General features: G+C 40.1%; 1 long non-coding RNA gene across 1 annotated transcript; it reads left to right on the forward strand.

The window, feature by feature from the left end:
* The first annotated feature begins 14718 nt into the window (after positions 1–14718).
* Positions 14719–29972, forward strand: LOC118895250. Its single transcript, XR_005019916.1, has 5 exons — positions 14719–14844; positions 20010–20187; positions 21600–21658; positions 25519–25674; positions 29822–29972. It is a non-coding gene; the product is annotated as an uncharacterized LOC118895250 (long non-coding RNA).
* Positions 29973–72089: the final 42117 nt, after the last annotated feature.

Raw genomic sequence — 72089 nt, forward strand, 5'->3', positions numbered from 1 at the left:
AGGTCCCATTTGTTTATTTGTGTTCTTATTTCCATTTCTCTGGGAGCTGGGTCAAAAAGAATCTTGCTGTGATGTATGTCATAGAGTGTTCTGCCTATGTTTTCCTCTAAGAGTTTGATAATGTCTGGTCTTACACTTAGGTCTTTAATCCATTTTGAGTTTATTTTTGTGCATGGTGTCAGGGAGTGTTCTAATTTCATACTTTTACATGTATCTGTCCAATTTTCCCAGCACCACTTATTGAAGAGGCTGTCTTTTCTCCACTGTATATGCTTGCCTCCTTTATCAAAGATAAGGTGACCATATGTGCGTGGGTTTATCTCTGGGCTTTCTATCCTGTTCCATTGATCAATATTTCTGTTTTTGTGCCAGCACCAAACTGTCTTGATTACTGTAGCTTTGTAATATAGTCTGAAGTCAGGGAGCCTCATTCCCCCAGCTCCATTTTTCGTTCTCAAGATTGCTTTGGCTATTCGGGGTCTTTTGTGTTTCCATACAAATTGTGAAATTTTTTGTTCTAGTTCTGTGAAAAATGCCAGTGGTAGTTTGATAGGGATTGCATTGAATCTGTAGATTGCTTTGGGTAGTAGAGTCATTTTCACAATGTTGATTCTTCCAATCCAGGAACATGGTATATCTTTCCATCTATTTGTATCATCTTTAATTTCTTTCATCAGTGTCTTATAATTTTCTGCATACAGGTCTTTTGTCTCCTTAGGTAGGTTTATTCCTAGATATTTTATTCTTTTTGTTGCAATGGTAAACGGGAGTGTTTTCTTAATTTCACTTTCAGATTTTTCGTCATTAGTGTATAGAAATGCAAGAGATTTCTGTACATTAATTTTGTATCCTGCTACTTTACCAAATTCATTGATTAGCTCTAGTAGTTTTCTGGTAGCATCTTTAGGATTCTCTATGTATAGTATCATGTCATCTGCAAACAGTGACAGCTTTACTTCTTCTTTTCCGATTTGGATTCCTTTTATTTCTTTGTCTTCTCTGATTGCTGTGGCTAACACTTCCAAAACTATGTTGAATAATAGTGGTGAGAGTGGGCAACCTTGTCTTGTTCCTGATCTTAGTGGAAATGGTTTCAGTTTTTCACCATTGAGGACGATGTTGGCTGTGGGTTTGTCATATATGGCCTTTATTATGTTGAGGAAAATTCCCTCTATGCCTACTTTCTGCAGGGCTTTTATCATAAATGGGTGTTGAATTTTGTCGAAAGCTTTCTCTGCATCTATTGAGATGATCATATGGTTTTTCTCCTTCAATTTGTTAATATGGTGTATCACATTGATTGATTTACGTATATTGAAGAATCCTTGCATTCCTGGGATAAACCCCACTTGATCATGGTGTATGATCCTTTTAATGTGCTGTTGGATTCTGTTTGCGAGTATTTTGTTGAGGATTTTTGCATCTATGTTCATCAGTGATATTGGCCTGTAGTTTTCTTTCTTTGTGACATCTTTGTCTGGTTTTGGTATCAGGGTGATGGTGGCCTCGTAGAATGAGTTGGGGAGTGTTCCTCCCTCTGCAATATTTTGGAAGAGTTTGAGAAGGATAGGTGTTAGCTCTTCTCTAAATGTTTGATAGAATTCACCTGTGAAGCCATCTGGTCCTGGGCTTTTGTTTGTTGGAAGGTTTTTAATCACAGTTTCAATTTCAGTGCTTGTGATTGGTCTGTTCATATTTTCTATTTCTTCCTGGTTCAGTCTCGGCAGTTTGTGCATTTCTAAGAATCTGTCCATTTCTTCCAGGTTGTCCATTTTATTGGCGTAGAGTTGCTTGTAGTAATCTCTCATGATCTTTTGTATTTCTGCAGTGTCAGTGGTTACTTCTCCTTTTTCATTTCTAATTCTATTGATTTGAGTCTTCTCCCTTTTTCTCTTGATGAGTCTGGCTAATGGTTTATCAATTTTGTTTATCTTCTCAAAGAACCAGCTTTTAGTTTTATTGATTTTTGCTATTGTTTCCTTCATTTCTTTTTCATTTATTTCTGACCTGATCTTTATGATTTCTTTCCTTCTGCTAGCTTTGGGGTTTTTTTGTTCTTCTTTCTCTAATTGCTTTAGGTGCAAGGTTAGGTTGTTTATTCGAGATGTTTCCTGTTTCTTGAGGTAGGCTTGTATTGCTATAAACTTCCCTCTTAGCACTGCTTTTGCTGCGTCCCATAGGTTTTGGGTCGTCGTATCTCCATTGTCATTTGTTTCTAGGTATTTTTTGATTTCCCCTTTGATTTCTTCAGTGATCACTTCGTTATTAAGTAGTGTATTGTGTAGCCTCCATGTGTTTGTATTTTTTACACATCTTTTCCTGTAATTGATATCTAGTCTCATAGCGTTGTGGTCGGAAAAGATACTTGATACGATTTCAATTTTCTTAAATTTACCAAGGCTTGATTTGTGACCCAAGATATGATCTATCCTGGAGAATGTTCCATGAGCACTTGAGAAAAATGTGTATTCTGTTGTTTTTGGGTGGAATGTCCTATAAATATCAATTAAGTCCATCTTGTTTAATGTATCATTTAAAGCTTGTGTTTCCTTATTTATTTTCATTTTGGATGATCTGTCCATTGGTGAAAGTGGGGTGTTAAAGTCCCCTACTATGATTGTGTTGCTGTCAATTTCCCCTTTTATGGCTGTTAGTATTTGCCTTATGTATTGAGGTGCTCCTATGTTGGGTGCATAAATATTTACAATTGTTATACCTTCCTCTTGGATCGATCCCTTGATCATTATATAGTGTCCTTCTTTGTCTCTTATAATATTCTTTATTTTAAAGTCTATTTTGTCTGATATGAGAATTGCTACTCCAGCTTTCTTTTGATTTCCATTTGCATGGAATATCTTTTTCCATCCCCTGACTTTCAGTCTGTATGTGTCTCTAGGTCTGAAGTGGGTCTCTTGTAGACAGCATATATATGGGTCTTGTTTTTGTATCCTTTCAGCCAGTCTGTGTCTTTTGGTGGGAGCATTTAATCCATTTACATTCAAGGTAATTATCGATATGTATGTTCCTATTCCCATTTTCTTAAATGTTTTGGGTTTGTTATTGTAGGTGTTTTCCTTCTCTTGTGTTTCTTGCCTAGAGAAGTTCCTTTAGCATTTGTTGTAAAGCTGGTTTGGTGGTGCTGAACTCTCTCAGCTTTTGCTTGTCTGTAAAGGTTTTAAGTTCTCCGTCACATCTGAATGAGATCCTTGCTGGGTAGAGTAATCTTGGTTGTAGGTTTTTCTCCTTCATCACTTTAAGTATATCCTGCCACTCCCTTCTGGCTTGCAGAGTTTCTGCTGAAAGATCAGATGTTAACCTTATGGGGATTCCCTTGTGTGTTATTTGTTGTTTTTCCCTTGCTGCTTTTAATATGTTTTCTTTATATTTAATTTTTGACAGTTTGATTAATATGTGTCTTGGCGTGTTTCTCCTTGGGTTTATCCTGTATGGGACTCTCTGTGCTTCCTGGACTTGATTAACTATTTCCTTTCCCATATTAGGGAAGTTTTCAACTATAATCTCTTCAAATATTTTCTCAGTCCCTTTCTTTTTCTCTTCTTCTTCTGGGACCCCTATAATTCGAATGTTGGTGCGTTTAATGTTGTCCCAGAGGTCTCTGAGACTGTCCTCAGTTCTTTTCATTCTTTTTTCTTTATCCTGCTCTGCAGTAGTTATTTCCACCATTTTATCTTCCAGGTCACTTATCCTTTCTTCTGCCTCAGTTATTCTGCTATTGATCCCATCTAGAGTATTTTTAATTTCATTTATTGTGTTTTTCATCGTTGCTTGGTTCCTCTTTAGTTCTTCTACATCCTTGTTAAATGTTTCTTGCATTTTGTCTATTCTATTTCCAAGATTTTGGATCATCCTTACTATCATTATTCTGAATTCTTTTTCAGGTAGACTACCTATTTCCTCTTCATTTGTTAGGTCTGGTGTGTTTTGACCCTGCTCCTTCATCTGCTGTGTGTTTTTCTGTCATCTCATTTTGCTTATCTTACTGTGTTTGGGGTCTCCTTTTCACAGGCTGCAGGTTCGTAGTTCCCGTTGTTTTTGGTATCTGTCCCCAGTGGCTAAGGTTGGTTCAGTGGGTTGTGTAGGCTTCCTGGTGGAGGGGACTATTGCCTGTGTTCTGGTGGATGAGGTTGAATCTTGTCTTTCTGGTGGGCACGTCCACGTCTGGTGGTGTGTTTTGGGGTGTCTGCTTATGATTTTAGGCAGCCTCCCTGCTAATGGATGGGGCTGTGTTCCTGTCTTGCTAGTTGTTTGGCATAGGGTGTCCAGCCCTGTAGCTTGCTGGTCGTTGAGTGAAGCTGGGTCTTGATGTTGAGATGGAGATCTCTGAGAGATTTTTGCCGTTTGGTATTACGTGGAGCTGGTAGGTCTCTTGTGGACCAGTGTCCTGAAGTTGGCTCTCCCACCTCAGAGGCACAGCCCTGATGCCTGGCTGGAGCACCAAGAGCCTTTCATCCACACAGCTCAGAATATAAGGGAGAAAAAAATAGAAAGAAAAAAAGAGGATAAAATAAAATAAAATAAAGCTATTATAATAAAAAATAAGAAAAAAATTATTAAGAATAAATGTATTCAGAAAAAATTTTTTTTTAATTTTTAAAAATAGATTTATTAATTTTTTATAGTAAAAAATAAGAAAAAAATTTTTAAGAAAAAAATTTATTAAGAAAAAAATTTTTAATTTTTAAAAATAAAAAATATGAAAAAACTTATTAAAAACTTTTTTAATTTCTAAAAATAGAAAATATGGAAAAAATTATTAAGAAAACATATTAGGAAAAAAAAATTTTTTTAAGTAAAAAAAAAAAAAAAAAAAAAAATGGACGGACCTAACCCTAGGACTGATGGTGAAAGCAAAGCTATACAGACAAAATCTCACCCAGAAGCATACACATATGTGTTCTGGTGGATGAGGTTGAATCTTGTCTTGTGAAGCACACTCACAAAAAAAGGAAAAGGGGAAAATTAATATATCCTGCTCCTAAAGTCCACCTTTTGAATTTGGGATGATTCGTTGTCTATTCAGGTATTCAACAGATGCAGGCACATCAAGTTGTTTGTGGAGCTTTAATCCGCTGCTTCTGAGGCTGCTGGGGGAGATTTCCCTTTCTCTTCTTTGTTCGTACAGCTCCCAGCGTTCAGCTTTGGATTTGGACCCGCCTCTGCATGTACGTCGCCTGAGGGCATCCGTTCCCCGCCCAGACAGAACGGGGTTAAAGGAGCAGCTGCTTCGGGGGCTCTGGCTCACTCAGGTCGGGGGAGGGAGGGGTACGGAGGAGGCGGGGCGAGCCTGCGGCGTCAGAGGCCGGCGTGATGTTGCACCAGCCTGAGGCGCGCCGTGTGTTCTCCCGGAGAAGTTGTCCCCGGATCACGGGAGCCTGGCAGTGGCGAGCTGCACCAGCTCCCGGGAGGGGCAGTGTGGAGAGTGACCTGTGCTCGCACACAGGCTTCTTGGTGGCGGCAGCAGCAGCCTTAGCGTTTCCTACCAGTCTCTGGGGTCCGCGCTGATGGCCGCGGCTTGCGCCCGTCTCTGGGGTCCGCGCTGTTAGCCACGGCTCGCGCCTGCCTCTGGAGTTCGTCTAGGCGGCGCTCTGAATCCCCTCTCCTTGCGCGCCGTGAAACAAAGAGGCAAGAAAAAGTCTCTTGCCTCTTCGGCGGCTGCAGACCTCCTCTCCGGCTCCCTCCCGGCTCACCGTGGCACGCCAACCCCTTCAGGCTGTGTTCACGCCGCCAACCCCAGTCCTCTCCCTGCGATCCGACTGAAGCCCGCGCCTCAGCTCCCAGCCCCGCCTGCCCCAGCGGGTGAGCAGACAAGCCTCTCGGGCTGGTGAGCGCTGCTCGGCGCTGAGCCTCTGTGCAGGAATCTCTCCGTTTTTCCCTCTGCGCCCCTGTTGCTGTGGGATCCGCGCTGATAACCGCGGCTCGCACCCGTCTCTGGATTTCGTTTAGGCAGCGCTCTGAATCCCCTCTCCTTGCGCGCCGCGAAACAAAGAGGCAAGAAAAAGTCTCTTGCCTCTTCGGCAGCTGCAGACTTTTTCCCGGACTCCCTCCCGGCTAGCACCAAAGCCCGAGCCTCAGCTCCCAGCCCCCGCCTGCCCCGGCGGGTGAGCAGACAAGCCTCTCAGGCTGGTGAGTGCTGGTTGGCGCCGAGCCTCTGTGCGGGAGTCTCTCCGCTTTGCCCTCCACACCCCTGTGGCTGCGCTCTCCTCCATGGCTCCGAAGCTTCCCCCCTCTGCCACCCGCAGTCTCTGCCCGCAAAGGGGCTTCCTAGTGCCTGGAAACCTTTCCTCCTTCACGGCTCCCTCCCACTGGCGCAGGTCCCGTCCCTATTCTTTTGTCTCTGTTATTTCTTTTTTCTTTTACCCTACCCAAGTACGTGGGGATTTTCTTGCCTTTTGGGAGGTCTGACGTCTTCTGCCAGCGTTCAGTGGGTGTTCTGTAGGAGCAGTTCCACGTGTAGATGTATTTCTACTGTATCTGTGGGAAGGAAGGTGATCTCCGTGTCTTACTCTTCCGCCATCTTGCCCCTACTCCTCATCATGAACTTTTAAATATACATTACGTTACATGCTTTTAAGAACAAGATTAACGAATTTATATCAGGCCAATGCTAATAAAAGAAAGGCAGAGTAACAATATTAATACCACTCAAAATAGATTCAAGACCAACAGTGTTAAATGAGACACAGAGGGATCCTTTATTCTGATGTAACAGGTAAGAACTTCTACAATATTTGGAGTACGGGCATTTTTATTAATCCAAATTACTTTAACACTCGCTTTAGTCCCATTTACCTGATTGAAAAGAAGACCAGTGCGCTCCCTTGGGGAGTTGGGTGCCCTCATTACCCTTCCTTCCTGAGAATGTTGGGAGACTGAACAACTTACAGAAGATATCCATCCCACTTTGACTCCAAAGCAAGGAGAGCCTGCTGTCTATACCTCTTCTCTGCAGTTATGTCTCCTTGCTGTACAATAAGCACAGGACCTACCTGTCCTACCAGCACTTCTGGATCACACTGGAGTAAAGTTGCTTTCATGTAAGTTGCTGCTATATCTCACTGGCCAAGGTACCAGCACAAGCCACGAAGCCATGTGGTCTTTTCAGAGAAAGCATCTCTATTTACTCGATGCTACACTTTATCCTTTCAGAAACACACCTGTCTCTTCTGAGGTTCTATTGTCCAAAATCCATCCATCTGCCTGATGTGAAACTCAAGCAGCAATACTCTTTATAGCTTAGCATTCATCATGGCAGTAACATATTTTGCTGCATAAACAACCACCCCAAATCATATTGGCTTAAAACAGCAGTCGTTATTGCCCCTGAATCAATGAGCTGGATGGTTCTGTTGAAGCAGGCCAGGATAGGCTGATCTTGGCAGGGCTCACTCCTGTAACCGGGGTCATCTGAAGGTCAGCTAAGGTCTGGCTGCTCTGGGATGGTCTCTGCTGGAATGGCTTGGCTGTCCTCTTTATGGACCCTCATCCTCCAGCAGGCTGTTTGAGCTTTTCATGTCATGGTGACAGGGTTCCAGGAGCAAGAGGGGAAATGTGCAAGGGTTTTTGAGACTTAGGCTTGGAATTGACATAAAATCACCATGAGATATTCTATGGGTAAAAGCAAGTCATGAGGTCAGCCCAGGTTCAAAGATTAAGGAAATAGACCCCTCCTCTTGGTAGGAAATTCTACACAGTCTTGTTGCAAAAGTGCATGGATGCAGATTGGGGTGGTCAGTTTCCATCTTTGAAGCATCAAGACTTAAGCATCCCTTTCTGGCACCAGGGTTACCACATTTAGTTGCACCAGCTGCATATTATGCAATTCCAGGGTGCAGGAGTCACACTGTAAATTTATTCCACGAGGAACAAATCCCATCATGCTTTCTTAAGAAGTCCTTCAGATACCCGATGAGAGCCATCCCTTCACCACATACACACCACACACACACACACACACACACACGCACACACACACACTGTTCCCAAGGGCAGATTAGTTTAGTATAAAATTGGGTCCTGAAACATGAAAAGTCTGCTATTCTAAAATTCAGCTATCAATCCTAACACACTACAAGTTTAAATATACTGATTCTATTTAACTTCAGCTATTTTACCTGGTGGTATTAAATTTGCTTAGACAACAGAAAACTTACCCTGTTGATCCTTTAAAATAAATATTTATGTTTCATTTTCAGAAAGAAATGTTTTAAAATGTCTATTGGTTTATATTATCTACAGAGAAATGTATTCTGCAAGTAGTTTAAGATGAACATTTCCAACAAATAATTCCCAGGCTTAAATATACATTTCTGGTGAGGCCGTGAGATCATTCATGTAAATGAAGAGACTTGCCTTTGTTGCCTTACTTTCTTATTTCAGTGAGAAAGGGGACTTTCGTTCGGGCAGAGTTTTCATTTTGAAAAGATTATTCCATTAAGGTTGTTGCATTGCTGGGAGAGTAAATGAGTATCTATTTCTGTACATTAAGATCCAAATTCCATGTAAGCTGCCTCCTTGAAACTAACGATGCTATTAATAGGTTCTTCCAGTGTTCTGTTCAGCATGGAAAGTGGGAATGAGGCTGTGTCTAATTTACTGGGGAATGGAACACCCTTATACAACTATTATTTCTGGAGGTAACCTTTACCTTTCTGAATGATCTATTTGTGTAATACGATGGATGTTACAGGTTTGAGTTACGAGGGGTTAGAAATCACTCATTTCTGTAATATCTCTGGCAGGCTGATTGCAAATGCATTTTTTTCTTTTGGCTCTTTATTGAACTGAGCTTGAGGGTTTGTTAATAATCTCAATTTTTTAAACTACATTTACGTTGACCAAATCTCACTGAATATATTTATAACAAAAACCTGTTAATGTGGCCATATTCATTAGGAACCTATTATTATTTAGACAAAGCCTGGGTTGAAGTTCATCCTTTAGTGATCTCTGAAAGATGGGATTAATAAATCATAAAATGGTTGGAACCCAACTTCTAGGAGAATGAATACCTCCTAAAGAACTTAATCTGCTCTAAGTCCTTAGAAATATCTATTGGCCTCCAAACAACATAATCAAAGGTCATCTCCCCTGAAGTTGGTGTTTGAGTGTGCTAATTATGAAGCATTTTTGCTTTTTTTAATGAGGAAAGCCTTGGAAGAAATAAGCCTACCATTCGATAAAAATAATTTGGATCACTGCTAAACAATAGTTTATGCATGAGGGTCAATTCAGGAAAAAATAAAATGTTTGCAAGCTATGTTTAATTATTTTCTTTTTATTCCAAACAGGATGAGGTCAATGATTGCTTTTCAGTCACTAAATTATTAATATTAGGGGATTGTGAGAAGTAGCAGTAGGATATGGGTTTCTATCTCCTTTACATTTTGAGACCTTTTAGAGTTTAATGAGATATGTGCATTTGTAGTACTTCATTCTATGCTTAAGTTACATCCTGAGTTAGATGTTTACTTAACAGATGGGACAGAGAAGCTCTCATTTGTCAAGTCTCTGGGCTCAACCCTCAGTATCGGAGAAAATATTTGCAAACAATTCACCTGACAAAGGATTAATCTCCAAAATTTACAAGCAGCTCATGCAGCTCAATATCAAAAAAACAAACAACCCAATTCAAAAATGGGCAGAAGACCTAAATAGACATTTCTCCAAAGAAGATACACAGATTGCCAACAAACACATGAAAGGATGCTCAACATCACTAATCATTAGAGAAATGCAAATCAAAACTACAAAGAGGTATCACCTCACACCAGTCAGAATGGCCATCATCAAAAAATCTACAAACAATAAATGCTGGAGAGGATGTGGAGAAAAGGGAACCCTCCTACACTGTTGGTGGGAATGTAAACTGATACAGCCACTATGGAGAACAGTATGGAGGTTCCTTAAAAAACTAAAAATAGAACTACCATATGATCCAGCAATCCACTACTGGGCATATACCCTGAGAAAACCATAATTCAAAAAGACACATGCACCCCAGTGTTCATTGCAGCACTATTTACAATAGCCAGGACAGGGAAGCAACCTAAGTGTCCATCAACAGATTAATGGATAAAGAAGATGTGGCACATATATACAATGGAATATTACTCAGCCATAAAAAGAAACCGAGTTATTTGTAGTGAGGTGGATGGACCTAGGGTCTGTCATACAGAGTGAAGTAAGTCAGAAAGGGAAAAACAAATACCGTATGCTAACACATATATATGGAATCTAAAAAAAAAAAAAGTTGTTCTGAACAACCTAGGGACAGGACAGGAATAAAGATGAAGACGTAGAGAATGGACTTGAGGACACAGGGAGGGGGAAGGGTAAGCTGGGACGAAGTGAGAGACTGGCATGGACATATATACACTACCAAATGTAAAGTAGCTAGTGAGAAGCAACCACATAGCACAGGGAGATCAGCTTGATGCTTTGTGACCACCTAGAGGGATGGGATCGGGAGGGTGGGAGGGAGATGCAAGAGGGAGGAGATATGGGGATATATGTATATGTATAGCTGATTCATTTTGTTATACAGCAGAAACTAACACACCATTGTAAAGCAATTATACTCCAATAAAGATGTCAAAAGAATAAACGGTCTGTTATTTATCTGATTTTAAAGATCTGAATGGTAAGAATCCAGCAGGGCCCCATGGCAATCCATGCCTGTCCTTTACAACTGTCAGGTGCTGGAATTCTTTTTCTACTTCAACCCATCCTGCTGTTCTGGATGCTCAGGTTATATTAGCCAAGTTTCAGTGGAAACAGAGAACTGCTGTCCACTATTTTCTCCCAAATCCCCGTCTTATGCTGAAAAATTGTTAGGGAGATAATTTTGGACTTTACTTCTCTAAGCCAAAGTATGTCATGTCCTTAACTTTCTCCACTTCCATCCCATTTGTTTGTGGCTCTCTGATTTCTAATAAGTTCTACGTGCATCTTTTGGCTTCTTGAATTTTTCCTAGTCTCAGGTCATTGTGTGAGAACTCTTCTGGAGGTCTGATATCTAACCCCTGCCATACTTTGAAGCACATTCCCTAGAGAAGCACTAAAATGTGTATAAGACAACAGCTTCTGTCCTGGGACCAAGATTTGCTTGGCTGTCTCCTGTTCCCAGTTCCCTCCTCTAAATCTCTAGAACACAGATGCCAAATAGGCTGCCTAATGTTGGAATTGGTACTGTTCATATCCAGCCCAATGCAGTTCTAAACATGATCCCTGGGCCAGCAGCATCAGTTCACCCGCGAACTGGTGAAAAAATGCATTTTCAGATCCCATTGACACCCACTGAATCAGAAACTCTTGCAATGGGGCCCCAGAATCTGTTTTAACAAGCTCTCCAGTTGAGGCTTAGGCCCAACAAAGTTTGAGATTTAACTGGGCCCCACATAATCCTTTAAACATTTTAGCATAAGGCTCTGACTTTTAAAACTTAGATGATTTACATAATAATACAACTTTCCAGCTTCCCTTAAAAAGTTATATTGTTTGGAAATACTGGGCTTCACCTCCCTCCTAGAATCCACCCTGCCAATGCTTCCACTGGTCCTGCGCTGTGATAGTCTCCACGTGGAGGTCCAGTATCAGCTGCTGTTCTTCATCATGCATGCATTATTGTTATTCCTGGAGTGGAGGTAAGGTGGATGTAAAATACTTCTTGCACATATGTTGCTATCAAAAGTAGTCAAACCAAAGTTAGACCCAGAGTGCCATGTGAGTCAGTAGAAATAAAAAAAGACTTCTCAGTGGCAGTGGTCAGTTTTGCTTTAATCATCATGTTGCTTTCCTAGCCCTATAAACACTTGAATATTGGATTCCTTCTCTAGACGTTAGATTTTTAAAAAAATTTATTTTATTGAAGTAGAGTTGATTTACAATGTTATGTTAATTTCTGCTGTGTAGCAAAGTGGTTCCATTATACGTATATATACATACTTTTTCATTTTCTTTTCCACTATGGTTTATCACAGGATATAGAATATAGTTCCCTGTGCTATACAGTAGGACCTTGTTGTTTATCCATCCTATATATAATAGCTTGCATCTTCTAACCCCAAACTCCCAATCCCTCCCTCCCCCACTAACCCCCCCCCCATGGCAACCACAGGTCTGCTCTCTAGGGGCTAGATTTTTAAAAATATTTATTTATTTATTTTGGCCATGCCTCGCCGCTTGTGGGATCTTAGTTCCCTGACCAGGGATTGAACCTGGGCCCACAGCAGTAAAAGCACCGTCTTAACCACTGGATGGCCAAGGAATTCCAGGTGCTAGATTTTTAAGACTTGTTTGCCTTTTCCACCTTTGACCCTCCATTATTGCCTTCCTGACCTCTGAATCCTGCTCAGACCCTCATATCTATCCAAATCCTTGGTCCTGGCCTCATTCAACTCACCCTGTCCCTTTGCTAACCAACAGCAGTGTGGCATCAATGCCACAAAACACTCTCCAGTTTATTAACAACCAGTCTGCTCTTAGTTTAAAATGTTGATTTGTTCAGAATGTGCTGTTCCATGTAGTATAAAAGAAATGCCTGGGTTTTGGAGACAGGAGAGCTGAATTGATTTCAGGCTCTGAACTTACTGGGTTGTTATATGAATTAAGTGAGAAATACATGGAAAGTCCCTGGCACATAGTAAACATCAAGTAAATGGTATTTATGAATAAGAGTTTAGTCCTTGTTTATTTGGTAATAATAATAATTTGGTAATAACTGTATTTAGCACTTACATTAGACCTTACAGTAGGCAGTGCTAACTAAACATTGTAGCACAAAGATGAAGTGAGGGAGCCAGGCACGTAAATGCTTGTAATAAAGGGGTTTGTGCAAAGTACTCTGGGATTATAGTGAGGAGGAGCTTTTGAAAGATTTGGGGCAGGTTTCATGTAGGAAGTGGTAGACTAGCTCCATAGTCAAGGCTGAATACTAAGCAGAGAAGAGAATGAAAGGCTGAGAACGGCCACCCTGTGTATAAATACTCAGTGATAAGAAAGGACATGGTGTGTTCTATGAATGTTCTAAAAATAATGATTACTTCCATGTTCCTGGAGTATAGAGTAGGCAGAGAGAAAGAGAATATGAGATCAGAAAGGTAGATTAGAGGGAACGGTGAAGGCACTTTTCCAAACTAGAAGAGCTTAGATTTTATCTTGGAGTTGGATGTGTGTTTCAGAAAGGCCACTAGCACCTGAGTCACCTGGAAAAGCTTCAATTAAATTAGGCTCCACGGATTACATGAGGAAGACAGAGACAAGAAAAGAATTTAGGGACAATTCCATCCAAAATGGCAACGTTTTTCAAAGGGCTCATGTGTCAGATTTGTTGGAAACTTAAAGAATTTATTGCTCCTGCATTCCAGTGACTTAAAGTTTTGCTGCATCAGACTTTCAGCCAAGTCCATACGAAGTTTGTGATTGAAACTAAAAATTATCAAAGTGGTGAGAGTCGTTGCCTTGGCAACACTGACAAAGGTCCAGTGAAGGACTGTGGGTAATAGGCTAGGCTGTAGGTAAATTACTATTTGGTCTACTTTGGGCCAGTAAGTTAACACCACAGAAAAGCCTAGCTTGGCATTTCCTGACTTGGAAGTGCTTTAATTCTCTCCTTTTGGCAAAATATCCCCATGGGCTTTGCTCTCGGTTGGCCATTTGAGAGGCTGATGTGTGATTCGATGGACTTTGACAGGCCTGCCTGGCCAGAAAAACCAGGCCCAACATTCCCACTCGGAGAGTTTTTTCTGTTGGTTAACACATCATTTCCAGAAAGCTCTGTCAAAATGTAGATGCATTACTGAAGAAATACGACATGTGAGACAAAGAGCAGAGAAAAATGCAGGTAGTGTAAAAGAGAGAAACTAGATCAGTGTGCAGACCCTCTGGATACCAAACCTACACTAACCCCAACACAGCCCTCTGACCTTGGCCAAGTCAATTATTATTACTATTATTATTATTATTAGAATCTCGGTTTCATCATATACATGGATATAATAATATTTCTTCTCCTCCATTGGGCAGTTTTAAGGGTCAAATGATGTAGTAAAGGTGTTTTGTACTATAAAGTGTTATACAAAAGATAAGAGGCTATTACTGTATTTTAAATGTTTCTAGGACTGAGATCCAGGGCTTTAATCTTTTGATTGGAGTGAGAAGGGAGGGTACAATGACTACAGCATGGGAAACAGACCGTGACAGAGGTGAGAGGAGGGACGGGGGTTCCCATGAAGTCACAGCATGACTCCCAAGTCCATGATACCCCAACCCATCTCTCTGTATCTCAGCCCTCCGCCCAGAAAACCGTGCTGTTTTATGTTCATGTTCTAAAAAGACTATTATCTCTGCCTGGATTTCCCTGCTTCATCTCATCCACTTGAATCACTCCCTCTATTCTTTTAAGATCCACCTGCACAGGTTAGAAGCTCCAATCCCAGAAATACAAAATACATTTATGTTATTTGTTCCACCATATGGCAATTATCTGTATGTATTTGACTTTTTCACTTAGATGGTCTTATAGACAGTATTGTGTCCTCCCCAAAATTCATATGTTGAAGGCTTAATCCCTAGTATGACTATATTTGAAGAGAGCACCTTTAAGGAAGTAATTAAGGTTAAATGAGGTCATAAGGGCGGGGCCCTAGTCCAACAGGATTGATGTCCTTATAAGAAGAAGAAGAGGCACCATGAGCATGCATACACTCAAGGAAAGGCCATGTGAAGACACAGCAAGAAGGTTGCTTTCTACAACCTAAGGAGAGAAGCCTCATCAGATACCAACCATGCTGACACCTCGGTCTTGGACTTCCAGCTTCCAGAGCTGTGAGAAAAATTTCTGTTGTTTAAGCCACCCTGTCATGATATTTTGTTATGGCAGCCCTAGCAAGCTAATGCAGATGGTAAAAATCTTAAGGGTGAAGACTTTATTTAATTCATTTTTTTACAACCAGGGACTGGGAAATAATAGATGCTGAGTAAATGATTCTTAAATGAATGAAAAAGTTAATTAATGTAGCACATCTGGGCCCAACTGAGAGATCAGATGAGGCCAGGAGCTAAAACTAGCTGTTTACTCTGGAGCAAATGACAACGACCATGGAGACGTACAGAATAAACAATAGAAGGAACTTAAACATGGGTCATAAAGAAAGCCAGGGCCAGCAAATGTAGAGCCAGGGGCACTCACAGCAGGCCACAGGCAGATGTTCAGGCTGGCCCTAGGATAGAGGTCAGGAAAGTCCAGTATCTGAGGAATTTGGGGTGTGGGTAATAGTTACTTAAAACTCTCTGAGAGCTCCATCATCTACCGTGTAAAGCCCAAGCTTTTAACTTGGTTAATGAGGCACTCGATGATACAGCTACAACCTACTGTCTCTGCCCACAGTAGCCCTGTGGATAGCCCAGTAGGTATTCACTTAATGTTTGCCTCTCAAAAGCAAAGACTATGTCTTCTTTACTTTTGTTTTCATACAGCACCCAAAAGAAAGCCTGCTATATTGTAGGTGTTCAATAAATGTTTAATGAATGCAATAGAATCTAAGTAGGTAGACTGCCAGCTCCTGTGACACTTGCCTATGAAGAGTGTTACTCAGAGATTAAGAGAGGGACTCAGAATAAGACCCCTTCATATGGTCATGTATAGTTTCATATGGCTGCTGTAACTACGGGAAATTTGATGGCTTAAAACAATAGAAATTTATTTTCTTAATTAATCTTCTTTTTCCTCTTCCAGCTTCTGGCGGCTCCAGGTGTCCTTTGGCTTGTAGCTGCCAAACTCCCATCTCTGCCTGTGACTTCACATGGCCTTCCGCTCTGTGTGTTCTCTTCTGCTGTGTCTTCTCTCTCTTTCCTCTTGTAAGAACCCTTGTCTTTGGATTCAGGGCCCACCCTAATCCAGGATGATCTCTTGTCAAATCCTTAGCTTAATTACCTCTGCAAAGACTCTCTTTCAAATAAGGTCACATTCACAGGGTCAGTGTGAATATATCTTTTGGGAGACCATGCTTCAACTTACACAGGTCTGGAAATATATTTCATGATCTATATATATATCTGTGTCCATATCTATATCTATATCTACATGTACCAGGGGAGATGATGATATAAATCTCAGTCCAAGGCCTGGAGAAGATGAAATGAAATGTCCCAGCTCATGCAATGAGGCAAGGGAAAAAAAGGAGGGAATTCTTCCTTCTTCTCCTTTCTGTTCTATTCAGGCCCTCCATTGATTGGATGATACCCACATACACTGGGGAGGGTAATTTACTGAGTCATTGATTCAAGTGCCAGTCTCATCTGGAAACACCCTCACTGACACACCCAGAAACAATGTTTAATCTGGGCATTCCTTGGCCAGTCAAGTTGACATATCACAGATGGTCAGAATGAATTTGGTACAACATTTTGGGCTCCATGTATCAAAAGTTAAAAAAAAAAATGTACATACCCTTTGATCCAACAATTCCTCAAATAAGGCAAAGATTTAGCCACAAGCATGTGCATTGCAATTGGAAAACAACTGGAAATAAACAGTACTTCCAATAATAGGTGATTATTTGGATATATGGTGACTATCCATATGACAGAAAGCCACATTCCAATGAAAAAGCAATGTTGTTTTTGAAATGTACTCCTTGACCTGGAGTGATGATCATATATTTTTGGATGAAAAAAGCAGATTAAAAAGTGTGTGTGCACTATCATCCAATTTTAAAGTATTTATATTTTGCAAGAAAACAGGGATGCCTGTACTTATAGGTGAACAATAATTATCTCCACTTGGGGCAATTATTAGTAAGTTCTTTTTGCTAATTTCTATCTTTGTGCTTTTTATCATGAACATATATTTTTTATATGATGAAAGAAAGTTATCTTAAAGTATGAAAAATGTGGTCTCCTAGAGTTAACTTTTTTTAGATTATGTGTATTATCTTCTACTACTATATTTATCTAGGCATATTGATCTGTGATTAAATTTGCATGATAATGTTAAAAATAGCATTTACTCATACATCAGTAAGAAACAAGAACAGACAAGAGGTTTGTTCAAACATTTATAAAGCACTGACACCTAGGCTGGCTTGAGGATTCTAAGATGCATCTCACCGTTCAGAATATTTTGGCTGACGAACCTTCTGGGCTGTCCACAAGCTGTGGCATTAAAAGCTGGAAATGTAACCACTTCTCACTTTTGATCTCTTACTTAAAGTGATTAGACGCTAGATTAAGTGAGAGGGGGTTTGTGAAATCACTTTGCAAACTGGGTGCAGCTATACAAACAAGGGGCTTATTATCAACAATGTGCTCAGAGGCATGTTGGTGATCCTGTGGTTCTGGGGACTCAAACTCCTTTCCTTGGAGGCCTGATTGTTTGGGGAGTGAGGAGGTAGCCTGAACGGGGGCCCACCCATTCATCCTGAGAGACTCCTCTGTGTCAGTGGTATATAGTGAGGATTCTGCTGCTCAAGGAGAAACTGAAAACCTGTGATTGAGTTCAATCTCCTCATTTTAGAGAAGTACAAACCTAGGCTCAGGAAGGGGAAGTGACTTTCCCCAGGTCACTTAATGACATAGCTGAAACTAAAAGAGAGTCGCTTGGTTTCTAATACTGTGTCCTGTTGTCTCTGGACTCTACCGTATCCTCATGATAAAGCAGAAACCTGAAACCTCTCATAAAACAATGGCTGTCTCTGATCTGGAAAAAGATACCCAGTAATAATAGCAATGATGCTCACCGTCATTTTCCCTCTTCTCCCCAAGAATAGCAAATATGGAGGTTTTTCAACAGTGATGCCAAACTCTAGTCCTCTACTGAGACTTCAGACCTGTACAGCATGTGCCCTCAGGCACATGGCAATGGCCACCTGGAGAGATGCAATTGTCGTAAAGTTCATGGGTCTCTCGCAGGGACCAGCTTCTCCCATCATTCCAGGTATAACCCTGGAGGGCCTGCTTCTATTTTATTAAAGAAGGTGGACTTTCTCAACAGTTGGTTATACTGCAGGGTGCTGTGAAGGAGCAAAGGTCACTCCTGATAGCCCTTGTTCCTCAATCTTACACTCTACATGATGTGTGAAGACCATGTGAAGAGAGGTTCAAGCAAAGCTCTGTGAAGGGAAGAAGAAAGAGTAGTTAATTCTTTTACCACTAACAATTGCGTGCTGAGCTCTACTCGTGCAGGACACTGAGCTAAGTGCTTCACACAGGAAGTACCCAACAAAGAATTGTTCGTTCATGATCTAATTCCTCACTATGATTGCTCAGAAGACTAGAGCACTTTATAATTACATGTGGGCCTATAAATATATTTATGTTTTTCTGCATGCCCGTGGCGGTCTTTATAAATTAGAACTTACATGGCCAGATATATTTCATAAAGGCTCATGGAAAGTGAAATGGTAGATGTAATTTTGTACATGACCAGATTTCTTTGGGAATGTTGTAATTTGTGTTTCCAGTAAAATATGAAGTCTCTTGGAATCATGAAAATTTAGAGTCCCAGAAACTTAAAAATCATGCAAGACAACCCATTCATTTCACAGATGAGGAAATTGAGAATGAGAGAGTATTTTTTCTTCAAAACTTTCCCGAGTTATCTGCTGTTAACTAGAGGAAACACAGATCTCCCTCAGTCATTTTGACCAGCCCTCTTTCTCACCCTCTCCAACTCCATGAAAAGCCCTAGAGTAATATTATTATATTATATTAGTAGTAATTAGTAATATTATTATGGATAGGTCACGTTCAAAGGCACTCTAATGAGCCCTAGTTCCACATTGGGCTGGTCTTTATTTTGATTGCTCTTCCTACCTGGAACCAAGAGAATAAGAAAGGACTGGGTCTATTCCTTCCTAGGGGAAGGCCTGGCCATCTCTCTTGACTTGTCTCTCCTCCTCTACCCACCTTTCTGGCTTTTTAGCTGATCCCTTCTGTATGAGTTTGTTAGGGCTGCCATAACAAAGTACACAAACTGGGTGGTTAAACCAAAAGAAATTTATTATCTCAAACAGTTCTGTAGGCTAGAAGTCCAAAATCAAAATGTTAGAAGGGTTGGTTCCTTCTGAGAAGAAGGAAGGATCTGTTCCAGCCCTCTCTCTTTGGCTTGTAGGTGGTCGTTTCCTTCCTGTGTCTCTTCACATTGCCTTCCCACTATACTGCCTCTGTTTCCAAAATTTCCCTTTTTATAAGGACTCCAGAAATATTGGATTAGGTGCTCACCATGCTCCAGTATGACCTTGCCTTAACTAATTGTATCTGCAATGACCCTATTTCCAAATAAGGAACTGGGAGTTAGGACTTCAACATGTACATTTTGGTGGGGGGACACAATTCAGTTCACAACATCCTCCAGGCATCTGAGTAGGCAATATGGTAGAGCCTCTTCTTGCGTGGGAAGAGATGCTCTCATTTCCCATCCCTAAACCATAGGAATACAAAAGGAAATCAGAGAGAGGTTTAGGGAAAGAAGGCCTCTTTTCTCTGTCTTGTCTAGGCTGAAGTTTTCTTGAGTCTGCACACTCTGTTCCAGCTTCCAGAGCTAGCTGTCCTACTTAAGGCTTTGACATCAACGCCTCTGTGATAAATATGGATCCCTCTAGAATCTCAGAAGATGATAAGGAGAGTTGAGGGCAGGATTTCTATATCATTCACTTTTCCAAGATTTCCACAAGTCTTGATAACTGGCAAGATCAACTATCCAGCCATCCACATGATAGAATTTAGAGATAATTATTCACTCTCTCATTCATCCAAAGAATATTGACGTGCAGAGCCAATGAGATTCTTTGCAGATCCAGTTACAGATTAAGTCCATTTGATTCTCTTCCCTTAAAATCTCTTTGCTCCATTCCCATCTCTTTTTCATCACTGTACTTACCCTAGTTTTGACGTTCATTAATGATTTTCGTTATCCCTTTTGTCAGTCTTCCCCATTCTACTCCATCATGCAGACTGCCAAGAATAATCTTTCTACACTTGATTACTTTCAGTGACGCCCCACGTACACGATAACTCTGGTAGAATGGAGAACGCGCTCCTTAGTGGAATATCTACAACTCTTCGGGATCTGACCTGTGCCCACCTCTGCAGCTGAACTCTTTATTATTCTGTCCGAGTAGCCTATGTCTCAACTCCACTCATCAACCTGAAGTTCCCAACCAGCCTCTGGTGAGGCTTTCCATTTACACCTATTTGCATTTCAAGGTTTAATCTCTAGTGTTACTTTCTTCCTGAAGCCTTTCTTGACCTCCTCGCCTCGAGTAGATTTGATCTTTTTTTTTTTCCTTTGCAGAGAATCACCAGCACTTGTAAAATTATTTACTACTCTTATTGTCAGTCTCCCCACTGAATCTAGGCTCTTTTGGGGCAAGGACCTTAACTTTGTATTTCTCCCGCTCAGCACAGACTTTGAACGCAGTAGATATTCAGTAAATATGAGCTAAATTCATTGAAGTGGATTGAGTTGACCAGTATCATACAACCCACAAATTAAGACTCATCAGAAATACTCCTCTCCCCTCCTTCTCCACCCCTCCCCACACTCAGTTCATTCTCCTCATAGCCCCCAGAGGTAGCTTTCAAATACACAAAACTTGATTATCAGACATCTACTCCCTTCCCCTATTGCCATGGTTTTCAATGCATTGAAAATGAAACCTAAACTCCTTATAAGTTAGAGTTATTCATTTCTAAGTTTCTGCCAGTCAAGTAGCTATGCATCCATGGCCAGACATATTCATAAAGATACTGGAGAGATTCCAGACAATAATTTGTATGTAAACAGATTCTTCTCCTTAGCTTTGTCTACATAGCCCTATGTGAGTTGGTCCCTGTCACTTCTTCCACTGCATCTGATCTCCCCAGATCCCCAGCACATTCCAGCCACCCTGGTCTTCTTCTATCACTCGCTCCAAGATCAATACCATTTCATGGCCTTTTGAATTTGGTGTTTCCTCCTTTGGGAATGGCCCTCCTCCAGATCTCAGCATGAGAGACCCTACTAATTCAGGGCTAATCACAAATGTCACTTCTTGGAGAAGAATGTCCCAACAAATTCACCTCCACTCCCATCACATTGCATTGTTGTATTTTTTGATACCACTTATCACTATTTACAAACATCTTGTTTATTGATTTTTTCCCTTTCACCTTGTCTTGTTTCTGTGCACAAGGATGTAATAATGATAGCTATTACCTATGTAGTTCATGTTACATGCTCTGCACGATGCTAAGTGCTTTCGTGTACATTTACATGAAATCTTTACAAGAGCCAATGAGGAAAGAATTATTTTAGCCCCGTTTTAAAGTTGAAGAGACTGAGGCACAGAGAGTTTAAGGAACGTGCCTGATGTCTCACAGCTTGTGAGTGAATATGTGAAGATTTGAACCCAGGTAGTCAGCTCCAAAGTCAGTTCCCTTAGTCCCTGTGCTATGCTGCCCTATGTGTAGATGTGGATCCCATAGATTTTATTCATTGCTATATGTTTCATGCTGAAAATATTGTTTATCTCACTATGCCCTTGAAAATGAATGAATGATGGCTACAGTATTAAGTGTGCTGCCTCTCCTTTCCTCACTAGATAGTGGTACTACTTTTCACTGGAATGAATCATAGAGGCAAAGTCAAATGGTTTTTGGGGTAAGTAAATGATCTTCATGCTAATTCTTTTGGCTACACTTTTCTAGACACAAGTCTAAGATCCCCCTAACCCAAAACAACAGCAACAACAAAAACCTTTGTTTAAGCTAGAGCATTGGTGGAAAGGTTCACTGTATTCCCAGGAAGACATAAAACTTCACTTGCTATGGTCCATAAAGTATCCAGAATAATTCTATGCATAGCCATTAAAGAACTCTATAAAAGGCACTGAATATTGAGACCACTCAAGCAATCTGATTGCTTAATTAAATCTCTAGAAATGTTCAATATGTGCCAATTGAAACTGTATCACCCATAAAAAAGAGCTACGTGCCTTTTTTTTTCTTTTCATTTTTAGTTTATAATAGCAATAACGACCTTGGCTCCAGGCATTTCCTGGAGATTAATGACTGGCTAGGTCTAATGGCTCTCAGCTGCCCCTCCAGTGGACCATCAACTCCTCCCAGCTTGTCATTCATCCCCTGAAAAGTACCCGAAGTCTCAACCTCCGGTTTGCTAGGGAATGTCAGGATTAGTCAAAGCTGGTGAGGACTGGTTTGTGACTAGTGATTTGTGGATTCTTGAACACTTTATGACATCTCTAAGGAAGACAGGTTCGTAAGTAACCTCCGAGGTGAACTTCGATACACTCAGTGTATACCTAGGAGCTTGCTTTCTGCCATTGCACATTTCAGTGCAGCGTGGTTAAAGGGGCTTACAATCAATTTCTTTGCTGTTCCAGTTTCGTTCTCTTGTCTTCTGTTCTGTGACTTTCTTAAATCTGCATACGGACATAAAATGCATCGGAGTCATAGAAAGAGCTTCTTCTGAAATCAAAGATGGTGATGGTTACATCTAAGGCAATAATTCTGAATAGAATACAATGCAAGCATGTTTTAATTTCCTCTACCCCATCTTGGTCAGGCTGCCACTACTCTGGAAGAACCTACAACTGGTTGCAATTCTAATTCTGCTTTCTTTGCTTCCTGATTGCCAAGGGAGACCTAAACAAATCACTTTCTCTACAGTTCCAGAATGTCGGTGTGGCAAATCCTTAGCTACTGCTTCCCATCTGTCCACGGATATGTCAGCTCTGTAAGCCTGTGTTATTAGTGTGTCCTCGAACCATTCTGTCCATTATAATAATATTATAATACTAAATAATACTAAACATTTAGTAAATAATACTAAATAATACTAAACATTTGAATAGTACTTTAGAATTTACAGAGTGCTTTCTAGGGGCACATGATTAATCTTGTTTTACAGAAGAGGAAGATGGGTTCGAGAGATAAAGTGACTTGTCCAAGATCACATATCCTATAAGTAGGGGAGGTATTCCAGATTTTCTGACTCTGAATTCAGAGTCTTTCTCAGTTTTTTCAATTTCCCATCTTCCCAAGAGAGCTCATCATCCACTTTTTTTATCCTTTAAATCATTTCTTTCTCGATATGTCCAAGCAACTGAAGGGGCCTTAAACAATAACAATTGCTACTATTCATTGAGTGTTAACAACGGACATATATGTCACATACAACATTTCATTTTATCTTCTCAACTCATTGGGGCAGGAACCATTACCAGACTGCAGAGGAGGTGAATGTAGTTCAAAGAGGTCAAGTGTCCTATTGGAGTTCATGCTCTGGTAGATCTGACTCCAAAACCTGTGCACGTCTGGCTGAGCTGCCATGCCACGCAAAAGGACTTGTTCTCCATGGGACTTTTATGGTTTGGCAATTTTTTCCTGCTGTATAATATCGAATATGGCTGTTCAGTGAGCCAAGAATGAAATCTCTGAGAGTTCCAGACATATAATGCTGCTTACCACAGCAAGATGAAACTATCTCCAGGTGGATGGCAGCCAGAATAGAGATCTCTTTCATGGTGGTATGGGGTGGACCTTGGTATTGCCTTGAATAGGACAGAAACTTAATTTGACAAATACCTTCACATTTTTAATTTTTCCCAACTGTGACTCCAAGTGATGTATATAAGAAACAAGTGGCTGGTTGTTATAGCTCTGGACATACGTCTGTAAATTTTGTGATTGCTATGCTTAAATCTTAGGGGCATATTTTGTAGCTTCACAGGGCTATAAGGTACCAGAAGAATCATTTACTCTAACTCTTACATTTTTGATAATAAGGAAACTAAAACCCAGAAGCCTAGATGAGTTGCTCAAAGTCTTTAAGCAAGTATTGGCTTTGTTACGTTTTCCTTGGTAAGTGGTTGGAGGGATGTATTTCTGCTGTGTGCCAGGCACTGTGGTAGAGACTGGGAACACAGTCAAGACGAAGACAACAGGTTCTGCCTTCAGAGAGCACAGGCTCTAGCAGGCAGAGGCTAGGATCTTTGCTCTGACATCACTCTATAATCAACTAAACATACTACTCAATTGGGAGCTATGCCTTGTCTCCCCACTCCCCCCTCTCTCACCCCCAATCCTTGCCTGGTCACATACCAACATGTTCTTGCAATACAGCACAGGGAATGTCAGCTCCACACTCACTATTCCCAGCCAGGGTTTTCTCCTTTTAGCCTAATCAACTGGGGTGGGATAAGAGCCAGACCTTGAAGGTGTCCTTCACATAATTCTAGGCTAAAATCAGGTCTGGGCATACCTGGCACTTTCTTGTTGCTTTCTTTTCCCTCAGAGCTTAATTCTAGTGCTAATCTTCTGCAGAGGGTTAAGAAAGGACGGGGATCACTACTTCCTTTGAAAGGCTCCACTTCCCCTCCTCCCTCCTCTGCCTGTCTCGTCTCTTTCAAGTGAATTTCATTCTATGGTGGTGCCACTGGGCCATTTTGTTCTTCTGGTGTCCTCGACAGAGATGAGAGCTCCCCCTTAAGGTTAAAGGGAGGAAGGCAGGATGTGGTCAAAAGTACACACCAACAGGGATTGAAGAAAATCTCCAGAAATAAGATTGCTCCGTCAGTTTTTGCAGGTCATTCATTTATATGGTGTTATTACATAGCCTCAGGAAAACACAAAAACAAAACCAAACAAAAACAAAATAAAAAAAATAGCACCTTGGAACTCCAGAGTCCATGGAAATTTATTTTCTTAGGAAAGCTTGCTCCTCTGGTTCCCTGCTCTGGAGAACTTGATTTGCCATCAATATTTTAAATGAAAATAAAGTAGTTCTTAAAAAATGAAGATCACTTAAAACATAGTGCTACTTGAATGTCAAGAAGCCATTATGTTTAATAGCATTTTTTAAACTATTAAAGTTGAGTGATTACTTTTTATTTTGCATTTAGTCACTCATGGGAGATATTTATTTAGTCTTATATGCTACAAATAGTGATGCTGTTAGTAGAGAAGATTCTCATTTTGAATAATCGTCTCATTTATATAATATCTCTTAGTATAATATATTCATAACTTACAGAGGAAAGAAAATGCACAAACTGTTAAGAGAGTGAAAATACTGTGAAACTTATGCCCTTAAAGCTATAGAATTGTGAAATCAAGAAATGTGATAATTATTTTGAGTTGGTCAAATGGTATAGATTAGATAGATAGATATAGATATAGATACATATACATATTTTTTAAAATCTACCTTTGGGGAAGGGGCAACATCAAAAACAAAAAGATCTTCAAATTTTGTTGTCAATAAGTTTAGGATGCAAGTAATACCACCTAGACCACTTCCATGAAATTATCCATAAGAACAAGAAATGAAAAGAAAAATACGGAGTATAAATGAGATACCTCTTTAACCCTAAATCTCATTTTAAGAAACAATTTTAAATCGCCATCTTGGCTCAGATGGACAGACTGGTAGTCATTTTTTAAAAGAAAGATAGTGATTCTGTACAAAACTTGCAACTTTTCCTTCTCTTTTAATTTCAGTATCCTGTCAGATGCTGAGCTTCAGAATAATATGAGAAGTGAACCAGAGAAAACTGCAGATTCTGGATAAAAATGGCATTATCTTTTGGATCAACCTTTTCCTTCAAGGACAAATCAGAAATGTGGAATGAATTGAGAACACAGCAGAGGGCATAGGTGTGTGCTATAAGGAGCTAACTGTTATGTAGTTCTTATGTAGATGGCATCTGATCCATGAGCGTTTGATTACAAACAAGTTGTTATTCTGGATTCCCTGTTCTGGTTCTCATGTGAGTGATAACCTTTATGAAAATAGCAACCACATACTGAGTGCCTACTGGATGTCAGGCATTATGTTCCATACTTAACAATCTTATCAGGTAAGATAAGAGATCTTAACTGTGACAGAAGGTGAAGAAAGTTGTGGTTAGATCCAAGGTCAAACAGTACCACCAGGAGTCAATTTTTCTCTATTTCTCGGTTCTGCTTCTTTTGAAGTTTTTAGACATAACCAGGTAGTTAGAGCAGGGTTGTTCAATCTCAGCACTACTGACATTTTGGGACAGAAAATTCTTTGCTGTGAGGGGCAGTTCTGTGCATTGTAAGATGTTTAGCAGCATCCCTGGTCTCTACTTACTAGATGAGGATAGCAGCTCCCTTCCCCCCAGAGTTGTGACAACCAAAAACATTTCCAGACATTGCCAAGTGTCCTGTGGGCGATGCAGGGTGAGCTATATCCCCTCCCTTCCCGCCAATGAGAACCACTGGGATATATGAAGATAACTGAGTATCTCCAAGAGTCAAGCTCAGCAGAGAAAAGTAAGTATTTCTGGCTCAGCATTCCCAGGGAAAGTTATTCTGAGATCTTATTGGACCTGCTTGGGTAGGTGGCTCATCCTTGAAACAGTCACCCTGAAGTCATCCCTGAAGCCAACTCTGATTGGCAGGGTTAGGTCAAGTGCTCCAGGGATGGGGATTGAAGCCACTCACACCATCTGGATGAGAGTTGGGCAAGAGAATTCTCCAATGAAAACCAAGGATAGAGCTTGAAGAGGAGGTGTGGAAACTGGATGAGGCAAAGAGCAAACATGTGCTTTAGAAAAGTCACCTCATTTATTTTCCCAACTGCCCTTTGAGGCACAGAGAGAATAAGTAAATTGCCCAAGGTCACACAGCTAATGAGTGGTCAAATATGCAATCATTTTATTCTCTGATACAAAATAAGTAGGTAATGAATAACATTTTTTAAAATGCCTGTTCTTCTGCAATGGCAGAATTGCCAGGAGTTAACATATTCTTAGGACCCAGGTGGATTTGTTGTACCTTCCTAATCTCAGTGATTTGTCAACCCTTTAGGGGAGTAGGGTGGAGATATCTACTTTCACTAGTCTAATTTAAAAATTAAAATATATTTCTCCCCAAATATAGTATCATAAGTGGTCAAATGGTATATTTAAAATAATGCTACTTTAGTATTAACACCTTGTTTTGGTTCATTGTGAGTTAAATCTGATTATTTGCTAACTTAGGAAACCAGCCACAATGATGAAACAGTTTCAGTTGGAAAATGTTCTGAATGCAAACTCAGCTTCTCAAATGAACTGGAGTGCAGTCCATTTCTAAGCTAGGGGCTGCCTGTATTATGAAACTGACACTGTACTATGAGGTTATTCATTTCTTCCAGGAGACTTGAAATATTTGTTCAAAGTTTCAACCTGCTGGTGGAATTTCTAATAATAATCAAATCTACACAAGTTCCCATGTTACAAACCAGAAAATGACCCAAATCTAAGAATATATGAAACAGTGGAAACTTGCACACTGAAGCTAGAGGGATTTACCTGTCACAAGCCATCTATATTCCCATTTTTAGTCAAAGATCTTTGTTAATCATATCTGGACATGTTATAAGTCACTGTATCTTAAGAGATTTCAACTCGATATTGAGCTCACATTTGATTTACTTACATTAGGCAGAAAGGAAACATGATTGTTTTTACTCTTGAAATGCATTTACTTCCTTTTAAAGCTACCCAAATCTGTGAAAACAGAGATCTCTGTTCTCTCCAGGGACAGCATTTCGATGTGTCTTTGGAAATGTGGTACTTACGGCAAAATTTTCTTCCCTGCCTCTCGCGTATATCTTCAACAATTTAACAAATTCCCTTTAAATAGGCTGCCATTTCCACTGCTGCCATCTACTTCTCAACTTTGAAGCTACTCTTTTGTATACTATGATGTTAATTATTGGGGGGAATCCCATTACTTAAATTTAGTCAAAGTTTTACTTGCTCAAGGGGCCTGTGGTGAATTACTCTCTTTAAGATATAATGTGGGAATATCTATTTTAAACCAGGTTAAGAGCATTACTGCAGTCACTTTTACTTTCACAAACAAGTACCTTCAGAAACACATTTCTATCAAGAGTGTTCAAGAATTGCAGAAAACAGCTGCACAGAATCTTGAGAGAAATAGCTTTTGCTTTCTATAATTTTTGCACTGTTTAAGGAGTGCACTGAAGGAATTTGAAATCAAGATGATTGACATTACTAAGCTTTTTTTTATGCAGCACACATGGTCTTTTTTAAAAAGAGTACTCTGCACGCAAAACTTAATTGCTCTCTGCTTCTGCAAAGGTTTCCCTTCAATAGAATTGCGTTTTCCTGATATAACTGATTAAAATAAATTAAATGAGCCACTCACTTATTCTTTCAGTTTGCAAACTTTGAAATTTTTCACAGGGTTTTATACAGGCATGCATTGTGCAACTCTACATACTATTTAGTAAAGTGTATTATAAGTGCACTTTTCAAAACCTAGATAACAGTGCTCTCAATAAAGAGAAAAGATGACAAAATGTCTAGCCCAGGGACCATAGGGCCACTGCTCTTTGGCCATCAAACAGGTGATTTTCAAGTCAGCCAGTTCTTTTCAGCTCTGTCTAGACCTTCTCTAAGGTGTGAGCTGCCTTGGGTGAAATGTTATATATATTCCTTCCAACTTTCCGTACCATCATCTGGTAAATGATGAGGGGAAGCAAAGTTCTTGGGCAAGACTACTTTCCAAGTCTTCCATGATCATTAGCTTTACTCTTTCAAAAAAAAAGATTATTATATATACATATGCATACACATGTATACATATATGTGTATAGATACTACATTGTATTACAATATTAATTCTATTTTATTATGTATATGTGTGTATATATTACCAAGATTAGCTTGCTTCAAGACTTTTTATAAAGAAACCACAACCAAGCTTTCTCATGATTTATGCCATTTATGAATGCATGTATTATTTTGGTGGTAAATCGATGTCACTTGCACTACAGAAAATACATCTGAGTTTAGAAAAATGTTGTGAAATAATAGCTATTTGGCTGCACATAACTTATTGAATATCTGGCAGTTGTTTAAAGAACAAAGTTTTGCATTGATCTATCGAACGACTACAGAGTGACTGTAAACCAAAATGGGAAGGAGAGAAAACAGGATATAGAGTAGCAGAAGAAGTATTGGAAATAATCTTCTCATTTTCAGTTTTCTTTCTAAATTTGACCGTATCTCATTGAGTCTGTGGTCACCAGGTGTTATAAACCTTAAATATGTGGTTTAGTTTTTTTTTTTTATCTGAGAAATGTGGTGAGAGTTAAGGAGAACAGGCAAGTCAAGACTTTAAACATTCCAATCAGGTTTCCTCCAGGGTCTTGCTGCTGAAAGAATGTCTTATGGGTAAATTTCCACTCTCTCAGCAGGGAGTGCTTTGCATGAACTGACTCCCAGGAGAATATGTTATTCCATAGAACAAAGCCCATGCAGTGACTCATATTAAACTGATCAGGACGGGGGAGGGGAAGCATTGACCTGGAGGGAGGGGAAGGGTAGGGACACAATTTACTTTCTAAAAACTGACTACGGCTCTCTGGGAAATGAAAAACCTCTGAAGTCTCTGTGTTTCCCTATGATGCTTTTATATAAAAAGTATTTGCAGTGTGTCTTAAAGATTTTCTAGGATGAAATGAAGATTCTCAGTCAAGGGAAGAAAAACCAAGAATCTCTTGTAAAAAAAGTAACAAAACTGTCTTTCTCACCTATGACTGTTAGTTATAATATCAACTATAATTGATAGGCTGGACATGGCTAACTTAATCATGCTATTTACTGCTCACCACCAGAAACAAGACTTACAAAGATACCGATTTTAAAGGGGAGCTATTTCTTGCTTGGATTTGCATGATTTCAATATGACACAACCTAAAAATGGATTCTTCTCACATATGCTTCAACAACTTGAATCTCAAATGCCTTTCTTTTCCACCAAGGTTAGAGATGCACAGACCATCACTGCCCTGATGTTTCCTATTGTTGGGAGGCTGCTTCTTGATGAAATGATACAGTTCTGCAATTCGATCCTTTTAATTATCTTTTTCATTATTACAACATGCATCAGGGTCCTAAACTTCCGAGGATTTATTGATAAGGGCGTATTCCACTTCCACTGTCTCATTTTCTGGCTGTTTTTGTAATGGTTTCTAACTAATAAAATGTTATCTTATTCATTTGTTTATGTGTAATAAATCAGAAGCCTTTCCTCTTCTGCTATGCAGCTATGGGTGTGCGCAAGTGGAGGAGATTGTCTCCATGTGTTAAACCGATGACGTCTTTTGCATACAAATAGAAATTAGTACAAGAGCATTTCATTAAGTAAAGTATCGCTGTTTCTGCATGACCTAGGGAAAATTAATATTCTAAGTACAAAATCACGTGACTTGGGGTATTTTCCTCTTTCCAGCCGCCAAAGCTGTGAAAAGATGTCTGGAATAAAGCCTAGATTTCTTCTCTGTTCCTATGAGCCATATTACTTCCTTGATGAAGGAAATAGATAGATGGAAAAAATAATATGTGCAGTTTTTAGGCAGCTTTAAAGCCTGGCTGTTATATTCATTCAACATATATTTATTAAACCCTTGGAATGTGTCAGACACAGTGATAGGTGCCAAGGTGAACAAGAGATACGGTCCCTGCCCCAACAGAGCTTATATTTTTATGGGGCAATAGATCCCACATGAATGATTACATCAATGGATATGTAATTTCAACTGTGATAAGGGTTGGGAAGGAAAAGCTTGAAAGTTGAGAGAGTATATCACATTAAGATTCATTCATTCTTTATTTTCTAAAAAATTTTTAAAAATTTAATTGAAGTATAATTGATTTATAATCTTTATTTTCTTTAGATTCATGCTGCCTGCTTTCCAGACAGTAGTTCTGGCCTCCCAGAACTGCAGGACAGGGATGGAGGCGGACCTGTGCCTACAGTCTCACAGCGCCCCATGATGGAGATACTGGGGAACTGCAGCTCTGCCAGCACGTTGGCTTGGGGAGTGCGGTGCCGAGAAAAGGGTTCCTACCAGAGTCGCGCTTCTTACTGAGTGTTGATAAGCTTTCCAGGCGCAGGATGGGTTTGTATCCTAACTGTGCTTCCTCACCTGCATGGGATCCTTGGCAAAGTACCTCTCTAAGCCAGAGCATTCACAGTGGAGATAATGATAGCACTTTTCTCTTGTGGGCTTAACAGTGTGCTTGGCTCCCTGTAAGTGCTTAACGAATTTTGGTTATTTTTATCCATTTATTAAATATTTACTGAGAGCTCAGGGCCAAGCACCGTGAGGCACTGAGGAGATAAGTTGAGCAAGAAAGACACAGTCCTTGCCCTCAAGGAATTTTCAAGGTGTGACTTATCTTGTATTTGTCTCTTGCAAGTATTTCATTATTCTCCATATTGTAGTTAGAGGTGGACGTGGGCTTTGCTACATTAAATGTGCCCCATGATGCCTATGATAATGGTTTATATGTAGTAAGAACTTACTGAATGAATGTCTGCTGAAAGGAAGCATCAAAACAAACATTCATCACATACCTGTTAAGGGCAAGCCCTGATCCAGGCCACATTGCAATGTTCATGGAGACACAGCTTTGCATAGTGGTTAGGGGCATAGTGTTGGCTTCAGAAAGGACTTCCTTTGAATTATGGCTCTGGTGTTGACAAGCTGTGTGGCCCTGGGCAAACGACTCTTTCCATGCCCCTTACATGAGGATGCTGATGTCTGTCTCATTAGGGGTGTTATAAGGGATTAAACGAGATAAAGGGGATAATATATGGTACCCAGTGCATGGTCTGGAAGAAAGTAGCTGCTCAATCAATTATAGTTATTGGTTATTGGGGTACTTCACTGACATGACATTCACTTTGTATTCATTTTGGGCACTTTATTTTAACAGATGTCATGGGCTTTAGTCATTTAGCTTGCCCAGCTTCTGAACACTTTCTTGTTTGAGCAGAAGCCCAAGAAGGGGCAGGTATTTTCTGTCTCCACAGGCTAATCGGTAAAGACTTGACCAAAATGTAAGTGTAACTAATCAGAAAATTCTGCCTGGACTTTTATTTGGGAGGAAATAATAAAAGACACAGGAACAGTCAGACATTATTCATGGCAGTTATGCTAGACTCAAGAATTTATTGGTGCAAAAGTGAAAGCCCAGGGCAGCTGAGTCCAGCAGTGTTGAGGGGGTGGGAGGGGCATGTGGCCTGTAGTGATGGGACAGGGTCCTGTTTCTTAGTCCCCTGAAGCACTTCCTGCACCTATTTTTCTAACCTTAGATCCATTCCTTGAATATCCCAAAACCCTCCTATAAATTCCCTTCCTATTTACATCAACCAGAGTTGATTTCCGTTGTTTGCAACCAATGACCCTGGTAGAACAACAAACATTAGGATTTCTAAACAAGAAATTTATGTTTTATACTTTTATGGCATTGGTGGAATACCTCATGAGCTACTAAAGGTTATTTGTGTTATTAAAATGTACACTTGAAAAAAAAAACAATATGAAATCCTCTCCCTTACTCTTCCTAAACCATTAAAAGCCAGCCATGAGGCTACCATAAAAAAACAAATTTATTTTATATTCCTTGAGCTTGGCTAAAATCCAGACATGATACTACTCAGATACTATTATTTTCAATGTGTCATCTTATTTCATGGCAATCTTTAATGTATGTGTAACTCAAGAAAATGTTGACTACAAGCCAATCCATGAGGCCAATACTTTAAATTTAAAATCCGTCCCAATTTTTTACTTTAGTTTGCTTGTGGAATACAGTCTTGGTAATAGGTATTGTCTTAGTCTTAGAAAAGGGGATCTTTTTATCAACAGTATTTAGATGATTTGTAGTTAAAACATTATTTTCCATCTGGAAGGTCGTCTCAATAGAGGACAGTATAAGGATAAACTCAGAGTCTGGAGGCTTCCTGGTTTTTATGCTACTGCTTTCAGGGAAGATTGGAAGCTTTCTTTATTCATGATGTCTTAGCATGCTAGACAATATACACAGCAAGATAGAAACAGCGATGGATTTACGGACAGAAATAAATTTGAGGAATGTTAGAGATTCTTTAGTCTAGAGAAGTCAAAGAGCCTTTCCCATGCATGCCAACTTTAATTAATGGGTGGGGTTGCATGGACTGCTGTCGAGAATACTTAAGAAATTTCATCCAAGTTCAGTGGGAAAGAATGCTATGATCAATGAGTAACGTCTGTCATAGGAGCTGAAGTGGAGAGTGGTGGCCCACGTGCCACTTGTTTGCACTCCCATCTAGCGCAATCCTTCATCTCACTGGGGAAGGACAGAAGCCCAGGAAGGGGAGGGGGCTCTCCATAGCTTGTGAGCTTGGGGTGTTCCTTTTCTCGAATAAATGTTTCACTTGCTCAGTGATTCTTTATAGAACGTTATTTCAAGTTCCCTGACCGCACCTTCCTCTGTATACACTCTGGTTTGCTGTCAGAGGACAGCAGTGTAACCTGAAAGATGTCAGCTGTGGAGTCAAGACACACCTGGGTTTGAATCCCAGCTTGTCTACTTAATATCCTCTGAAACTTAACTTCCCCATCTTACAACAAGATCAACAATTATTCCACTCCTTTTGAGTTGTAAATTTTCATCCACTTGTTTCACAAATATTTCTTGTGAACTTACCATGTGTAAGGCATTGGGGATAGAACAGTGAACAAAACAGGCAAAAACTTTTGCCCACATGGAACCTTCTAATGGATTGAATGAGAGTTTATGTTTGTGTGTGCGCACATGCACGTGTATGTGTGTCTCCATTAACAAGTGTCTGATATGTAGTAATACCCAATAATCACCAGTTTCCTTCCACTTCTTGCTGGCTCTCAACTAGACACTGCCCCAGTGTGGTCTGAAGAGGACAGAGCAGCTGAACCTGATACCTTCTTCATTAGGGACATAACCTAAATTTGGTTAGGAGCAGGCTAAGTTCACAAGGGCTTTGGAGGCGCAGTTCTTTTGCTCTGGGGGTCCTTTCTGGCTTGAGTGGGGTGTCACTAGCATCCAGAGGTGGCCACAGACCATTGCTGCCCTCTCTACAAATGGTGAGTCCAGCCAGGGTCCTCTCTTGCAATGTATTGGACATGGACATTGATTTCTTTGTCTCTCTCTCTCCTAATACCCTCCCTTCTTGCCTCCTTCCCACATACACAGAGCAAGGGAGGAATGAAACTCATGAAGGATAAAGCTTGTCAGCTCTCAGAAAACAGCGTGCTCTCTCTCTCTATTTCTCTTTTTCTTATTTGTAGGAAGGATTCTACAATCCAGCTGCCCACATCTCCTGCTTGAGCTTTAAGGGGATTCTACTGGGAATAGAGGTCAGGGCAGCACCTCCCCCCCTCACCTGCCCATCTTGCAGCTGTGATTTGCATATTTCCTTCCAATTCCAATTCTGCAAACTTGGGAAAATCAAAGGTAGCTATTCATCAAGAAAAGACTAGGTAGGTAGCAACAGAGTCAGTTCTTGTTGCAAAAAAAGAAACCTAAATACAATCAATTAAACTGTCAAAAGATTTCGGTGGATGATTCCTAGAATCTGGAGAAATATATACTTATAGAAACAGTTCAGGTAATGTGATCCAGAATTGGATGTGTCTCCTTCCCTCCTATATTTGATTATTTTCCCCAGGTGGCCCATACTCTTACAATGTAATGAAGAGCTAGATGCCAAAGGAAATTTTTGGTTCAGTCTCTTTCCTGCTGGTTTTGGGTGTGCCATGGAAAACAGTGCCTGTGGAAAATTCTGTTGTGTTCCATTTCCTATGGTTGACAATCTAAGAGAAGCCAATTAGAAATTAGATTTCAGTTCAGAGACTGTACAGATTTTTTTTCTCCAGTGCAAAGATAATGATGCTCTTGATGTGAGGGAAGTTTCCTGAACAAAGAATTTGGGGGCAGGCATGATGTCTGGGAGCTGCTTCCACATCTGGTTTTCTCTTCTCCGTTGTGTAAGCAAAGAAAGCAGTAGGGCAGATACCTTTAACATGCACAATGTCTTGCATATGTGGAATATTTTATAAGCTTCCAATATGTTTCACTGCCATCAACTTATTTTGAATTCTATAGTGGCCTTTTGACACAAGCAGGCAGATACTATTTTCTCGACTTAGGATTTGAGAAAATTGAGAGACAGCAGAGCAAAGTACCCTGTTCATGCACATGGAGTAAGATGGGACAGGACCAGGACCAGAACTCATATCTCTTGCACCTAGATCAGGTCTCATGTGGCCTTTTCCTGCTGCCGTGGGCTGCACATGTCCAGGGGCCTAAGAGCCCCAAACTTCTTGATAGTTGATTGAGCTGCTGGTCTCAGCCTTGGGAAGTTTGCCATCCAGTCAAAAGGCTCAAAATCTGCAAGAGTTGCCAGTGCCTAAACCTGGACCAAACATGAACTCCTCTCTCTCTGTCCACCTAAGCCCCAGACAAAAGAGGCAATTTGAGCTTTAAGCCATACACTTATCACGGGGTCATAAGACCTGGTCTTCCATTCACTGTTCTCATGCAAGTTGACTTGTTGAAGTTCCAGTTTTATCAGGTATAAAGTAGGGATGAGAATTGTTTGCCTCATGGGGTTGTCATGATAACTAAGGGAGAAAATTAATATGAAAGTGTTTTGCAAAGGATAAAGTACTCCATGAATGTAGTTTATTCATGTATTACATAGCCGTTACTGTGAGCCAAGCCCTGTTTCAAAATCTTTACAAATATTAACTCACGTAATCTTCACACTAACCCTATGAGGTAAGTTTTATTATAATAATAATCCTCCTTTTACAGATGTGGAAACTGCTTGTCCATGGCACACAGTTGGCAAAGGTAGAGCTGGGATATAAACCAGGCAATTGGCAACAGATCAGAGTCTCCATCTTTGGTCATGACCCCATGCTGCCTGTGATTATTAATATTATGATTAGAGATGCAGCTAGACTGGTGTTAGCTATAAAATGCACAGACAGATATCACTTTTTCTCTTTTAAAAGCCTGTGAAATTAAATTAAATTAAGCAAAGAATGAATCAAGGAATCCTGAAAGCAGAAATTAATAAATTAGAAAAGAAAAAAATGCAGAAATGATAGATACTTCAAGAACTGGTTCTTTGAAAAGACCCATAAAAGAAGGAAACTTCTTGAAGCCTGATGAAGAAAAAGAATAAGTAAAAGCACAACCACAGACACTAAGAATGATCAAAGATATGATCACAGATAGCAAGGAGGCAGCGAATGTATGAGTATATTATCTGCGATTCTATAGCAAGACATGACAACAATGTTCCTAGATCAACCTCCTAAATTAATTTTGGCAATTTAGATTTTCTTAGGAAATTGATCTAGGAATATTTTTTTTTTCACATTTTCTTGGAATGGAACATCCAACATAATCCTTAATGATAAGACTTAAAGGGATTTTCATGAACATGAATATTTCCACTGTCATCATTATATTTCAACTTTGATTTGGCAGTAAGATAAGGAAAAGAAATGAAGCAGAATTTTCGGAAGAGAAAAAACTGTGATGACATTCTTAACAACGTAAGAATCTCAGCCTAAGAACTAAATTCATAGGAATTCAGCAAGGTGGTACGTTATGAAATATCCAAATTTTAGGTTTCTTGTATACTAGCCACAATTAATTTCAAAGGACATGGAAAAAACAGCCTATTAATGATATCAACCCAAATTAAAGAATTGTTATGAGTACGTAAGAAATATACAAGGTATATGTACTAAACTTCAAAACCAACCTATTAAAAATGTTAACACTTTCCCCCCCTGTGGTGGCCATGGAGGGTCGCTACTCAGCTCTTCCTCAGCCCTTAGAACTTGATGCCTGAAGCTGCCCCACCTCTGGCGGGAATATGATCCATCCCGCAGAGGCCACGCCCCGGATGCTCCCAGCCAATGAGCGAGCCTGATGGGGTGCCAGAAAATAAAGGCTTTTTCTGCCAGATGCAGGCGTCTTCTAAAGCGCAATGGTGTCAGCTCCCTGTCAGCTCGGTTGAGACTTTCTAAAAGCCGCAGTCAGAGGCTCTTTTTACCCATTTCCTCCTCCCTCTCTATTCCTCTATTCGCTCTCTATTCCTCCTTCTCTCTCTTTTTTTTTTAATGGACGTCAGACTTTCACTGGTGTCTGAAGGTGCTTCTGCCTTTTCCAGCTCCCTTATCCTTCACAGGCTCACCTCCTCTGCCCAAATCTCTTACCTTGATGCTCCGCTTCAAAGAAAGGATAAATGAAAACCATCGACAACGATATTTCATATTCCTCTTCCCAGCTTTATTATTTCTCTTTAATTCTTACTACTATTTAATAAGCTCTATTGCACTTGTTTATCTTGTTCAATGTTTTTCTCTTCTCTTATTAGACTATAAGCTCCATGAGGGCAAGGAATTCTGTTTGTTCTTTATTGTATCATCAATATCTAGAATGATTCCTGGCTCATAGAAAATACTCAATAAGTATTTTTTGAGTGAATTAATGAGACCAAGGACATTAAATAAGACTTGAATAATGCTACTGGGAAAGATGAAAATCCTAATGGAATATTTTAAAAATTCAACTTGAAAAATAAATACTTAAAAATAAGCAAGAAAATGTCTCAAAAGAATAGCAATATAAGATATGAGATATTGAAGAGTATAAAGATACAATAATAAAAGCAGCCTGGTACCAATTTTGACAATGACAGATTGGTCAGTAGGGCAAAATAGAAGTCCAGTCTCAAGAATTCTTCAGAACTTGGTATATGGATAAACATGGCATTTAAAACTTGTATGGAAAGGAAGGATTTTTTCAATAAGCAATGTTAGAAAAACCAGCCATCTGGGGAAAAAATAGATCTGAACTTTATTCCATATTCAACTTATATACCATATGTATCAAAGATTTAAATATAAAAACAAAATCACAAAGTACTAGGAAAAAATATGTGACTATTTATATTTGGGGGAAAAAGGAGGTTTTCATAACATGCTACTAGAGGCAAAAACCTTAAAGAAAAAACAGTAATAAATCTGATAACCTGAAAGACAAGACAATCAACACATTTGTATATTAAAAAACATAAGTGACAGTGGAACGTTTTGAACCAAATTAATGGTTGGAAAAAGTGTGCATAGTGCATGTGGCAAAGGTTTATTTTTAAGGAATGTATCGTTCCACTAATATCAATAATTATGTATTAACAAGTGCAAAGATAATAAGAAAGCAGTAAGAAAATGAAAAAATTTGCAAAAGAGGAAATACAAATAACCTATACAATTATGAAAATGTATGTAACTCATAGAATTGCAATTAAAAACCATGGGGCACCATTTTCACCTTTAAAAGATAGATAGAATATTTATGTCAAATAGAGAAATAATCTATTCTTTATGCCATTGATGATTCTGCCAACAATCTTTATTTTTTGTAGGATGTTTTGGCACTATATTTTTTAAAACTTATGGTTATATATATATATATATATATTTTTTTTTTTAAATAAATTTATTTATTTATTATTTTTTATTTTTGGCTGTGCTGGGCCTTCACCTCCGTGCGAGGGCCCCCTCCAGCCGCGGCAAGTGGGGGCCACCCCCCATCGCGGGGCGTGGGCCCCCCACCACCGCGGCCCCTCCTGCCGCGGAGCACAGGCTCCAGACGCGCAGGCCCAGCAGCCGTGGCCCACGGGCCCAGCCGCTCCGCGGCACGCGGGACCCCCCCAGACCAGGGCTCGAACCCGCGTCCCCCGCACCAGCAGGCAGACTCCCAACCACTGCACCACCAGGGAAGCCCCATATATATATATTTTGAACTCTGGCTTTCCCTTCTACGATTGCACCTTAAGGAAATAACCATAAATATAAGTAAAATAAACCTAAAAATGTGTTCCTTACAAAATTGATTATAATTTGGAAGTAATTTAAATATTCAACAATAAGAGCCTGTCTGAATAAATTATGATGAAATGCAATTCAGCCTTTTAATGTTTTTTTAGAATAATGTTTAATGTCAGAACAATGCTAAAGATCATTTTGGTGGAGCTAACTCAATTATGCTGCAGTAACAGCCCCCAACTTTTTAATATCTTACAACAAAGACCATAACAAGCAGGTAACTCTCAAGGGCAGCTCTCCTCCATGTGTTAACTTAGCATTTCAGGATATTTCTGTCATGTGGCACCGCCATGTCACAGCAGGGAAAGGGCAGATCAGCTAGTCACTACTGGAGATTAAATGCTTCCACCTCAAAGTGTCATATGTCACTTCAGCTCCAATTTTATTTGCTAAAGTCATTGGCTGCATCTAATCTCAAAGGACAGAGAAGTAAGTCACCTAGTGGGCCTGAAAGTAGAGGGTAACTGGATATTGATGAATACTAGCATTGCTTACTACCAAGATGTATTGTTAAGAGTCTAAAATGACAATACAGTTTGTAAAAACTGTGTGTTTGTGTGTATGTGTGTGTGTGTGGATAGATAAGATAGACAGACAAATAGAGACAGATGCAAATATGCGTCTATAGAGTCAACAAAGAATCTCTCAGGGTGGCAGGACTATGGATGATTTAAATTTTCTCCCTTTTCTTTATCTGTATTTTCTAAATTTTCTACAATGAGCAAATGTTATTGTAAGAAATCAAGTTCTGACATTAAAAACAAACAGCAACAAAGAAATTTGTTGGATATATTTTCTTTTCCTTGGTAAATGTATACAATGTGTCTATAAACTGAAGCCCAGATTTTATAGGTCTTTTGAGAGATTAAATTTCTTATATTTTACCTTCTGCCACTTTTGCTTATCCCTCTCTTTCTGTACTACTTTTCTCAGGTTCTTAAGCAGAAGAAATTGTTAAACTTTGGTTGGAGATGATTGTCTTTAATTTCCATCCCATTCCAATAAGATGGTGCTCCACTGGTGTGACTGAATTATGATGACAGTGGCATCACTCCTCTTAAGGAGACGCAAGAGAAGAACAGATGGAGTTAAGGGTATTCTGGCGGCACGTGCATAAATGCCACTAAAAACATTTAAGATAATTACCTTTTCTCTTTTATTCTCAGCCACAAGTGTTATTAAAGGGCGAAAAAAAAGACAAAAAAAAAGAAAGAAAAGGAGAAACTTTGTGCATTTTGATGATCATAGCTCCTGACCCCATTTTGCTTAGCAAAGAATTTTCAAGTTTGAAATGTAACCGTGGTTCCTACTTCATTCTTGCCCTTTAGAATTCAAGTGTCTGCGTTGGTGAAGGTGAAAGCCCTGCTTGACTTAGATGTCTTATGACTCCAGCTGAGCAGGACCCCTTCAGAGGCTGCTGGCCATTTCCCTGAGCTTCCAGAACTGATCTGCTCGCTGTAAGGGTGGTGCCTATTGTTAAATATTAAGATTAATGAGTTGAATCTGCCCTTGATGACAGGGTCTCTGGCACGCATCCAGACCAGCCTACACACAGGACTGCTTATGTGTATAAAGCTGACTCTTCACAGAGATATATTTGGACTTTCACACGTTCTGATGTGATCCACACTCTCTTTCAGATTTGGGGATCCAGGAGGAGGGCTTTACGGTATAGAAGTTTACATCTCAGTCGCTCCTGGAGACTAATCTGTCTTGCTAATCTGTCTACTGTGAATCCTGACTTTATGAACTTTTTTCTGAATCTTTAAAATAAACAGACCCTATTTAATTTACCCAAGCAATGCCTGTGCTGGCAGTCCTTCAGTCTGAGCCAACTATTTACATTTATCAATATGGAGGTCACGAAGGAACAGAAATCAACTTGAGCTCAGGTATGCATAAAAAGATTTCCTTTAAGGATACACACAGAGACGCCCCAAATTTGTGTTCCAATTCTGGGAGAGAATCAGAATTGTGTTTCTTGGGTCAGAGGACTTAGGACTCAGTGTCTAATAAGCCAAAGCCTTGGGATAGTGTAATGAGTACAATTGTATCAGCTGATACTGCCAGTGGATGATATGAGGGCACTTTTCAGATTGTGGATTTCTAGTAAATTACTATACAGTGGGGCATGTTATTGAGAACCCTCTAGAAGGTCCCATGGCAGGGATACCAGTGTCCATCAATGTCCAGTTCTTTTCCCACTCCCAGTGCATGGAGTACTGCATTCCTCAGCTCCCTTGCAGTTAAGTGAGGCCATGTGATATGTTCTCTGTGGATGGAAGTGGAAAGTGTCACTTCTGGGTGGAGGCAATAAAAGGACCATATGTCATTATCCAGTCTTGCTCTTCCCTGCTGAATTAAACAAGGAAGCTGCAGAGAATGGTGGCATTTCCAGCAGCCTGGAATTTGAGATCAACCATGGAGAATGGTTGACCTAGAGAGATACCTGAGCGAGCTGAATTTTTTATCAGTGAGAAATGCAGCTTTGTGGTCTCAAATTGTGGGGTTGTTACCACAGCAAAACCTGTCTATCCTGACTAGTGACTCTGTATGCTCCTTCTAATGCACCTCCAGGCTGGACCCAATTCTGGCTTTGTGTCCTCTCTGCTTTGGCTCTGAGCTTAGGCTGTTGCTGAATGCTGACTACTGTTCTAGTTGTCTAACCAAGACTCGGTCTCCCAAATCACTCTTAGCCACCAAAGGACCACATCCATTTCTAAGACCCTTCAACCAAAGAACTGCTTCAAGCAAGCAGCCATGTGCCACTCTTCAGATGTGTCCTTTCTCCCTTCTGTCTTTATTCTGTAAAATGTATGAGAATGGGTTTCGAGATACATGCACCCCAATGTTCATTGCAGCACTATTAACAATAGCGAAGACATAGAAACAGCCCAAGTGCCCATTGACAGATGAATGGATAAAGAAGATATATATACAATGGTATGTTACTCAGCCAACAAAAAGAATGAAATAATGCCATTTGCTGCAACATGGATGGACACAGAGATTATCATATTAAGTGAAGTAAGTCAGACAGAGGAAGACAAATGATATCACTTATATGTGGAATCTAAAAAATGATACAAATAAACTTATTTACAAAACAGAAACAGACTCACAGACATGGAAACAAACCTGTGGTTCCCAAAGCGGAAAGGGGGGAGGGATAAATTAGGAGTTTGGGATGAGTAGATACAAACTACTACATAAAAAATAGATAGACAAGGACCTACTGTATAGCACAGGGAACTATATTCAATATCTTGTAATAATCTATAATGGAAAAGAGAATGGGTTTCAATTCAGATGAACTTGGGGGCAAATCAAGTCTCAACAACTTCTAGCCAGGAAAATGGAAGAAGAAAGTTGCTTCATCTCTCTAAAAGCTTTGTTTCCTTATTTATAAAATATAGATGGCAATAGCATTTTCTCATAGGACTGTTGAGAAGGTAAAATGAGATGTGAGTGAAATACCTGGGAGGAAGCACTGTCATAAAGCACATGCTCCATTGACCTGGCTGTTACTGATCTTCCCAGCTCTTTCCCAGTTCAGGGTCAGTTTGCTAATCCCTAAGTACTTTCCTTATGAGTCACATTTCAGCCTGGAATATGTGGGGATCTGACATTGTTCCCCAAAGTCTTCATCTAATAGCTTTTTCTTGGGGTTTGAAGACTAGGGATTTTACATTCTTCAATGGAGGCTCATCAAAGGAACAAGTGCCAGGGACTGAATTTCCTGTTTCAGCATATGTGTCCCCAAGCAATCTCTGTTGGCTAAATAGCTGGGAAGGAAAGAATAGGCAGTATGCGCCCCCCTCCTGCCCCCGACTTTGCTTATTGATTTGGTTGATGTGGGTGGGTTATGCTTTGAAGGACAAGTCCTCTTTATTCTTTGTTCCTCATCCTTCTGTAGTTTCATCTGTCCTGAGCTCCAGCCATCCTGAACATTTTCAGTTCCTCCAGAGTCACGCTTTGCCCACCTCCTATCATTCAATCATATTCTTTCCTTGACCTGGAAAATCCCACCTTCCCCTGCAACCGTCACTTGGCCAACTCTTATTCAGATTTAAATTTTCACTTAGGCATCATGTTTTAGGGACGTCTTCCTGACTTTGCAGGTCTGGAAAGGTGGTTCCTACTCCTCCCCCCCGCCCCGGCACTCCCATATGTATTTTAATTGATTAATTATTTGCCTCACACTAGAATTTAAGCCACCAAAGAGATTGTGTCCCCAGGATCTTACACAGGACCTGGAACATAGTCGGAGATCAATAAATATTTCTTGACAGATTGAATGAATGTCCTGTACTCTGGATTTTCGCATTTATCTTGAATTTTCATGTCCGCTCTTATATCTCTTTATCTAAAAATATTTTTTCCAAGATCCCTTAAATTCTGCATAACTATCACTCTTGCCCTCAATATCCCCTGTCCACCCTTCCCTCCCTCAATGTCCATATGTCAGTTAGCTCCAGTTCACTCCAGAATAAAATAGTAAGGGCCATTATAGTGTAGAGTTAACTCTGGTTATCCAAAAAGTAATCTGGGCCACAGCAGCATTGACATAACTTGGGAGCTTATTAGAAATGAGGTATAAAGACCCCACCTCGGACCTACTGAATTGGCTCTGCTACTTAACAGAATCCACACGTGTTTGATTTTCATAGGTTTGAGAAGCATTGATACTTGAGTTGTCACTTTACTCTCTAAACATCAGTTTCCTTTATTCAAAATGAAAAAAAAAATAATACTCACATCACTGATTTAAGGTGAGGATCAAATAAGGTAACATATAATACAACACTTAGCACAGTAACGGTGGTTATTATTAAAATACCCTTCCTATTCCAGGGTCCTTAGTCAGGGATTCATGGTATACTTTTGCATGTGAACTACAATTCCCATTTTGTCCTGGATAATCCTTGTCAGACTCCGTTTCCATTTTTGAAATCCTGGAGAACCCATTGTTCTTTTAACACAGCATATAATCCTCTGAATATTTCTCAAGGTGTAAATGATTCCATTTCAGGTGTTTTCATATATATATAGAAATACCATAAACAGGTGTTGCCCCATCAACATAGAGCTGCCCACGGAGACGGGAGTGCTGTCAGCAAACAGTGGGAAGACGATAGGGTTTGTAAAGCGTAAAGTCCTGGGTGGGTGTGAGGTAGCAGCATGGAATCTTTTGAAGGTCAGACACCATGCTTTCTCAGGCTGGGCCTTGAATAATAAGTTAATACCCTTGTCATCTCTGCCAGGGAGGATGTCTGAGAGAGGCAGGGCTCCTTGATGGTGGCCTAGAGCATTCTTCTCCACTTCCTCTCCTGCCCTCTCACAGAGCAGGAAAATCTTGTTCTATCTTATTAGATTTCAGAGACGTGGACACGGTACAACATTCCTGATTCAAAACTGTCAGCTAAAAAGAAAGAACTGAGTTCTTGGTTTAGTAATTTGAAAAGATATTGAGTGAAAAGAGAAGAAAATATTTACAACGTCTTGGGAAAGATTCTCCAACCAGAACGGCTTCTGAGTTCTCACCCATTATCCTTATTAAAAAAGAAATTGATTATGCCTCTTAATATTCTCCTTGACAAGGTCATTGACATGACTGGTTTGAATGGAACTGGCTCAGGGTTTTTCTCAGAGTCCAGCAAAGAGAAAGAGGCGGAGGGGGATGGTTTTTCATTTGGATAAAAAATCATTTAAAACCTTGATATATATTAAAAAACAAACAAACAAACAAAAAAAACCCTTGATATATAAATGGGCAAAGGAAACAAATGAAAAAGTCACATCAGAGGAAATTTAAATAATAAACATGCTAGAGCGTGTTCATCCTGTCTTGCGTAGCTCCCCCAGCAGACAGTATGGAACTGTTAAACTGCCAGCCCCTACAGTTGGGTTGCAGGTGGGTAGGATATTTAATAAAGTTTCTGGGGAAGTGCCCCTAAGATCCACATTTCTACACAGTTCAGGTTCATCTATGATTTTCGTACCTTTCTCCTTTGGAGCTGGGATTACCCTCTTCTGCCAGTTCCCACTGTTTGGAACCAGTTTGTCACTTGGAACTCTCCTTCCATTGCAAATAAACTCTACAGTAATAAGAGTTCTCACCTAGGGGCCACATGTCATACACCATATATCGTATTCTAAGCATTCCTGTGTTAATTTAATCACCACCACCACCTATACTATAGGTCTCCTCCTCCTCTTCCTCTATATCCTCTTCCTCCTCCTCATCTTCTTCTTGTATAGATAAGTAAACTGAGGCATACAGAACAAGCAGTTTGCCCAAGGTTATAGAGCTGGGAAATGCTTGAGCTGGGATGCAAAATCAGGCAGGCTGGCTTTGCACCCCACATTATACCTCTATATATTTAACCTTGTACCTTTTCATTGAAGCCTTCCTTCCTTCTTACCTTAGCTCATCTTTTCCCACTTGCCACAGTACACCTATTTTTTGAGGCATTGCTAGGTATCCCCCCAAAGCCATGAATTGGTGGTCAAATAAATAGGAAAACATTAGGATAAAACACGTTTCTACTCTAGAGGATTTCCTGAATATTCTAGTTTGAGCGTGATTCTCCTAGAGGAAGGTCAATCAGGCAGTATATCTAAGATTTATCTGATCATGAACACTTTATTTTATTTGGTTGTACATCCTTAACACCCAGGGGAGCTACTACAGTACAGGACAGAACTGAGGACCCCACTTTACCGAAATAGCAGCTGGACCTGAGAGAACACGTACTTCCTCTTTGGCTGGAGGCTGAGTTTTCTCCCACACGTCATGCCTCGCAGGGACACAGGCTTGGGGGAAGTTCTCCTCGCTGCTTCCAGACCATTACTCTTTGATCTGCATGGAAATAAAAGCCCTCTTCCTTTGAAGCTAATGACATCCATCCATGTCACTCTTTACCACCTCTCATTGCCTTTATTTGCTTAACTCCTGACCTCCTCCCTTCTTTACGGAGACTTTGGCAATTACTTAGCTACTTTCCTCTCCACCCCAATTCCTTCAATTGTCATGGGCAACATCTATGTAGATGAACCACCCAGCAGCCAGACCTCCAAGCTCCTTTTTCTCTGTGACTCCCCGTGACCCTTGCTTTATTGGCAGGAATCCTAGACCAATAAGAATGTAAGCTTCTGTATCCCACAATGACCTAAATTCCCTTCTTTCCAGCTTACTTGCTTTTTTACAATGCTTCTGATTCTGCACACCATGATACTCCCAAACCTCCCTTTGTAAGGTGGCCCATCACCCCCCTTCCCAATGCTTCTCTTTCTTTCCCACCCAGTCTAAGTCCTATGATTCACAACTGCAATTCCACTGCTGGTATCTTCAAGTTTCTTACCCTCTTATCCTTTTGCTAGACCTTTGGAGTTCTGCTTGGTCATCCTTTCAAGCCTGTTGTCAAAGGTCTTTTTCTCATTCCAGTAAATTCTACTGCTTGGAAGGGCGAAGGAAGATGATATTTATTACTCTCTCTGTCCAAACTGGGATACTCTTCTCCTCCTCTTCCAGTCTATATAAGTCATAGTGATTTACACTCATCTTTTCCTCCTCTTCTTCCTCCACTATTTTCTTCCAAGTTTATCAGAAATCAACCTCCAATATTTGTTGTACCTTCTGAAGCCATCAGTTTTTGGAGCGAATGTTTATAATACATTTCTTTCTGTAATCAGAATATCACAGGTTAGTATTTTCAGGCTTTCTGCCTTCTTCAGTAGGCTTCATATTTTCAACATCACTTTTCATTACAGTTGCCAGTGGGTTGAGCCTGTCCCTTCCACAAACATCCGTATTGCAGAACAATTTCTGTTCCTCTTAACACCTTTTGTTGCAAGCCAATTTAGGCCAAATTAGATTTCTCCTGATTTAATTAAAATTCCTGCTGTTCAAGAGACATTTTGTGATATGCAGCCAGCATACCCAGCAGAAATCCACGTGTGGGGAGAGGGTGGGGTGCTTTTATGGTTTATACCTTCTGGGTGCTTTGACTTAGCAAAAATCACATAGGATCCTCCCAGGCTTGGTATCTGAACACAGCATTACCTGGATAGTTCTTTATTTCAAGATTTTACAAAGATGATAAAACGATTAGCTGAGCAGGACTAATCCTTCATTATGGAAATGGAACCAAACAGATGATTAGACAGAAACACTTACAACAGCCATGAGTACAAGGATATTCTAACATCAATATGCAGGTCCTCCTTTGTAAGGCTCTACAAGAAATCCTGATCCAGTTGGACCAAGGAAGTATATCTTATACAGGTGTCACTTAGATTCCTTTCTCTGCTTTTCCCTCTCCTCTGGTTGATCCCATGTTGTGTGCCTTATACCAGCTTGTCACCCTGATTTTATTCTCAGCTGTTACTTCTGTGATTAATCACTGTTCACATTAAGCAAAGTCTTTATCAATTTATTTTTATTTCAGTTTTGTTTGCCTTTGACATGCTCTCTAGAATTTTGGGTGCCTGCTCTTTTGCTAACTCCGAGGAAGTCTTTTGGTTGCTTGCTTGGTGTTGTAGCCCTCTCTTAAAACCTGAGTCCTGGGTCTTCCCCAAGCTCATTGTCATGTGGGGCTGCAGTGGGTGGGCATTTATTCTCATTGGTTGGGTAGGACAGCTGTTTGAGATGTGAGCTTAGTATGGACCCCTGTATTGTTCAGAGCTGGGAAAGACACTTGCTGAGCATAGTACTGTTGTGAACACTGTCAGAGCCCTACCCTTGTCCCTCTCCCTCTGCTTGCCGGTCAGTATGTGCATCTCTGTACCTGGGAACTCTGCTTTTCTTACCCCAGATGCAACAGTCAGAGTGGGAGGCAAGCATGAAATGCTCAGAAATGAACAACCCCTGAGTTATCTTCAATCAATGACTCTTGGGAGTGGCAGTACAAATACCCCAGCTCCCTCTCTTCTTGAGCTAGATACTCGTGAGGAGCATGTTTTACATCATTTCCCAGAGTTTCCCTTGGGATGAAGCTCCAGTCACCCACCAGGGTAGCTGGCTTAATTGTACACTCTTTGCTGAACAACTTCTCTTCCCTGCATTATTTCCCCTGGCCCCCTACTCGGATTCCCAACACATTCCAAATAAACTATCTCACTCAAATCCTTGTCTCAGGGCCTTTTTCTGAAATATCCAAAATTGAAACAAGCATTCCACATCGCTTGAGCAGCAGTAATTCAGGGGCATTCCTTTTAACCACTTAACATACTCTACTGTGAGCAACACTGGCTAAGGACTTTGATTTTCACTTTTTTCCCCAACTTTGTTTATTGTGAAAAAACAGACATAACATTAAATGTACTATCCTAACCATTTTAGGTGTACAGTTCAGTGGTATTAAATACATTCATATTATTGTGCAACCATCCCCACATCCATCTCCAGAATTCTTTTCCTCTTATAAAACTGAAACTCTGTACCCATTAAACAATAACACCCCATGACCACCTCCCAAGCCCTGGCAACCAATATTCTACTTTTATTTAATCTCCCCTTTCCCTCATGTCCCAACCTCTGGTAACCAACATTCTACTTTCTGTTACTATGAGTTCAGCTTTTATTTTTTGTTTTTTTATTCCACATATAAGTAAGATCATAGACATCAGAGATTCAAGTTCTTTGTAAAGTAGCCCAAGAACAATTCTACCTAAGGATGGATTCTATTTCTCTAGGGATCTCAGGGTCTGCTCACCCTTCCTAAGCGGGTTTCTCAGGCCATGAAATACACAACAAATCCTGGAATAACAAATAGTGGGTTTAATTCTTAGGAGAAAAAGAAAGCCAAGAAGATTATATGCAATGATACTGAGATTATTAGAGGAGAGTAGCAGTGCGAACTTTTTGAAATGTGGTTGATTAATGCATTATAGATTTAAAAAAATTTATTGAATTATGTTCTGAGCAGCCTAAAAGTAAATGTATTCAGTATAATGAGAGCAGCTTAGTGGTCCAGAAGAAGATATTCAAATGTTTCCTGTTAATGGAGAAAGTCTTCAAATATAATCTATTCATGCATTCATTCATTTATCTATTCTACCAAAAATATTATCAGGCACCTACCTCAAAGAACATTAAGAACTGGAAATATAGAGATGAAATTCCAGATTCCCTCCCCTCAGGAAGCTCAACATCAAATGTGACACACATAAATAAGCAATTACAGTTGAGAATAGAAAGATGTAGGAGGGAAGTAAACACAGAAGAGGGATCCCTACTCAGATTCAATATTTAGGTAGGGTTTCCTACCCAGCTCAGTCTTGAAGGACTTATGTGAGATAACAGGGGGAAGAGAAGGCAAAGACACTCCAGGAAGAGGTATCATTAGGAGAAAGATCCTGCATGGTGTCTTGTTGTAGAGCCTTCAAGAGCTTCTTTAAGGCTGGATCCTGTGGTATAAAGATGGTGCCACATGAAAGGTAAGGCTGGAGAATTGACCAAATGGGTTTGGATGAGATACCAACCTGTTTGTATTTAAATGGTAATTCATTGGGGAATCTATGAAAAGTTTTAAGCATGGGAATAATATAAATAAAGTTTTTTAACAATCTTTAAAAATTTTTTTTATTAACTTATAGTTGATTTACAATATCATATATGTTTCAGGTGTACAGCACAACGATTCAGTTATACATACATATACATATGTGTGTGTGTATATTATATATATATTCTTTTTCAAATCCTTTTCCCTTATAGGTTATTACATAATACTGAGTATAAATAAAGTTTTATGAAGCTATCTTAAGCTGTAGTGTGACAGTTTACACGTTTTAAGTTTGTTCGTAAGGATGAATACAGTGACAAAGGAATAAAGTCTTCTCTCTCTATGGAGAAGAGCTCAGATTTTCCACAAGATATAAAGCCTATTGCTCCAGAAAAAAGCAAAGCCTCATCTCCAACCATCTCTCTCTTTCTCCTTCCACTCTAGCTCCTTTGACCTTGGTTTTTCTCAAGAGAATTGTACTTGCTATTCCTTCTTGCTGGAATATTCTTCCTTCAGATCCTGGCAGGGCAAACCCTCCCCATTTATGCAGATCTTCCCCAGAGAGGCCTTCCCTTAATCAGCACCCTCCTCCCCAGCTCTCCATCCCCTTTGTCCTACTTCCTTTCCTCCACTGCACTTATCGCCACCTGATGTTATTCATCTGTGCATTTACCTGTTGGTTTTCCATCTCCCCCACTAGGATGTAAGGTCCAAGCAGGTAGCGTTTTTCATTACTCTATCTTCAGAACCTCTAACAGTGCCTGACACTGTTCAATATCAGTTGAACAAATAAGTGAATAATACTCAAGCCCAGAGACACATAACTGACTAAATGGGTCTGAAAATTCTGGCAGAACATGTCATAATTTCAGGACTGTTCTCAGGATTAAACTGGCTTGATACTGTTATGTTCACAAAAAATCACTAGCAATTTCCATAATAAAGCCATTTTCCACAACACATGCCTTTTGCTTGGTCTTGTGGGCTGGTTACAATAGGCATATATAAAGCAATAAATAAAAACCTCACCAACCACATGGGACATGGAATCCATTCCTAAGGGGATTCCGTGGGTTCTGAACCCTGTTTCACTAAATACACACTTCAATGGAGGAAAGAAAGTGCTCATAAATAACGAATGAGTGGGTGTGTGTCCACTGGCTGCCATCCTCCGTAATTCAAGGGCAAAGCTTCTCTGAGGTACGGGTCTTTCTACTCCATGTACCTAAAGATGGTACTCACAATCATTGTTGTTTCTGGAGACTAGAGCTATGTACAACTTGTCTCTTTTGTATGGTTCACTTATAGCCAGAGAACTGGTTCATCTCCTGAGTGCTGAGGCCAACAATGGGTTTTGGGAGACAGCTTTCCACAGAGCTCTTACATTTTTGCACATCTTGCAAACAGAGGTATTGGCAATCTTTTGGTCTGAGCTATCTTTCTGAGAAAATTTGTAGAGCAAATGACCCTGGAAGAAAACGTTAACATTGTCATTTGGAGTAAAGTTGGGCAGGTTTGTTTGAACTCCATTACAGAAAAGATGGGCTTTCCTAATCTTGTGGTTCCTCTTCTATAATGTAGCCCACTGTGAGTTCACGTGTTACCTGGCCCCTTTCCATAGCTCACCAGGATAATTGGGGCTTGGGAAACTGGTACCATAAAATGCTGCTACTTCAGCCATTGCTCTTGCTGTCTCTGTCTCTGACCCAGAAATCTCATGTCTTTTGCCAGCATCCATAAAACTGTGGTAGGTTAACTGGTTTACTTGCAAAGAGTATAAAATTTCACACCTTTATAATCTTTACAGTTGACATTTGGTACATTCTTGTTGATTAAGCAGGACCCCTATGAAAATATATAAAAAGCTGGTAACCAGGATGAGGAAGTACAAGAAAAACATCTCGTGAAGAGCAGTTGAATGGACCCAAAGCCCAGAAAACAAAAGGCTGAGAAAGGAGATGACAATGGTCTTCTATTCTATGAAGACTAATAGAGAAGAAAGAAGTCTCTTTGCCTGGGCTGCTACAAAAGACTCAGTTCAAACCAATATGAGGAAGATATATTGAAACAAATTTCAGCCAGTGAGTAAGGGGATATCTCTCTTACCTGGGAGGAGCCACAAGTAATGCAAATGAAAGAATTGGATTTTATAATAAAGATCTAAATGATTTGGCTCAGACTCTAATTACACATGCTCAATAATGGAATGGCTTTCCTTAATGGGTTCTGTGCTCATGGATGTGGAAGGTATTTAAACACATCTCTGTGATTGTGGGTAAAGAACCCACTCTTCCACTAAATGAGAGATTGCTTCAGATGATATCTTAGGTTTCTTGAACAAGCTCAGATTCTAGAAAGTTTGGGTTATTTTCCCACTGATGAATGCCTTCTAAACCACAGACCCAGGGAAGTTAGAAGGCAATTTTCTGTGCAGACATGCTTGGAGCTTTAGGCCATTATATACACTTCTTTCGATACTATTCTGCTGACATCTCACAATAGCAGAACTCCAGTCTAGAACTGTAAACAGAGATGGGAAACCTGGATCGGTAGCCAAGTCATACTGTCTGCTTCACTGTGTGCCCATTCATCTACTGCACAATTACTTAGCATTTATTTTGTCTCGGACCCTACGCTGGGTGTGGAGAAAGCAAAGCACAGCTCCTTGTCCTTGAAGACTCTACATCTACCTGGGGACACAGATAAGTAAATCAACAGCTAGAGCATATTTTCCTAAGTGCTAAGACAGATGTAAACCCAGAGTCCTGTAGGAGCAGAGAGAGAGAGCATATGAAACAGACTTAGGGATAAAAAGAGGGTTCTGGATAGTTTCCCAGAAGAGACGTGTGACCTGAATCCTGAAGGACAAAGAGGAATTGAGCAATTCCAGAAGCGAGGTTGAAGTGTAACCTTCAGAAGGAAAAGTCTGTTGTAAGGCACAGGACAAGATGTGAAACAGCCTGATGTGTCCAGGAAACTACAGTAGTATGGTCTATCCAAAGCCAAGGGTGCACGTGGACGAGTGAACCGGCTGGAGAGTAGGCAAGAGCCAGACCACAAAAAGCCTCGTGGGACAGAAATGAGTACACGTAGATAGTCATAGCTAGGCTATTCTTTCACAAAAATGACTCTGGCTGCAATGAGCAGGCTGAACTGGAGGAGGGAAAGACTTAGGGGCAGGAAATCCACGAGGGGTGGTTGTAGGAATCCCGGAAAGAGATGTTGAAAGTTGAATAACTGTGATGAGGGTACACTCTCAACTGTGGGCAGAAAAGTCACCTGGATTTGCCTTAGAAATTCTTTATGTGTCAAGAGTATTCCAACTTCTGAATCATGGACTCTGCAGCCTGCCCAGGCCAGGACTCCATGACAAAATGAGCGAGGTTGGTCCATCGGTGGCATCAGGTAAACTGCTCTGGGAGGGCAGGAGCCATCCCCTCCCATCCTCATTAGTGTGGGCTTTTCCAGTTCCTCTGAAAGGCATTATGGGTGCTGGATGCATCCTTCAGTGTCTATGCAGAACATTTCCAGACCTAGCGAAAGGGAAAGGGGCTTGGTTGCTAGGAAACCGATGGCTGCTATTAACCACACCTACAGGGCAGCTCCAGATGAAGTCCTTTCTCTTTAGAGAGGAATTTCTAATTCCTCCCTTCAATTGCCACTGCCTGCATATTTAATTTCCTTTTGGGGTTCAACAGCCATCTGGCCCATTAACAAAGGGTTTCTAACTGCTTATGCAAAGCGTTCAGAGCTAAAACTTGGCCAGATGTGAGTCTTTCTTTTCTTTACCCCTTCTTTGAAATCAGAAAAAAATTAGGTAGGTTTTTTTTTCTTTCTTTCTTTGGGGCTAAGAAGAAATGACACTGTGACAGTATCTTTTAAAGTTTTCATCTGCATTTCTTTTCCTCAGTGATTTTTACTAAATACCCACAACTCCAGGCAAAGAATTGGGCTAAGCATGTGGGTGGATAAGAGGGAGATGTGGACATTTCCCCCCTAATAAGTCATGATCAGGTTGGAGAGAGAAGATGCCAGGCAAGAAATGTGGGCAGTAGGGTCAGGTAGTGCTGGCTCTCGTGCTGTGACTGAGCACCTAGCATCACTGCACAGTGCCTGGTCCTTGGTGGGTACTACATACAGATTTGCAGCAGAAAATAAATCTCAGATCAGAACTCACAATGTCCACTCTCCCTTTGCACATACCGTGGGTTCCTAACAAAACGTACAAATAGTCAAAATAATTCAGCCACAGCCCAGTGACACGAGTCCAGGAAAGAAACAGGAGCTCAGGAAGGCAGACACATGGAGGGAGCAAATGATGAGGCTCTTAACTGAGCTCTCACCCCAAGAGCTGTAACCAGGGAGTCGACTAAATCTCCAGAATGGTTCCGGGCTGAATGGCATCCCCTCCTTCTCTAATTCATATGCAAAGCTCTAACCCCCAGTACCTCAGAATGGGGCCTTTATTTGGAGGTAAGATCTCTAAAGAAGTGATTAAGTTGAAATTAAGCTATTATGGTGAGGTCATAATTCAATTTCATTGGTGTGTCTTTATAAGAGGAGGAAGAGACCCCAGGAATGCTTGTGTACAGAGGAAAAAACACATGAGGACACAGCGAGAGAACAGCTTTCTGCAAACCAAGGAGAGAGTCTTCACAAGACACCAACCCTGCTGGCATCTTGATCTTGGACTTCTAGCCTCCAGAGGGTTGAGAAAGTAAACATCTGTTGATTAAGCCACCTAGACTGTGGTATTTTATTATGGCAGCCCTAGCAAACTAATATAAGAATTCTTACACAGACCATCCAAATCTAGGGAGAAGCAAACTGAATCTTATCTTTTCCCTCTTCTAATTGGGAATTAATGGGAAAACTGTGTAAGGTGGGAATGGTGAAACCTGGGAAATAAAGGAGTCAGAGGGTAATGTGCTCTGATGAAATACAGCTCCAGGGCCAACTCAGAGGAATGAAGCAAAAGGTATGTGCCTTCCTCCCCGGAAAAGCTCACTTTCCTCTGCCCTCCAAGTAAGTAAACACTGGAAGAAGACATCTAGCGCAATCTCAGAAGTGAGAGCAGCTGCTGGGAGTTCTAACCGTGCTGTGATTAACAGAAGTTTGTACACTGGTCAGCTGACCTCCCTCCCTCTGTATCCTTGCCCCTTCTCCCTGCCCGTCACCATCCAAGACCTCAGGCTCCTGAAAAGATACACCCAAAGGAACACTCAGAAACTACTCTCAAAGGATGGCTTTGAGGAAAAAATTAAAAGTCACTGTTAAAATATCAGAGCAAAGAGAAGTTCTGTCCAGAGCTAGGCAGTAAGAGCAAATTTAAAAAAAGAGTATGGCAGCTACGTGAACTGCAGAAAGAACTAGAGAAAGAAAAAGGCATGCAAAGTATAAACAGAGAACCCAGCCTAGAAGAAAACATAACCCCAAGAACAGAAAGCAATTCCCCACCATTGTTTCTAGTTATCGAGCAGCCTAATGAGAGTGTGAATTCAATACAAACAAGTGTTCAAAGATGAGATAATAAAGCAATAGAACATGATGAAAAGGGGCATTGTGGCCTTAAGGAAGAAAAATGGTCAAATAAAATACTTTCATTACAGACTCAAAAATACAATTAAAAAAATAAGGACGGGAACAGACATCATTGAAAATTCAATTACTGAAAATATGAAAATGTTAAAGCTAGCACAAAGAAGGCAGATTAAAAAAGAGCAAAAAAGTAATCAGATAGTTGCTGATAGATGGGGAGGGCCGAAAAAGATAAATCTAATGTTCATTCATATTCATTTAACAAATATGGATCCCATCTATATGGACAGTCTCTGTCTTCAATGCATTTAGAGACAATAAAGAAATAAACAATTCAACATGTCAGATGGTGATAGGTGCTAAAGAAAAACAGAAAGCAAGGTACAAGGGATGGTGAGTATGGTGGTGGAGGCGTTGCTATTTTATACAGATAATGAGAGAAGGCCTCTGGGGTAAGGTAATCCTGGAGGTGAGACCTAACTGAAAGTGGGGAGCCAGCCCAGAGTTCCTGGGCCAGGGAACACAAGTGTAAAGACCACAGGGGGATTGAGAAAGTGGCTGATATGTTTTGGAAGCAGAAAGAGGCTGGTATACTGCAATGGACCCAGCAATGGGGAGGATGCTAGGAGATGAGGTCGGAGAAGGGGTAGGAACCAGGTATGTGTATCACCTTGTAGGCCATCCTGGGTATTTGTGTACAGATTCTATAGATTGATTTGAGTGGAGGAAAGCAGTATCACTCTGACTGATGTTTTGCCAATAGACTGCTGTGGCGCAGGAGACCAGCTCAGTGGCTATTGCAGGACCTGCAGCAAGAGGTGATGGTGGGTTAGACCAGGGTAAAAGGGAAGCTTGGTAAGAAGTGGTCAGATTCCAGGTATATTGATGGAGGAGATAATAGGATTTGCAGAAGGATCAGATATGGGGAATGGAAGCAAGAGAGGAACCAAGGATAACGCCAAGGCTTTTGACCTGAACATCCGGGAGGATAAATTTCCCATTTATGAGACTGGGGAGACTGTGGTAGGAGCAGGTTTGCAGTGGGAACTAGACTTTGGTTTTGGATGTGTTAAGCTTGTCTCTTAATTCAAGTGGAGACATGAGGAGGTGTTTGGATATCTAATTCTGGAATTCCAAGGAGAGGTCTGGCTTAAAGATATAAACGTGTGAGTCATCTGTACATCGTCCTTGAGGACACACTAAATAGAATGGAAAAATTATTCACAGATATGATGAAAAAAGAATCCATGACTGCAGATTAAGAGAACTTGCTCTGCTTCAAGGAAATTTGATGCAGGGCATCTAAGCAGAAAGAGCATGCAATGCGGAGAGATATCCTGATTCAGTTGCTGAAGTTCAAGGATAAACAGTGAGTTTTTTAGGTATCCAGGAAGAATAAGGAATTCACAGAGGAAGGAAACAGAAGCTGACCACAGGATTCATTGTTCAATTGTCAAAGGTAATAGACCAATGTCTACATTTTCTGAAGGAAAGTGTGATTCAAGAATACCAGGCATAACAAAGATGTTGTTCAAGAACAGGGCAACAGGCACATATTCTTAAATAACTCACATAACTCAGGAAATATTGCACCCTTGAGCTCTTACTGGAAAGAAAATTACTTAAAAATGAAATCAAGTCACTTAAGAGATGAATCAAAGTATAGAACTCAGGAATGGAAGATGTGGTATCAGTGAGCATTGAGTCAATTTATATAGAGACCTGATATTAAATAATGATGGGAATTATTCTTACAAAGCAGAACACAAATACTACAGAGCTTGACAGTTTAAAAATGATGTTCTAACAATCAGGAGGTGGAGGGAGAGAGCGTGTGTGGCTTCATGACTTATGGGAGTCAATCAGTGTTGCCAAAAATTAAAACTTGTAGTTTCAGGCTTCCCTGGTGGTGCAGCGGTTAAGAATCCGCCTGCCAATGCAGGGGACACTGGTTCGAGCGCTGGTCCGGGAAGATCCCACATGCCACAGAGCAACTAAGCCCGTGCGCCACAACTACTGAGCCTGTGCTCTAGAGCCCATAAGCCATAACTATTGAGCCTGCACGCCACAACTACTGAAGCCCGCGCGCTTAGAGACTGTGCTCCACGACAAGAGAAGCCACTGCAATGAGAAGCCTGCACACTGCAATGAAGAGTAGTCTCCGCTCCCCGCAACTAGAGAAAAGCCCACGCGCAGCGACGAAGATCCAACACAGCCAAAAATAATAAATAAATAAATAATAATAATAAAAAAATTTAAAAAATAAAAAATATACAAACCTGTGTCAAGACTCTTTACCCTTAAAAAAAAAAAAAAAAAAAACTTGTAGTTTAAAATCACCCAGTGCCTCTAATTATGATCTTTATAATTTTATTTCTTAACACCAGAGTATTTTAAAATATCTCTCATGGTAAAAATTCATTTCAAGATTAGCAATTCCTTCCGTTTTGTTTTAATTTCTTTGTTTTGGTAAATTTGAAAAACATTAAGCATTTTTAATGAAAAGTAGTGCTTTATAGCATTATTCTATTTTTAGAAAAACATTTATCAAGCTATCACCTACCTATATTTATATATAGAAAAACATGTAGAACAATATTCACCTAAAATATTGACAGTTAGTATTGAGTGGGATAATTTGAGGTGATATTTTAGTTTGGGTTTTTTTTGCTTTTCTATATTGCTTGAATTCACAATGAGCACATATTATTTTTCAAAAATAATACTATATTTCTTAAAAAAAAAAAAGTAACCATGAGAGATGGTTTGCAAGCAGCTGCCAGAACAAGCGAGAAAGATTACTGTGGAATTTTTCTGTAAGGAAGGTTTCTTGGAGGAGGGGCTTGAAACAGAGCATTTAGCAATGGGAAAGATCCGGTTTGCCTAAGGAAAAGAAAATGTTTGAAGCTGTGGAATCATATAGAAAGGCTTGGACACAGGTATTTTTTATTCAGGGAATAATAAAAGCTTTCTTAAGACAACCCTCAGAATGGGAGAAAATATTTGCAAATGAATCAACGAACAAAGGATTAATCTCCAAAATATATAAATAGCTCATGCAGCTCAATATTAAAAAACAAACAAACCAATTAAAAAATGGGCAGAAGTCTTAAATAGACATTTCTCCAAAGAAGACATACAGATGGACAAGAGACACATGAAAAGCTGCTGGTGGTGGGATGAATTGGGAGATTGGGATTGACATACATATACACTAATATGTATAAAATGGATAACTAATAAGAACCTGCTGTATAAAAAAATAAATAAAATTCAAAAAATAAAATAAAATAAAAGCTTTCTTATATTCATTGCCTGCTATGTGATAGAATACAAATATCTGTCTCCTGCAAGGTGAAGATTATTATCCCCATGTGTGGAAAAAGGTTAACTCAGCAGACTCAGGGTGTTCAAATCCTGCACATTCCAAAGAAAGGACTGGCCCTCGACTTGCTTCTGGGAGATAATCTCGAAATCCTTGGAATATCCTACCTAGTAAGAGTGTCTTTGTGTACCTGGACCATGGCCCATACCAGATAGTTTAGATAGCTTATTTTAACAGCATGATTTATGGTGAACCCCAGTTTTTGTTCTGCAGGACCTATTCTGTATGAGTACAACCTCCGGGGGGGGCCTGACGACCTAGTAAAGTTCAGTCACGTGGGTGCACCATGATGAACAGTAGCCTTCATGATGGAACCCCGATAAAAACCCTGGACACCAAGGCTCAGGTGAGCTTCTCTGATTGGCAATAGTTTGTACGTGTTGTCACACATCATTGCTGGGAGATTTAAGTGCTGTTTGTATGACTCCACTGGGGGAGGGCAGTTGGAACCTGGCAATGTCTCTCCTGGACTCTGTCCTAAGTACCTCTTTCCTTTGGAAATTTAATCTGTATCTTTTCACTCTAATAAACCATAACCACAAGTACAGCAGCTTTTCTGAGTTCTGTGAGTCCTTCTAGTGAACCATCAAACCTGAGGGTGGTCTTGGGAACCTCCAACAGGACCCCACTTTACAGATGAGGAACTGAAGCTCAAGAGGATTTATGTGACTTGCTCACACTCATACAGCCAGTAAACAAAAGAGTCAGTATTTAAACCCAGGACTTCTTGGCTATAAAGCCTTACTTTTCTCCCTACAACAGAGGTTTTCAAACTATTTTTCTTTTCAGCACTTTTTAATACTTTGGGATATATATATACATGAAGATTTAACAGAAATCCTGATATGCAAATTAATTACTAAAAATATGGTACCTTCATTGAAGCGTGGGTGGAAGGTTTTGAATTGTATTGTCTGGTCCCACGCACCAACCCCCTGGCAGCCACTGAGGCACTATGATGCTAAGCTAGACCTCTGAGGATGAGAGGTAAACATACCCAAGCACATTTGCTCCTTTAAGACTGATTGCCCACGTTAGCCTTCTCTATCCACCTGACTCCTCTATGGTCATCTCAGGCTTTACGTGATCCTGAAAGTTATTCCTTATCCCTCAATCAGAGCTCAGTGGCCCTTGTTTAGGATGACTAACTGTTCTGGTTTGCCTGAAGCTGTTCTGGTTTTAGCACTGCAAGTCCCAATCGGGATGGTTGGTTACCCATCTTCAGTTTTCTGTTTCAGTGCCCCTCAAACTTGAATGTGGACTCAAGTCACCTGAGATCTTGTTAAAATGCAGACTCTGATTCAGTAGGTCTGGTGGGGCCTGAGATTCTGCATTTCTAACAAGCTCTCAGGTGATGTTACTACTGCTGGTCCCTCTGGAGCCAGGACCGCACTTTGGTGAGGGATGGGAGAGCATGCTTTGTTTTCTCTATCTCAGTAATTACTGAAATGGATTGTAATTTCCTGTTGGTTGGTTTCCTCCACTAATCCGTGAATTCTCCAATGATAGGAACCATGTCCTAAGCCCCCGTATTCCCGATCCTAGCAGGGTACCCAGCACAGAGTCTGTGCACAAAAGATTCCTTTTGAATGCATAGAGAAAAGAGTAGAATCCCTTGAGAGGGTCCCAGGATTCATGCCTGAGGGCCAGCATGAATCCAGTTAACTAAAGACTCTTGTGTGGGCCCATGAAGTTACCTGACGGCCCGTAGGGATGCAGATTCTTAAGTCTAGCCTGATGTCTGCCCTGTCTCCTGGTATGGAGTTACACCCTGAAAGAGATCGTGGGTGAGCGTGACCAGAGTCTAGAAAATAGGAGGAGTATACAGGTGTGAGATGGGATGAGTTAACTTTATTCAAATGCTCCACAAAAGTGGATGCTAGGAAATGCCCTCTGGTTGTATCATTAGATACACTGTTTTCTCAAGATCACCCTCACACTCTGAGATGCTGCTTTGTGGAAGGTAAATGGAGCCTGTGCTATTTTCACTGTGGCTCCATGAGATGGCCTACTGACAGAGGAGGAAAAGGCTCTGAGAAGTTGAGCAACTTGCCTAAGATCACACAGTGAACAAGCTGCTCCCAGCTGGATACACTTTACTGATTCCTCATCTGGAGCTCTTTCAACTGTAACACACCAAATTCCAGAGTTAAAAGCCATCATGTGCCACCCAGGGAGATGCACAGTTGTGTCCCCATGGCAGCATATTCAGGGTCTCCGGGAAATGGCATTGTTCCACTCACAAACAGAACTATCAAAAGTTTAAAAACTTCAGCTACACAGATTCCTGAAAGAAATGGCCATTTGGCCAATGACCTCTGAATTGAGCTGATGGAATCTGCAGGAGGCATTGCCTGGAGCTGGCAGGACTGCAGCCTCGCATAATTCCTCATCTGTTCAAGGGATAAAGGAAAAAGCAAAGTCACCCCTTATCTGGGAATCCCCCTTATTTGGAGGATTTTGACTAGGCCTTGATGTTAATTAAATTGTTTCTAAAGCCTAATGTATTACATGTAATGTTTTTTTTTTAATGACCACCAGATGGTTTCTCAACGCTAATGAGGGGTGTATAATGACTCCCAGATTCCTAGTGGAAGCTGTAGAAGTCAGCATGCTATCAACCAAATAGATGCTCTGGACAGCCTTAGCTCTCTCCGGGGCCACCACCAATCCAGGACTTGGGCAGCAATGGGGCAGGGGATTTGCTACACTGGTGGTGTCACATCAGGCTCATGAGTAAGGGAGTACCCAGATGACACTGATCTCAGCATTAGCACACAGTAGGTACTAGGCAGAGCATGGCCACTGAATTCATAAATGCGTGTCATAGTTGGAATGAATCTCAGAGTCCAGATTTGCCCACCTTTAAATAAGTATGAGAATCTCCTTTTATTTTTTTTTTAAAACCTCTTTCTTTTCTTAAAACTTTATTATTAAAATCATATCTCTGCAGAAAAATTAGAAGGTATTAGAAGATAAGCAAGAAGAAAAGGAGGAAGAAAGAAGGAAATGAAAGAAACAGAGAGAAACAAGAAAAACAGAACAGAAAAAAGAAAGAAAAAGGAAAAAAATAGATTGATTTGCCTAAATCTGGTTTGGCTAAAACACGTTTGTCCACGATTCATTTGCCAATTCACGGTTGTCTAAAATTCAATATCTTTTGCGTATTTTCAGATCTTACTCTTTATCCCTCCATCTTTTTGTTATTTACGTGTTTTTAACAAAAAGTCACTTCTAACTTCAGAGCAATTTTGATTTATTTTAGTGTATCTAATTAGGGTTTATCAAAATTGCAATGCTTTTTAGCCAACTACTTGTAGATATTTAGAGGACTGGTCTTTAGGAAAATTGGTTTTAGGTAAAGTGGCTGTTACCAAGCTCATTACCTGTGAGTGACCAATCTCCGTATTTGGTCTCGGTCCAATCTTTTTGACAAAAGTTTACTCATTACTGTGGAGTATAACACATACATGTATATTCCATTAGATATATTAAATGTATCTTACATGCATGTTTTATACAGCTATATTTAAACAAAAATGAGGTTTTAATTTAAAACCTACTCAATTAATGAAAACTGTATGTCACTAGAAATTCTACTATAATACCACTTTAAATACCTGAGTACTATTTGAGTCCATTTTAGGTTACTATTGGACATTGCGGTCTTTTCCAATGTTCTGCTATTACAAACAATACACTCTATTGCTTGCTTTCCTTTTTGCCCTTAAAGATATAGTATCTTAAGCATCTTTTTATAACATTATGTATAGATGTATATATGTACAGTTACATATGTACATATGTACAGTTACATAGTAGTCTATAGGAAGATGCTGCATAATCTTTTAAAACTATTCCTTATTACTTGGGGCTAAACTTGTGTGTATATGCATAATATTTCCTCAGATTAAATTCCTAGAAGTGGTATAAATGTTTTTTAAAGCTTTTGATACACATAGCCCCAAATTTCCCTTCAGAAAGGTGGTGTCAATTTATATTTCCACCAGTGGGATATGATAATGGTAATTTCCCTACAACTGTTCATAACTCTGGGTTGTTCTTTCTTTAATTCCAAATGTAATACATGTTCATATTAAAAGCAAAAACAACAAAGTAAAGCAACCCAATAGTAGAAATTTATAGAGAGCAAAAAAGACAAAGTCCCCTTCCTTCACTGTATCTCTTCCACTGACTCCTTAAAATTTCATGGCTTGCTTCCAAAACATGAGCTTATGCATTTACACTGCATGCTCTTGGTCATAAGTGGAATCAGACCATCTGTTCATTCTGTTGCTTGCTTTCCTTTTTCACCTAACATATCTCAAACATCTTTCTGTGATAGTCCATAGAGATGATTCTTGTGAACAATCACGTCACAATATTTTATAGCTATTTTTAATTAATGGACTTTTAGCTTCCCCACATTCACTATTTCTAATGTTAAGAAAACTGACCTATTTGATTAATGAGAAAATTTATGTTTCTTTTGTCTTAATACACATTTCTTTTTTTTTTTTTCCCCTGATGTCAATTTTGATTTGTCATCTACTTAGCAACCATTTGTATTTCTCTTGCAATGGATCACATGTTGAGGCAGACATTTCTAATAATGTGTTAAACTACAATTTCTGGGTCTTTTGCTGCTAAGTGGGGCTGAGTGGCTGTTTCTGCCAATAGAATGTGAGTGGAGAAAATGTGTATCATTCCCAGGATGAGGTGGTTAGGAGCGGGGCTGCCCAGGCATGTGGTGGAGCCACAGGTTGGAAGGGGCCTGGGTCTCTGAAGACCATGTGGAGCAGAGCCAATATGGACTCACATTGGCCTGGGATAGACAAAGGAACTCAGTGCTAAGCCACTGAGATAGGGCTCATTTACCACAGGTCCTAGCATTACTTACCCTGAAAAACATATGTGTGGGCTCCTTTTTGTCTTCAGAAATAATCCCAGGCCCTCAAATAACACTGGTTTTATTTTTAGTGTTTAGGAATAAACATGTTTAAATTCAATTACCTCGGGACATTTTTACTGCTCTCCCTGCTGGGAACATTTCTCCCACGCAGCTGGCTGGCTCCTTCTCATCTCTTGGCCTCAGCTTAATCATCACCACCTCAGAGGGGCCTTCCCTGACTACCAATCTAAGACAATAGCCTCCCTGCGCCTTAGTCTCTCTCATAGGGAGATGGCTATTTTCATAGCACTTTCAGCAATTTTTCTTTCTACCTTTACCTATGTGTTTATATCTGTCTCATGTTCTCCATGGTAAGTCCACAGAGGAAGGGTGGTGACAGGGCACAGAGCGTTCAGTAGAGGGTATGAGCTATAGTGGGCATTCAGTAAATGTTTGTTGAGGAATGAGTGATTCACCACATTCTCTACATACATTTAAAAATAGCACTACATGTAGGCATATGTCCCCAGGCAAGGCTTGGTATATGGATGGATTTATTGATTTCTTATAGTAATTCTGTGGCTTCTAGGAATTTGGGGTCCATGCTTCAAGTCCTTGGTATGAACAGACAAATTCATTTAGCAAATAACAAAGCTGAGACCCAGAGAGAAGTGACTTGTCCAAGGTCACCAAGAGAGTGATTGCTTAGCTGGGACTAGAATCGGATTCTTCTAATACCTACAGCTGTACAGTGCTGTGGCTAAAACTGGCTGTGTAGACACCTGAGTTCAAACCCCCAGCTCTGTCACTTACTTGTCATGTGACCCTTGGTAACTTGTCTAAGTCTTTTCCCTTTGTAAAAGGGGAACAATAATACCCCAGTGTCATTGGGAGTTTAAATATAGGTCATGTATGTAAGGTTATCACGATGAAAGAGTTCCTCTCTGAATAGGTGCTCGATAAACAATTATGATGATCATAATAATTTGTATTTAGGGGACTTTACTCATCATCTGCTTATTTCCTCATTCATTTATTGACCCTCTTTTGTTTTATTGTCAGATCCTTACTGGGTATTGGGGCACCAAAGACGAGTAAGACATTATCACTGCCTTTGAGAGTGTCAAGGTCTGGTGGCCTAAGAAAGATGCATGAGTAGATGGTTTGATGAAGCAGGATCAATGCTGTACACAGGTATGTTCAAAGGTAGTGCCAGGCTCTGTTAAGGTGGGACTGTAGGGCAGAGAGAACATTCCTTGGTTTCCCTTTCTAGACAGTGGGTTTTTATGTCTCTACAATGCATACTTTTCTAGGTGAGTAATGTAAGGAACAGGAGCCCATAAACGTCCAGAGATGTGAAAGTGTGATGTTTGGAGGCGACATGAAAGTTTGAAGTCTCTGGATATCTCTTTACAAACACACATGAATATGCACTCTATTTATATTGCTGCTGCAGTAAGGCGTTCTCCAACTTGAACATGCATCAGAATCACCTGGAAGTCTTGTTGAAACACAGACTGCTGGACCCCACTCCAAGAATTTCTGACTCAGTAGTTTGGAGGTGCAGTTCAAGAATTTGCATTTGTAATAATTCCCAGGAGATACTGATGTTGTTGCTTGTCAGGAAATCACACTTTGAGAACCGCTGGTTTGCTACAGTGACTCTCATCCTGGCTGTTCACTGAAATGACCTGGGAAACAAACAAACAAAAAAATAGCAGTGCCAGAACCCTGCCTCCCAAATATTTTGTTTCAGTAGATCTAGGATGGAGCTCAGATGTGGGTATTTTTTTAAAGTTTCTAGGTGATCCTAATACACACCAGGACTGAGTATTATTATTCTACCAGCTCATGGCATGGCTTCTTTCAGGGAACACAAGCAAGGCAAGATTGGAACCATCACATAATATCTGTTCAACTCTTACCAGTTGATTAGTTCATCCAAACTCCCATCCTTTTTCATGCTTCTGGCCAATACGTGCAAAGGGTAATGCATTTTCATAAAGTCAAGCTCTGTTACTTCAGGCAAATCATATCTCTATGTCACATCTCATGAGATGTAAATGTTAGGTGCATTTGAATGAATCTGATAGGGCGGGGACGTCACACTGCATGAGGTATCAGGGTCCTAGAATCTTAAACTCTTCTTACAAAGATCAGGATTTGTTCTACAAACTGAGTTGTGGTGAAAAGTGAGGTGCAGGAAACTAGGCACTGCCTGATTCGCTTCTCTTCTTTCTCCTAAACTATAAAACATGGCAATGTCAAAGTTTCCAGTTGTGAAATTCCTGGATTCTATATCTAGTTTCTAATCATGAACATAGCTACTGGTCTTTGAGCTCTCACCACGTGCTGACCCTGTACTGGGGCTTGTGCATGCATTCCTTTATCGAACCTCACAACTTTAAATAAGATATTCTCACTCTTTTCTCACAGATGAATAACTGAGACTCAGAGAAATTAAGTATTTTCTAGAGTAGTTGTTACCGAGCTGAAATTCCTTCATGTTGCCAGTCAGTGCTTCTATCTTGACTTTGGCCCAACATCCCTTAGACACCCCCATACTCCATCACGGTTAGCATAGTTGGAAATTTCCAGGATGCGTTAGCGGTTCACTGAGGTTCAGGGCCATGAATGCAATGTGAGACTTATCGGCATGGTTGTATTTTTCTCTTAGCAAGTTGGGCTATCTGGGTACAAGCTTAGGGTAGGCAGAGCATTGGATACAACCAGCACTGAGGTTCTGCCCGGCTTAAGACAATTAAAGGAGAGTAGGTAAGGGAGTTGAGGGGATATACAAGGAGGAGAATCTAATTACAGACTTTGGTATCTAACCTGGAGAGCCAATGTGTGAGAGTGAAGGAGAATAAAAAAGAGATAACGTCAATGAATTGGAGGTTTCCATAGGGTTGAAGAGTTGTTGGAGTTAGAGTACTAGAGAGGATGAACTGGAAAGTTAGAAAGAGGTGGCCGGAGAATGGGATAGAACATAGTGATTGTTGAGAGGGTACAATTACTGGTAAGTACAGGGTCTAGGAGGGCAGAACCAATTGTGTGAGACATTAGGGTGGGCAATTGATCATCCAAGGAGAGTAAGTCAAAGAATTCAGAGGCCAGCCAATTGAAAGACTCATTTAGAATTGTGGCTCACAAACTTTCGCATGCATCGCTATCACCTGGAAACCTCCCCCATTCCCTGCATGTCCCCCACATCTGTTGCAGTCTAAGAATCTGCACTCCAAACATTTTCCAGTGAGATCTTCATGTTGCTGTTCTGGGACCACATTGGAGAATTACTGATCTACAAGGATAATGATATCATGAAGAATCATGTTAGGAGTAGAATCTTAACTATCAGGGAATCAGTTAAAGGGCCTTTGCCAGAATACATTTTTATTACCAATTAGAGAGACATATGGTCTAGGACCAATGAGTCTCACACTTCATCGTGTATCACAATTATCTGGGAGCTTATGAAAAATACAAAGCCCTGGAGAGTCCCAGAGATTCGGAATCCATAAATTTGGTGTGAGATTCAGAAACATGTACTTTAACAAATGCCAGAAGTGTTTCCGAATCAAGTGGTCAAAGGACCATGTTTCAGAAACACTGGTACAGAGTGAAGTATGCAGTTCAGCTGTTTCCCTTGGGCCTGTTTATCAACTCCTCTGAGCTGTAGATTTCTTGTCTGTAAAATGGGAATGACTTATTTGCCTGCAAGTTTGTTGTATGGGTTAAATGGAATATGTGTGAAAATATTTTGTAAACATTAACTCTCTACCAATTTTTTAATTTTTTATTAATATAAATAATTATTTTATTGGAAGAACTTTCTCTACCTGGTGTGTCAGTTTTAAAGGAGGAGGGATGAAAAGAAAAAATGATTAGTATTTGTTGATTTCCTACTATGTGCGGGAACTGTAGTAGGAATTTTACTTCCATTTTGTACTTTTATTCTTACAGCAAACAATTTAAAAGTAAGAAATCTCCTGGAATTTATGATGGGAGTAATGAATCAGACTGTTCTTCCTTTTGATTTATTTATTTATTTGTTTATTTATTTATTTATTTATTTTTGGCTTCATTGGGTCTTCCTTGCTGCGTGCGGGCTTTTCTCTAGTTGCAGCAAGTGGGGACTACTCTTCGTTGCGGTGCGTGGGCTTCTCATTGTGGTGGCTTCTCTTGTTGCAGAGCACGGGCTCTAGGCACATGGGCTTCAGTAGTTGTGGCACGTGGGCTCAGTAGTTGTGGCTTGTGGGTTTTACAGCACAGACTCAGTAGTTGTGGCACATGGGCTTAGTTGCTCCACAGCATACAGAATCTTCCCAGACCAGGGCTTGAGCCTGTGTCTCCTGCATTCGCAGGCAGATTCTTAACCACTGCACCACCAGGGAAGCCCTTCTTTCGAATTTTTAACCAATTGAGAATAAACACAGAAATCACATGAGAATCAAATGCCTTAATAATGGTAAAAATTAGACTAGAAATAGAGATGAACTTCCTACCTCCTACTGCTATTTCTCTCTCTCTGTCTCTCTCTTTCACACACACACACACAGCCCTTGTGCCAGTTATTATGCTGTGGTCTCTTGGCTCTAAATCCACCCTTTTATACCCAGCTCTTTGGTGCTGGGCCTGGGGCTTAGCATTTCTGCTTTGTCAGCTGCTCCCTGATAAGATCTGCACTAGAGAGAGAGTAGGAGGCAAGAAGAAAAAGGAGGCACCTATCTATTGGTTTCCTGTCTTCTTCCTATTCCTGTGAGCATCCCTCAGCCCCACTTCTTTATCCCAGCATGGTGGGGCCTTCCCACAGCATCAGCTGAATCTAGTTTGCAGCTTTTTTACACTTGCAGAACCAGCCTTATCATACTCCCCTTCCCCACCCCCATCCCTCACACTCCGCTCCCCAACACCAGTAGCCTAGCAGGCCCTCTCCCCACAAGTCTCGGTCCTGGCTCCGCAGGCCCTCCTCCAAGCATCTAAGTTTTAATAATTCCGATCTCTTCCTCCTGTTCCCCCAGCCCTATGGGTGGTAGCTTCTTCTGGCAGTTACTATCTCTGTGATACTCTTGAGTTCTCTTTTATCCTTTCAGTTTCCTAGGTAACAAATTTATACCTAGTTAACAATTCTTTATATTAAATTCTCACTTTTCAGATAACTGGTGTGATTTCTGTCCCCTGAGTGCACTTTGACCCACAAACAAACACACACACACACACACACCAGACAGAGCAGATAAACACGTGCAGACCTCCTCCCTCCATTCCCCCAATTCCAGGTTCAAAGCCTGCCCCAGACAGTTTACCACATGGAGGTACGTGTGTGTATGGGTAGGTTTATACCTTATTCCAAACAGGAAGTGGGAGCCACAGAGGAACAGAACTACACATGCCCCATTCCCTGGTGAAGACACCACTGATGGATTAAGTCACCCTTTCACTGGTGGATTTTCTCAAACATTGAAGTCTTCACTCAATACCATCCTTACCCCAGCCTTTCACTCCCTTCTTCTCTGTGAAAACGAATGCAGTGGCATAAAAATAATCCTCCTTAGCAAAGACTTACTCAGATTATGTCACTACCTGAAACATATAGGTAAATGACCAGCTCAGGCTCTGGTCTGTCTGATGTAAAGTTCTATTTTTCCCATTACACTATATGGCCTTTCTCACCAGCCTAAGTCCCATGAATGGGGCCAGGGATCAGATGTCAGCCCACATCTCCAAGGTATCATTTCATCTTCTAGGAAGAAGAGACTGTTCTGTGACTTGGAAAAGAACTTGTTTGTCTTGTCCATCACCTATCCCAGCCAGAAGTCCCTTCTTTTCCAGTGTTCCCTTTTTCAGCAATAGCCAAGCTTTTTAAAACAGAGCTACTTCTGATTAGTCAGTGGTGAGGGGAAAACCTTATTGAGGTTTTCGTCTTTTCCTCTCTCCTCCTTCTCCCCCTGCCCCGCCCAACTTTCTCCTACACAGACTTGGTTATTTGCCCCTATGTGACAACAGGGCTCAATATGTGCCTCCAGGACTGACCTACATTATTTCCATCTCTGTAGTTTTTTTGCCATACTCTCTCAGCCAGTCCAATGCAACTTGGCATCTCGTAGAATCTCTTGTTCACGTGTCTTTTTGCCTCTCACAAGAATGAATTTCTTTGGGGGCAGAGACTGCATTTTATTCATCTGTGTATCTCTCTGGCTCAGAAGTTCTTAACCAGGGTTGAAATTCATGGGTCTGGGAATTTGAATAGAAACAGATTACATCTTTATTTTCACTAACATCTGACAGATATTTAACATGTCCTTCAATCGTGCATGTAGACAAGAGCCACAATAGAATCATAGTAGCTGTGACTTTGCCACTGATAGAAATCCCATAGTGTGTTTTTATATCACATTGCAGGTTATTGCAGACATCTCAAAATACCTTGGGCTCATCACTGCACTGAAACTATGGTAGCTATTAGATTGTTACTTATGCTGCTAGATTGTGTTATGATGTTTAAATAAACATATATTATGTGTCACAATTTTAAAAAATATTTGCAAAACTGTATTTCAATATAATTGGTCTATTTTGTAATCCTATATTTTTATTTTATGCATTTAAATACATTATTCTAAGCAAGGAATCCATAGACTTCACCAAACTGACAAAAGAATTTCTGTCTTAGTGTCTAACTCAGTGGCTTGTTCACAGTTTGGTGAATGAAATATATGGTGAGTGAAAGAATTAGATTAAGTAATTTTTCTTTCAAGAAAGACTATTTGATCTAAATTAATACATTATGTTAACATAACAGAATAATTTGGCAAATATATCCTTTTAAATTCATAGTGCTTGCTGTATATCAAAACAAATTCTAATGGAATTAAAGAGTTAAATATATATTACAAAGTAAACTAATTTGATTCATTTATTTGTCAATTCATTTCTTGGATGTCTGCTACATGCCAGACACAGTTCTAAGCAATAGGATACAGGAATAAATAGAAACAAATTCTTAGTCATAGTTTGTACTGGAACAGTTGGACATCCATACAATGTACCCCCAATCCATATCTTGTACCACATATAATAATTAACCCCAAATGTATGATGCTTATAAAATTAGACCCTAAATCTACAAACTTTTAAAAGAAACCACGGCAGAAAATCTTTGTAACTTTAAATTATTAGACACAACACCAAAATAATCCATTAAAAAATTGATAACTTGGATTTCATCAAAATTAAAAACTTCTGTTTTTCGACAGACACCATTAAGAGAATAAAAGATATCACAAACAGGGAGAAAATATTTGTCAATCATATATCTGATAAAAGACTTGTGTCCAGAATACATAAAAAACTCTCAAAACTCTTAAAAATAAGGAAATAAACATCCCAATAAAAAATTGGCATATAATTTAAACAAACATCTCACCAAAGAACATACATGGATGGAAAATATGTTCATAAAGAGATGCTCAGCACAATTTGTCATTAGGGAAATGGAAACTAAAACCACGAGAAGACAACACCACTTGCTTATTGAAATGACAAACAAAACAAAATAAAAACTGACAATTGGCAATGGATAATACCAAATGCTGAGAAGGATGTGGAGCAACTGGAACTCTCGTACATGCTGTTGAGAATGTAAAATAGTCCAGTAATTCTGGGAAACAATTGGGCACTTTCTTATGTAATTAAGCATACACTTAATATGATTTAGCAATCCCACTCCTAGGCATTTACCTAAAAGAAGTGAAAGTTCATGCTTACCAATCAATGTGTGTGCAAATATTCATAACAACTTTGTCTTTCATTTGTAGCCCCAAATGAAAAACAACACAAATGCCCTTAAACTGATGAATGAATAAACTATGGTAAATCTGCACAAAGTCATAATTATTAGCATTAAAAAGGACTAAATTACTTACACATGCAACAAGATGGATGAATTGCCAATGTATTATGTTAATGAAACAATCCATAAAGGCAACAGGCTATATGATTCCATTTTTATGACAATTCTGGGAAAGGTAAAACTAGAGAAACATAAAACAGATCAGTGGTTGCCAGGGACTGGGGTGGGGAGAGGGGCTGGCTACAAAAGGGTACAGGGAATTTTTTAGAGGGGTGATGGGATGCTTTTATATCTTGATAGTGGTAGTGGGTACATGACCATGTATTTGTCAAAAATTATAGAAGTCTACACTTAAAAAAGGCAAATTTGGGGAATTCCCTGGCAGCCCAGTGGTTAGTACTTGACCCTTTCACAGCTGAGGGGCTCGGGTTCAATCCCTGGTCAGGGAACTAAGATACCATGAGCTGTGTGGTGTGGCCAAAAAACAAAACAAATCTATACTACCCAAAGCAATCTACAGATTCAATGCAATCCCTATCAAACTACCAATGGCATTTTTCACAGAACTAGAACAAAAAATTTCACAGTTTGTATGAAAACACAAAAGACCCCTAATAGCCAAAGCAATCTTGAGAAAGAAAAATGGAGCTGGAGGAATCAGGCTCCCGGACTTCAGACTATACTACAAAGCTACAGTAATCAAGACAGTATGGTCAATATTATGACATAGTATGAGTGTGTTTCATGTTTGGTAATTGCAATCATTGTTGCTTTTGTTATGGTCATCCATGTACAATGCTTGGTGTCAGTCTATTTATCTCTTGTAAAAATAAAATACAGTGTGTGTGTGAAAAAAAAAATAATAATCTTCACTACTTCATAAAGTTGCTGTGAGAATAAAAGGAAATAGTAATGCATGCAAGGTACGTTACAGAGGATCTGGTATACAGATGTGCTGAATAAATTACCTGTTTTGATCATAAAAAAAAAAAAAAGACAGTATGGTGCTGGCACCAAAACAGAAATATAGATCAATGGAACAGTATAGAAAGCCCAGAGATAAACTCACGCACATATGGTCACCTTATTTTTGATAAAGGAGGCAAGAATATACAATGGAGAAAAGACAGCCTCTT

Source organism: Balaenoptera musculus, chromosome 5, assembly GCF_009873245.2.
Source record: "Balaenoptera musculus isolate JJ_BM4_2016_0621 chromosome 5, mBalMus1.pri.v3, whole genome shotgun sequence".
Classification (NCBI taxonomy): Eukaryota; Metazoa; Chordata; class Mammalia; order Artiodactyla; family Balaenopteridae; genus Balaenoptera; species Balaenoptera musculus.